Source organism: Miscanthus floridulus, chromosome 7 (assembly GCF_019320115.1).
Source record: "Miscanthus floridulus cultivar M001 chromosome 7, ASM1932011v1, whole genome shotgun sequence".
In the NCBI taxonomy this organism is placed as follows: Eukaryota; Viridiplantae; Streptophyta; class Magnoliopsida; order Poales; family Poaceae; genus Miscanthus; species Miscanthus floridulus.
This window is the reverse complement of record NC_089586.1, coordinates 84,588,480-84,660,568: the sequence shown is the minus strand read 5'-3', so window position 1 is coordinate 84,660,568 and position 72,089 is coordinate 84,588,480. Positions and strand designations below refer to the sequence as shown.

Sequence of the window (72,089 nt, the reverse complement as noted above, 5' to 3'; positions counted from 1 at the left end):
CGGGGAAAAGAGTCCTTAAGACGCGCGAGATCCACTGACCGGACGCTCCGATGGTAGCAACCGGACGCTACCACCTAGCGTCCGGTCGATTCCAGAGAGGTCCAAATCCTCTAGAATCAGGACCGGGCGCGTCTGGTGGTCCATGACCGGACGCAGGCAGGGTCCGGTCAGTACAACTTGATCATCCTTCGATCGACCAGACGCTGAACCCTTCCTGACCGGACGCACAGACGCAGCGTCCGGTCACTCCTTCAGTAGCAGTTCACCTCCTATGAACTGACCGGACGCTGGACAGCAGCATCCGGTGCACCTTTTCCAGCAAACCTTCAACCTTTCTTCGCGCTGCCTGTTCCCAATCAAGTCCCATCTTGAATAAGATCCAAATAAACACCAATTGGGACTGATGTGAGTGACCTCTCTCAAACCCTCATATTTTTCAAAATATTTTGCCTTAGGCTATAATTCTTTTTAAGAAAATAGGCAACAAGAGGGCAAATGGAACAAAACGACAAAACAACATTCATGCATATGTAGTACTTGTAAGTAAATCTAGTTGCTTGTCAAGTTTGATCCAAGGTTAAGCTTCTTCACACGCTTTTCGGCGGTTATCTTAACCATGTTAGACAAGCCCTATATGCATTGCCACAAATTAAACATGTACATTGAGCTCATTTTTAGTGAAGTTACTAAAATCAAGTACATTGAGCTAATTCCGCAATCTACAAAAAGTAGCCTCATCTAGCGGTTTAGTGAAGATATCCGCTAAATGATCTTCGGATCTTACACCTTCTAGTGATATATCATTTTTAGCTACATGATCTCTTAGAAAGTGATGGCGGATATCTATATGCTTGGTGCGAGAGTGTTGAACTGGATTATTTGTAAGTTTTACCGCACTTTCATTGTCGCACAAAAGAGGTACTTTCTCTAGAACTACTCCATAGTCTAGTAAAGTTTGTTTCATGTATAATATTTGTGCACAACAAGCACCCGCGGCAATGTATTCCGCTTCAGCGGTGGACAAAGCCACACTATTTTGTTTCTTGGAGGACCAAGACACAAGTGATCTACCAAGCAAATGGCACCCTCCGGACGTGCTCTTTCTATCAACTTTGCATCCGGCGTAATCCGAATCGGAATAGCCAATTAATTCAAATAAAGCTCCTTTGGGATACCAAAGGCCAATGCTTGGCGTGTGCTTAAGATACCTAAGGATTCTTTTTACGGCAATTAAATGTGTTTCCTTAGGACTAGCTTGAAACCTAGCATACATACACACACTAAACATGATGTCGGGCCTAGATGCGGTTAAATATAACAAGCTACCAATCATAGAATGGTAGAGAGTTTGATCAACCGAGTTACCTCCCTCATCTAGGTCGAGATGTCCATTGGTAGGCATTGGGGTCTTGATTGGCTTACATTCATCCATCTTGAATCTCTTGAGAAGATCTTTTGTGTATTTCTCTTGGGAGATGAAGATGCCTTCTTTCATTTGCTTGACTTAAAAACCAAGAAAGAATGTAAGCTCATCAATCATTGACATCTCGAACTCCTTAGACATCAATTCACCAAATTCTTTGCATGAGTCTTCATTTTATGATCCAAAGATGATATCATCAACATATACTTGACAAATGAAGATATGCCTATCAAGCTTCTTGGTGAATAGTGTGGTGTCGACCTTCCCAATGGTGAAGCCCTTCTCAATAAGGAAATCCCGAAGGCGCTCATACCAAGCTCTTGGGGCTTGCTTAAGCCCATATAGTGCCTTGGACAACCTATAAACATGATTAGGATATCTAAGGTCTTCAAACCCAGGAGGTTGATCAACATAGACTAGTTCATTAATAAAGCCATTTAAGAATGCACTTTTCACATCCATTTGATATAGTTTCATTTCATGATGTGATGCATATGCAAGAAGGATATGGATGGCTTCTAATCTTGCAACCGGTGCAAAGGTTTCTCCAAAATCTAAACCTTCAACTTGAGAGAATCCCTTTGCAACTAGTCTTGCCTTGTTCCTCACAACAACACCTTGATCATCTTGCTTGTTGCGGAACACCCACTTTGTTCCAATGACTCTTGCACCTTTTGGTCGCTCTTCAAGATTCCAAACTTCATTGCGAGTGAAGTTGTTCAACTCTTCATGCATGGCATTGATCCAATCTGGATCTTTAAGAGCTTCTTCTACCTTGGTAGGCTCATAGCAAGAGACAAAAGAGTGATGAGCGATAAATGAAGTAAGTTTTTGAGATCGAGTCATTACACCCTTTGATGGACTCCCTATGATGAGATCTTGTGGATGATCTTGTAGGAGAGGTATATTTCTTCTATTGACCACTTGAGGAGGAGGTTGTGGAGCATCAACATCTTGTGCTTGTACCACCATTTGCTCATGGGAGATATGAGTATCTTCATTTTCTACTCTCCCATCTTTTTCACCATCTTGTGGTACATTTGATGAAGAAGGTTGGTTAATGACTTGTACATCATCTTCATCATCTTTTGGCTTGATGTCTCCCACCAGGATATTCTTCATAGCCTCCCTCAACGGTTCATCACCTACATCATCAAGATTCTCATGTGCTCCTTGGGAGCTGTTAGATTCATCAAATTCTACATCATATATTTCTTCAACCAAGCCGATGGCATGATTGAATACTCTATATGCTTTGGATTTCAATGAGTAGCCAACAAGAAAACCTATATCACACCGTCTTTGAAACTTCCCTAGGTGTTGCCGCTTCTTGTAGATGTAGCACTTGCAACCAAACACCCTAAAGAAGGAGACGTCCGGCTTCTTCCCATTGAGCAACTCATACGGTGTCTTGACAAGGAACTTTTGAAGAAATAGGCGGTTGGATGCATAATATGCGGTGTTGATTGCTTCCGCCCATAGAGCTTCGGGGGTGTTGTACTCATCTAGCATTGTCCTTGCAAGAGTGATCAAAGTCCGGTTCTTCCTCTCAACTACACCATTTTGTTGAGGAGTATAGGTTGCGGAGACTTCATGTTTGATTCTGACTTCATCACAATAAGCTTCTATGTTTGTGTTGTCAAACTCTTTGCCATTGTCACTTCTTATCTTCTTGAGCTTCACTTCAAATTCATTTTGAGCTCTCTTGGCAAACTTCTTGAAACAAGATGCAACTTCGGATTTGTCATGAAGGAAAAACACCCATGTATATCTTGAATAGTCATCCACAATCACAAGGCAATAGAGATTTCCTCCCAAACTCTTGTATGTTGTTGGTCCAAATAAATCTATGTGTAGGAGTTCTAGCACTCTTGTGGTTGACATGAAAGCTTTGGTTGGATGAGTGTTTGCAACTTGCTTGCCAGCTTGACATGCACTACAAAGCTTGTCCTTCTCAAACTTCACATCCTTCAACCCTCTCACCAAATCATTCTTCATAAGCTTCTTGAGTGAGTTCATCCCAACATGAGCAAGTCTTCTATGCCATAGCCACCCAAGTGTTGTTTTGGTGAATAGGCAAGTCTTCAAGTTTGCATCTTTGGAGGTGAAGTCAACTAGATATAAGTTGTTGTATCTAAATCCATTGAATATCACTTGATTGTCATCTACTTTGGATACAACAACCTCCTTCTCGGTGAATAAGCATTGAAAGCCAAGATCACACAATTGCCCAACGGATAGCAAGTTGAAGCTCAATGAAGCAACATAGAGCACATTGGAGATGGAATGATCATTTGATATTGCCACTTTGCCTAATCCTTTGACCTTGCCCTTTGAATTATCTCCAAATGTTATTTTCTCTTGTCCATCTACCTCTTCATCTAGTGAGGTGAACATACGAGGATCACCGGTCATATGTTGAGTGCAACCACTATCAATAACCCAATGACTTCCACCGGTCTTATAGTTCACCTACACACAAGAGATTCAAGTTTTAGGGATCCAAGCTTGTTGAGGGCCCTTCACCTTCTCAACAAGTGACTTAGCCACCCAAATTTTCTTAGGCCTGCTCTTGTTGGGGGGACCTAAGAACATGACTTTCATCTTTCCACTCGAATCTTTTCTAAGTATGTAGTGAGCATTGAAAGCAAAGGGTCTAGCATGCTTGGGCAAGGGTTGTGGTGGTGGAGTTTGACACTCATGAGCAAAGTGGCCTTCTTGTCCACACTCAAAACATCTCTTTGGCTTTGGCTTTGGCTTTGATTGTTGGTGTTGAGCTTGAGCCTTCTTCTTCTCTACACTTGCCATATATCCAATGCCACTTCTATCCATCTTCATGATGGTATTCATGAGTAGCTCACTTTGGAGATGCTTGCCTCTAGCAAACTTGCTCAATCCCACCTTGAGATGCTCTTTCTCCATCTTGAGCTTCTTGTTCTCTTCCTTGAGAATATCATTGTTCTTCTCCTCCTTGAGTTTCTTGTTTTCTTCTTTTAGCTTCTCATTCTCAAGGATCACCTCTTTGTCATGATCAAGAGTTTCTAGCACGATGGTGTTGTGACTTTTCATCTCTTCAAGATCTTTCATGAGCTTCTCATTGTCACTCTTGAGCTTGACATACTCATCATAGTCATTGCACTCAACCACTTGCTTGCCTTTGCTACTAGATCCATGCTCAATGCTTTCATCAATTAAATCGTCACATGAGGTAGCTATATCAATCTTAACAACATGGTTAGTAGCATCATGTGGCTCATTTGGTAAGAATTCTTGTGCAATAATAAGGGTATCATAATCGATCTTTAGAGTTGTATATTCATCTTTTAGCTTGTTGTGACTAGTGATAAGCTCATTGTGCACCCACTCAAGTTTATCATTTTTATCTTTAAGCTCTTTCTTAGAAGATTTTAGCTCCTTGAGTTTGGATGATATAGAATCATTTGTTTCTTTGAGCTCATCATTAGCCTTTTCTAATGTATCACACTTAGCTAAGAGTGAATCATTTTTAGCATCAAGTTTTTCATTTGTAGCTCTACTCTTTCTAATGATCTTAGTATATTTTCTTAGTATTTTGACAAGATCATCATATGTAGGTGAGTCATCATCATCACTATCACTATCATCATCACTAGCATGTTCATCATCACTACTATCATCACTCTTAGTTACCTTGCGTTCACCTTTGGCCATAAGGCATAGGTGTGTAGAGGATGATAGCGATGATGGTGGTGAAGATGCAAGATCAATAGCAATGGCGGCCACCTTTTCATCGTCACTATCATCATCGGATGATCCACTTGATGAATCAATGTCCGTGAGCCAATCACCGACAATATAGGCCTTGCCACTCTTCTTCTTCTTGTAGAACTCCCTCTTTTTGCCATCTCTCTTCTTGTATGGCTTGTTCTTCTTCTTTTCATCTTCATCGCTTAAATCATCTTTCTTGCCCTTGTTCTTGAACTTGTCTTTCTTGGGCTTCATGCATTGATGAGCTAGGTGGCCAAGTTCGCCACAATTGTAGCAATCCATCTCAGAGATTGGCTTTCTTCTTGAGCTAGTGAAGAACTTCTTCTTCTTGCCATCAAACTTGATGCCACTCTTGTTTAGCCTTTTTAGCATCTTGGTGGTCTTCTTCACCATGAGGGCAAGGCTTTCTTCATCATCTTCATCACTTGAGCTCTCATACTCAAGTCTTGCTTTGCCCTTGTCTTGGCTAGCTTTGAATGCTAAGTCCTTCTCTTTCTTCTTTGTAGAGGATGAGCCATCTTGTGGTGTGATGTGCATGTACATCTCATAAGCATTGATCTTTCCGAAGATTTGTGTCGGTGTAGCGGCGGAAAGATCACCTTGATGTAGCACGGTCACAATGTGTCCATATTTGTCAATAGGGAGGACACTCAAGATTTTTCTCACAACGTCGGATGGTGACATTTGAGTGAGTCCAAGCCCATTGACTTCCTCTACAAGAACATTTAATCGAGAATACATCTCATTAGCACTTTCTTTGGGAAACATCTCAAAAGAATTTAGCTTTTTAATCATAAGATGATAGCGTTCCTCACGCTCACTCTTGGTTCCCTCATGGAGCGCACAAACGTCCGACCATAGTGCATGGGCGTCTTTGTGGTTCCTTACACGATTGAACACATCTTTGCAAAGGCCTCAAAAGATGGTGTTGCGAGCCTTTGCATTCCATTTTTCATAATTCACTTCATCACCTTGAAGTTGTGCGGCATTCCTAGGTGCTGGAAACCCTTGAGAGGCGGCTCTTAGAATTCCAACATCTAGAGCTTCTAAGTATGCCTCCATGTAGATTTTCCAATATGGAAAATCATCTCCCTCAAAGATAGGAGGAGGTCCAACCCCATGAGACATCTTGCTCTAAGCGATTAAGCTTAAAAACGTGAGCACGAGGCTCTAATACCAATTGAAAGGATCAAGATGCCCAAGAGGGGGGTGAATTGGGCTAATTCTAAATTCTCTTGCAATAATCAAATCCTACGGATAGCCCAATTAACCCCTTGTGCCTAGAAAAGTGTTTATATCAAACTAATGCACAACAACCTCACAACCTAAGTTCCAAACTTACTCTAGCAAGCAATTCTATGGATGTAAAACAAGTATTGAATTGCTCAAAGTAAATGCTCAAAGTAAGTGCTCAAAGTAAATAGAGAGAGTAAGGAACGCGGCGATGTTTTGTCGAGGTATCGGAGAGTCGCCACTCCCCACTAGTCCTCGTTGGAGCACCCGCACAAGGGTGTAGCTCCCCCTTGATCCGCGCAAGGATCAAGTGCTCTCTATGGGTTGATTCTTCGACACTCCGTCGTGGCGAATCACCCAAAGCCGCTCACAACTTGAGTTGGGTCACCCACAAGCTCCGCCGGGTGAACACCAAACTCTCAATCACCACCAAGCTGTCTAGGTGATGGCGATCACCAAGAGTAACAAGCACGAACTCTCACTTGACCACGCGAAGCCTAATGAGAAGATGGATGCACACTTTGCTACTCTTGATTTGCTAGTGAGGCTACTCTCTTGGATTCTCAAATCACAAACACCTCACTAGGACCTTGCTCTTCTTGGCACTCACAAATGTGTTTCTCAGCTATTGGAATGAGCAAAAGTTGCTCCACTCACGAGTGAAGCCTCTATTTATAAGGCAGCCTGAAAAACGAACCGTTATGAGCTTCTGCGGGATGACCGGACGCTCCGATCGTTTTGACCGGACGCTCCGATCAGTTCAACCCGCAAACAGTTTTCAAATGATGACCGGACGCTGTCAGGGTCCGGTCAGTACCGACCAGACGTGTCCGGTCGCTCTTGGATGCTTACTGTAAACGACCGGACGCTAGATACTCAGGGTTCGGTCACCACTGACCGGACGCGTCTGGTCACTCTTTCCCAAGTCTGGACCCTTACTGGAGTCGACCGGACGCTAGCCCTCAGCGTCCGGTCACACGACCTTCCAGCATCCGGTCACTCCAGACTTGTTCTTCATGGTCAAATGAACTGACCGGACCCTGCGGCCAGCGTCCGGTCGCACCGGAGTCAGCGTCTGGTCAGTGTTTGACCCTCCATTCACTTCTAACTTTCGAACATATGTGAATGAAGTTTGCTCCAAAGGATCTTAGGCATTCATAGGAGCTACCTAGAGCTAGTTTAAACAAGTGTGCACCACACCTAACTCACTAGACTCAACTAGGTCAAGCTACCCGTTCATACCCCCCTTCATAGTACGGCCAAAGGAAAAACAAAGTCCTAAACTACTCTAAGTGTCTCTCCAACTCCAATCGACACTTAGAACTAGTTATCCTTAACCTTGTCATCCATCCTTTGAAAACCGAAACGATTTCCATTGTAGGGGCATGACAACCTCGATTGCCCAATCGATCTCCCTTACCATGACCTAACTTAATTGCCTCTGCAAAACACACGTTAGTCATAGTAATCTTGTATTGACATTAATCACCGAAATCCAACTAGGGGCCTAGATGCTTTCAGCGTGTAAGTTGGTAATAGTTGCCTGGTTAAAAGCTTATGGTGCCATGATAAAACCGTGGGCTCTCTGTGGAATAGCTACCACACGTGACGCTGCTCGGCACGCGCTGGTATCGAGGTTGTTGACCGAGTACCTTTACCAAGGTACACCGCCATACCGCTTTGCTACAAATATTTTCCTTGGAAATGTTTAGGTGTTCAAACAGGAAATCCACAACAGGTCGATGCAGAAGTGTTCTCTCAAGGTAAACAAGTGGTGGTTTTGGAGGAAGAAAGTATGACATGGTCTCAGTCTACTTGAAAGACAGATGTAGTCGAGTAAAGGAAAGAAAAAGAAGAGTAGTAGGAAAAAGGTTAGTCGTGGATAGTCGAGAGTGATTGTAAAAGTCTTAGTGGATGTCATGTCCCAAGCCCTATGCTTAGTTGACCGCGCAATGCATGCTGGGTCATTTCGCTACGTGCCCTGCGAACGCCGCCTATGTCGGGATCTATAGTACCCTGTTTTCGCGTGGCCACAGCATCGTGCAGTGCTCGCCGTCTTTGTGCACTGTGCGTTTCTCCTTTTTTCCCAGCATCCAATAGGCTCTCGACTCTCACGCCTCATCCCCGTACCAGACCCCCCCCCCATTTTCTTCTTTTTGTGGACACAACAGCCCACACGCCTGCCTCATCAAGCGGACCCCCTCTACTCCCCTTTATTTCCCCTCCGCCGCTCATGCAGGAAGCACACAATGTCTGACCTTATCTCCATGGCATGAAGCACTGGTGTATCCCATCCACTCCGCCTCCACTTCCGGTGTGTTGCTCCCCACCTCTGTTCGTCTCTATAAAATCCCCTTGGTCCCTGCTCTTCTTCTTCATCCCCATTCCCCCACATTCGGAGCATAGCTACGAGATCCGGTCGCCCTTGTGAAGCTAGATTCGTCAGTTTGAGGTGATGGTGTGATCGGAGAAGAAGAAAGGATCTGGTTTCGTCGAAGAAGTTTAAGTTATCTTGGTTAGTTTGGTCCGAGGATTCACGATGTTTTACTTTTCAGTCGACTATTTCTGGATCTGTTGGTGCTACGTCATGTTTTCGATAATCATCTTTTTGTTGTTTCTCTATTGTCCTCGTCTATCTCAACTTCTAGAGTAGGTCTCGATTGTACCAGGTTGCTCTTAACCATGTATCCCTAGATCCCCGTGTGGTTTAGTATTCGAAGTCGTGTAAACTTTTGTGTAATCCCTGATCTACGAAATATAATCGTGTTTCCCCTTTTCTGGTTCTAGCTTCGAATCTCGTGACGAGATTCTTTTAACGGGGGTTGGTTGTAACACCCCGGTGTTACGATCTTATTTAGCACCGCGATTTAGGCCTAAGAAAAATTTCCTAAACAAGTTTCTTGGATTTTAAAATTTAAATATTGAGCTTATGTTTAAAACGCTATTTTTAGCAAACGATGTTGAGCAAAGTAATTAAATAGCGCTTAAATATTTTTGGTTCTATGGGTTAGTGCGAAGTATGAACTTTTACGTAAAATAATTGTTGGTGGAAGTTAATCGGATTAAAACTATAAACAAAATAAAATATATAGTTTGTATTTAGTACTTGAATAAATCGGGAGCGCAAATTTAATTGAGAAAAATGCAACTTTTGTTTTGGAAAGTAAAAGTTATTTAATAGTATATATATATGTATGATGGCTCAAAAATCGAAGTTAGAATTTAAAAACTATCTAATTCCTTCGCGTCACACCATGTTGCTCTGCCGGCCACGCTACGCTCAGGCTATGGGATTAACCTATTTCTTTCATCAACGTACTGCTATCAAACTAATTTTTGGAAACGTTTTTCGGACGATGTTGTGAGAGTGAAAAGAAAATGATGTCCAAAAGGATAAAGCCATTCCTATACAACAATCTGGCACCAACGTTGTGCTCGTAACTTCAACTGTAGACAAATCATTACATAAAAAGAGAATCAATGAATTCATGCTCTATACCTATATCATGATACTCACATGGTGCTAAATAAAAGGTTATATTAAACTGCACCGCCACAATGCATTCTACAGTAGTCATCGTTGTGTGACGTGCTCGGCGCGATGTGCATGGCAAACTAGGAGACCACATCGATCACTTCCAGAATCTCTTCCGCCTTTCCTTGCCTTTCTCCTTGTTCTCCGCGCCTGCCTCGCTCACCTTGCCTCTATCTGGAGATGGTTGTCCTATCCGCATGACTGTGGTAGTTGACTAGCTCCTCCTCCTTTGCTTTACCTCTGTCTGCCCCTATCGTATCTCTGTCTGTCCTCGGTGATGCGTCGTGCACTCTCTCCACTCTCTCTCATTTCACTGCACCGCACAGGGAAGCCTCGGCAGCCCACGCCCTGCCATATGCGCTTGTCTGCTGCCTCCTACCCTGGCTTCTTGAGGAAGCTAGGCTGCTGCTCGCCTTGCTCACCATATTTCATGGTCTCTCCTTGCTCCACCTCTGCGTCTCGCACCCGCGCGTCCCGCACCAGTGTCCCAACTCCGCTCGCAACCAGCCGAGCCGCAGCGCCCCGCGCGATGCTGGCCTGTTCTCGTGAGCGAGCGCACCCGTGTTCCTTGGTTCGCACTGCTGCCGCACCTCGCCAGGGCCGCCTCGCTGTCATCTACGCCGGTGAAGCGCTCCTGCCTGGCTATGCCGTCGGTGCCAGCCATCCCCACGCGCGCTGCTCTGCCACTCGGCCAGCGCCGTTGCATGTCAACGTCGCCGTCCGCACGTAGCCCCGGCCCACGCTGGCCTACTGCTCCGGCGTTTCCTCTCTAGCGTAGCTCCGCCTACCGAGCCCGCGCCAAGCCATGGAGCCATCCCGCCCTCGCCGACCGTCGCGACCGCAGCGACTCCACTGCCGGCCGGAGCTCCTCAGCTCCTCTGCTTCGTGCGCTCTCCTCCTGGAAAAGGGAAGCAAGATGAAGAAGGGTATACGTCCAAGCAAACTTTATACAGGGTCCCTATTGCAAAATACTAGACTCACGTAAATAGTGTGTTGTATCGCGGGTTGATATAGAGAAAGTGCAGGGGTTGTTTTGCAATTGTGCAGCAGCATTAGCCGCCTGGGCCGGCCTGCTGCCATTGTGCCTACGCTGCAGACCATCTTGGCTGGGCCGTGAGCGCGACTTGGCCACGAGCGCTGCGCCCCACTTGGGCCACGGCCGGCTGATTGGGCCGCTGCCCCGCTCCCGATCGCTGGGCCTCTGGCCACGTGCCACTTGGGCCGTTGGCCGTACTCCGCGCCTGGGCCGCGTATCCTCTGGATCGGCCTTTGGTCCTCCTGCGATGGGCGGGCCTGCTCGACGCCCGCCTGTGCCGCCAGTCTGGCTAGTTGGGTTGCCGCCGGCCCCTTTTCAATTTATAAATACTTTTCTAATATAAGTTTCTAGATAACTTGAAAATCAATATAAAATTGTGTAGTTGTCCAAAAATAGTGAAACCAGTTTTGTTGAGTTCCTAAAATAATGCTCTACCTGTTAGTATATTTTGTTCGCATAATTTGATAATATTCTTAGAAACTATATAATTAAATTGAGATACTTAATATCGTTAAGACATAAACTTGTAGGAGTTTCTATGATAAATTAGTAATAGTGTTGGATCCAAAATTTCTACAGTAGGTTCCTATCAGTATTAGGTACTCACTATAATTTTTATAGCTCCAGAATAATTAGTGTGCTAGATAGATAATGAGGCTCTATTTTGAATAATGATTAAATCGATAGAATAAAATAAAGAAACACCTTGGTTTATATAACTAAACTTATTATTGAGAAATAATGCCTTATCTGACAACGTGTATAGGCAGCCTAAGTACGGTCATCGTTGGGACTAGCTCGTTAACTTGAGGGGCAGGGGCTTGGAGTCGCAGTTTGGATGGGGACCTGGACACCTGGGACAGGAGAGTGATGGATTGGTCCTGCTTGTGCCTAGGGTACAAGCGGGGCGTGTGTTTTCAGGATACCCAGCTGGGGCATTGATTCACGAATCGTCGGGAAATCAGGTATGGCTTGTCTATGGTTTAGCATCATAGTAAGAACTGAAAGATGAAAGATGGAAGAGGGAAAAAGAGAAATCTGATTGCTTACCACATGCTTGAAAGTAGCACATGTGCTTACATAGAATGGTTAGTTAATGAACCAATGCGGCTATTAATAAAAATTGAATATAAGGATGCACGCTTAGTAATACTTCCTACAAATGCAATAAACCCACAACCCAGATAGCCTTGCATATCCTTGGAGTCTTGTCTTTCCTCCTGTCGGGTAAGTCTTGCTGAGTACAATTGAGTACTTAGGGTTTTATTCCCCTGTTGCAGGTGACAGATGGATGCTAGAGCTGACCCTTGTGTGTGGATACCTACTGGTGGGCTCAGCAAGGAATTTCTTTACGCTGCGATTGTAGTTGTTATTTATAACTCTCACCAAATGTTTTTTATAAATGAAAGTTTATAATCTGTTGTCATAGTGGTTATATATCAATACTTCAATATGTCATGAATAGATATTTATTTTCGCTGTAATCTCGATCACATGTTTATATTCCGCTGTTACTATCAGTTATTCATAACTCTAATAATATAATTACATTCCGCTGTTATAGTAAATAAATATTATACTCTTATGTTATATTAAAAGTGATATAGGAAATAGTTTAGAATGATGTAAGCTGATGAAGACTAGGCCTGATCTTCCGAAAGGTATGATAGCGTCGATTGGTAGAGACTCGACATTCACGATCTAGGCTTCGAACCAAGATTGATTCGGACCCCCGCAACCATTACACCACTGCTCCGTTGGTTATCAACCACGCGAACGCGATTGACCTCGCCGAGAAGGCTTTTCTGCAAGCGAATCGAGAACACAAGCAAGAACAGGATGAACGCAATCTGAAATTGCAAATAAATATGAGGCTTATGAAATCAAGAAGGAGTTCAAGTCTTTATTCGAAAGGACTAATCGCCACAGGCGAACAAGATCAAGAACTGGGGCCCTGGTTCACAGCAAGCGGCCTTGGCGGCGACAGTTGCAGCAAAATGATGTCTGTTTCACGAGGAAATCAAGAACTAAACAAAACCCAAATCCTAAGGAGAGCGATGGCTGCTATTTATAGAGTCTTGGGCGTCACCCCCCTGGACGCGCCCCCTAATGGGCTCAAACACGATACACGGTCCAACGGACCAAAAGACGATGTTGCAGCACCCTGGCAGATTCTGGACGCTAACTTATTTCGATGATTCTCATTTATTTTGAAGGTTTTTTGACATGAAACCACTTGGATTGGCTTCCTTATCAAATTAGCTTTCCAACAATATATGGATCGTCGAAAACGGAGTCCGGATGCGTTCTGGGTGACCAGTTTAAGGCAGACTAGTCCTAAAGCCCGAACCGGACTCGAACTTGAGTTGGACTGGGCTTCCACCATGAAAAAGATGAATTGGACGCCCATGCTGGATCTCCTCCTCTACTTGGCTTGTATGCAATGAAGTAGTGATGTCCTCATTATCCTCCCTTTCTTGAATTGAAGTCGTCCTCGACTGAAGTAGATCGTCTCCTCCATTGGATGACAGCAACGATGGTTCCGGAAGAAGACGTTCATCTTGGCGCCCCATCCTTCGCAAAGGCGACTGCCATGGTGGCTTCTCTATTGGGAATTCATCCTCCTTCTCCTGTAAAAGGTTAGTACCAACAAGAGGCATAGTACTCACAAGAGGCATAGCACTAGGAGTAGGACCAAGTGGACATATAGGCGATGTACAAGTTAGAGCATAACATGGTTCATCATAATCAACAAAAATAGATTTAAGAGCAAATAAAACTTCTTTCATGTTACTTGATGGTTTATTTGTTGGTTTGCTAAAGTCTTTATCATGGCCTTTCTTTTTCTTTTCAACAAGTTCCTTTTCATATTGCACAATTTCTGCAGGTGATAAAGGAAGTAAAGCAATGGTCTTTCCTTTAAACATAAAAGTATATCTATTTTGCCTACCATGATGTACAACATTATTATCATATTGCCAAGGGCAGCCTAACAAAAGTGAACAAGCTTGCATAGGCACGACATCAAAATCAGCATAATCATGGTATGACCCGATAGAAAATTGCACACGAGCAGATTGTGTTACCTTTGCCTTACCACTATTGTTGAACCACTGAACATGGTATGAATGTGGAAGAGCACGTATAGATAAACCAAGAGTCTTGACAAGCTCAGAACTTACCAAGTTATTGCTGCTCCCTCTATCAATTATAGCACGAACACGGAAATTATTGGCAATGAAGAACATTTGAAATAAATTATGGCATTGTAGCTTGTCTACTGGCTCAACTTGTATACTCAAAACACGCTGAACAAGGATTGATTTGTAGTCTGCAGTGTATGCCACACTATCAATTACCTCATCAGGATCTTCAGCACTATCCGCAAATTTATCTGCATAAAGATCAGTTGCAAGTGCAAATTCATTCTCTTCATCACTAGCACTAGCATACCCACCATCATCAGTAGCAATATATGCGCGTTTGCTGGGGCATTCTTTAGCAATATGTCCCATGCCCTTGCAGCGGTGGCACACAACTTTAGAAGAGCTGCTAGAGGATGGTGTAGCAGATCTACTGGAAGAAGGTGTGATAGGAGAATTCTTCTTTACAGGCGTTGGTGGTGTCTGCACATTAAAAAATTTACTCACCTCGGTTGGACGTGAAGGAATGGATGGAGTCGTAGATGGAGTCATAGATCGCCTAGGTGGTCGTCTCTATACTACCCTTTCAGCTTTAATAGCATAATGATATAATTGGGAAAATCTAGTCCATTCTTTATAGTCAAGAACATCCTGTATTTCATGACGTAAACCTCTAAAAAATCTAGAACACTTATCCATATCATCCTCTTGTATATTACTATGTGCTAGACCAATTAAAAGCTCCTGATAATATTCCTCAATAGTTTTACTACTTTGATTTAAACATTGTAGTTTTAATCGCAGATCACGCTGATAGTATGGAGGAACAAATCTTGATTTCATTCATCGTTTAAGTACAGTCCAGGTTTGAGGTATTTGAGCATTAGCATTAGCATTATTGCAAATATTATTCCACCAGAAAAGAGCAAAACTAGTAAACTCACTAGTAGCAAGTCTAACTCTATATTCTTCAGGTACTTGATGGGAGCTAAATTTTTTATCTACAGCCATCTCCCAATCTAAATATGCTTCAGGATCAGCAGAACCAGAAAAAGAAGGTATCTTAAACTTGGTTTTAGAGAAAGGGTCATTATTACCTTGGTTGTTATCTCTCATACCGCGTCGGTTAAAGTTCAACCGATTACGGTTACGTGCATCCTCAGCACGTCATTGAGCTTCGGCTTCAGCCTCCGCGTCACCATCGTCCTCCTCAGAGAGATCATCATCATCATCTTCAGGATGTGGTTCAGGATGTCGTTGTTCAACATCTTCAATCCTCTTGCCCAAATTGGTGATTTGTTGAAGGATCTCATTGAACTTGTCATCAAGAACGGCACGAAGCTCATTCTTAGAAACACAGTCATTGAAATCTATAGGTGAGTCCTCGTTTCTTTTGCCGCTGCCTCCGGCTTTTCCTGACATGGTTAGTAGAAAGAAAAAGACAACACAAATAGTATTATCCCTACCAACTACTCAGGTTATGGACAAGGAAAAATAAGGCACTCAACTCTCAAGCGTCTTACTACGGTCTTACAAGTGTTCTTACCAAAGCAACAGGCGATGCAATCGGTCGGTGACTGTGATACCATTGTAGCTTGAGTGTAACAGTTGCAAGGTGAACCTATACTTGGTTAGAAGAAAGTGGAGCTTGGACAGACACAATATAGTAGCAAGGAATAATAAAATTCGCAACTGAATAGCAAAGTTGAATAAGTATCCCAAGTACTTGTCTTAGTTGCTGGCCTACTCATGTTCGAAGTACCAGATGTATCAAGTGATGTGAACAGCAAGAATATGATTAGAAACAAGGTAGAAATCAGCACACGCAAACACAGCTCAAATGATGCTCTCTATGTGCACCTCTAGATATTGTTTCACTTTTGTCCCTCTCTTTTTTCTCTATTTTTGGGTTGTCGTTGTTTTTTGGGATTCTTTAACTTTTTATTTTTATTTTTTTGATATTTTTTCTTCACTTAGGAGCACAAAAGAAGTAACCACAGAAAATATGAGCTTAAACAAGTGAAAGACGTGGCCTGTGGAATTTCCAGAAGACGTGCTCAAAATCGACAAAGACCTTGTAACCACGAAAAGAGAATCTTGTGACCACTTTTTGACCAAAATAAAAATTTCTGACCCTGACAACACGGGGATGGACGGATCCGAATTTTTTTTCTGATCGATTTTGATATATGGAACGTCGAAATCCGAGTTCATATGTGAAAACTAACCAGTTTTAAAAACGAACTCCGAATTAGAGGACAAAACGGGAACAATGTGCGCAAAATTGGTCATGACAGCAAGGATTTGATGAAAACAGTGAAGACAAGTGTAACAAATAAGATGGCGTGGACTAGGGTTTGATGAATACAAAGGAATCACAGCAATACTTGAAGGTGTTCACGGATTATGATGAAAAACAAAGGGGAAAACACAAACTAGACTTAAAAACGATCTAAAACCAGCAACAAGAACTTGACCTAGGGCACAAACTCAACAACGCAAATCAGAGACAAACTTGCACGGCACAATGAGGCTATAGGACAGGGAATATGTGATGATGTATAATTTTTTTGGCTTTTTGTGGACTTTAGATAATGCAAAAACAGTAATAATCTAAAGGGGGAAATAAAGTTATACCTAATGGGCAACAAGGTCTCTGATACCACTTGATGTAGACTAGGCCTGATCTTCCGAAAGGTATGATAGTGTCGATTGGTGGAGACTCGACGTTCACGATCTAGGCTTCGAACCAAGATTGATTCGGACCCCCGCAACTGTTACACCACTGCTTCGTTGGTTATCAACCACGCGAACGCAATTGACCTCACCGAGAAGGCTTTCCTGCAAGCGAATCGAAAACACAAGCAAGAACAGGATAAACGCAATCTAAAATTGTAAATAAATATGAGGCTTATGAAATTAAGGAGTTTAAGTCTTTATTCAAAAGGACTAATCGCCACAGGCGAACAAGATCAAGAATTGGAGCCCTGGTTCACAGCAAGCGGCCTTGGCGGCGACAGTTGCAGCAAAACGATGTCTGTTTCACGAGGAAATCAAGAATTAAACAAAACCTAAACCCTAATGAGAGCGACGGCTGCTATTTATAGAGTCTTGGGCGTCACACCCCTGGACGCGCCCCATAATGGGCCCAAACACGATACACGGTCCAACGGACCAAAAGACGGTGTCGCAGCACCCTGGCAGATTCTGAACGCTGACTTGTTTCGACAATTCCTGTTGATTCCGAAGGTCTTTTGACGTGAAACCACTTGGATTGGCTTTCTTATCAAATTAGCTTTCCAACCATATATGGATCGTCGAAAACGGAGTCCGGATGCGTCCTGGGTGACCAGTTTAAGGCAGACTGGTCCTGGAGCCCGAACCAGACTCGAACTTGAGTTGGACTGGGCTTCCACCATGAAAAAGATGAATTGGACGTCCATGCTGGACCTCCTCCTCTACTTGGCTTGTATGCGATGAAGTAGTGATGTCCTCATCATAAGCTTTATTCTCTTATTTGTGATCCTGATGGCAAAAATATGGATTTTCGGGTTCTTCCCTGGAGTGTGCTCGACGGAACCGAGTAATTTATTGTTCTCCCTCAAGTGCTTAGCGTCTAATGGAAGACGGGCACTCTTATGAGGCATTAGATTAAGCGGTTCTGCCACAGTAGAGAGCCGCCGTACGTGTGTACTCATCCTTTTAGATTCATTGACTAGTGAATCTAATGCCTCCTGCCAATGACGATGGTAGACACGGTCGACCACACATGCATGATTGAGAAAAAAAAATCAAGAACACCTAGCTAGCGTAAGTAAACAAAATTCAAACAGCACAAGCTATGCAATGCAACAAACCACGGACCACGGGGGGGACTGGACCATCAGCTCTCGATCGATTCCCTCCTCTGGACAGCAGCCCTCACCCCGTCGCTTTCAACGAAAAGAGAGGGTCAGGCTCATGCATGAGCTGTTGCAGGACCTCAGGCGTCTATGGACTGGACCACGAGGGAGACGACGCGCCCGTCGCCAGCGAAGTTGTATCTTTGTAAATATCTTGTAGACGTATATGTATGGCAGTATAATGTTCTAGATCTAGCGTATAACTCAGTAGCGTGTATCGGTGTGTGTTGAGTGTGTGCGTGTGTGTGTTTGTTTGTACGTTAAGATATTACAGCTTACTACCGGCTGAGGAATAAAAAAAAAGTCCTACGGAGCGACACGATCGCGCGATTGGCTAAAACATTGCGTGCACGACCTGCGTTTCTTGGGGCCTCTCATTTTTGGATCATGAGCCGCCAGGATTGAACGCTTGAATTGGTTTGGTTTCGTTGGTTGGTTGGTAGCTTAGCTAGATTCCTGTGGGAGTGGGCCATTCTTGTTGCTATTGCTTTGCGTCCACTTTCAGGGATGCTTACGGAGAGTATATGGTCTCAACAAAAAAAAAAAAAAACTGTATTATGGAGCATATATAGGCTTCATTGCTTTACATGCACATATAAGAGGATATATATATATAATACCATGCCCAAAAATAGAAAAAAAATGGAGTAATCAATTCAAAGACAAAAGCCATCCAATTTGATTAAAGTAGGTTCTGTGTCCTGCTCCACCTATATAGAGTAGACTACTCCACTTTTAGGCTCTCCATTTCGCATAGGTTATGCGCAAGATTAATATATACGTTATCCCTCTGTTTCAAAATATAAGACATGGTTTGGCTCAGAACAGTTTTCAAAACCTGATGTATGTTTTACTTTTATGCTATAATGTTTGTAGGAAAAAAATCATTCATAACATGAGATACTACTTTTGAATGTGAATATGATGATATCACATTTGTACAATGGAATTTACATCTTGCATGACTAATTGTTGTTTGACCACAAGGTTGAAGTCTTCTTTTTCTTGAACAAGGGATGGTAGGTGTTATGTCATTTCATAGTCAAGAAATTATGGTACAATTATTTACAGGTATGAAAATATAAAGGAAAAGAAAACCACCTTTTACGTATTGCAATTTATGAGAGGAATAGGCGAATAGCTACATGGTGTATGTTTTGTTGCAGCAATTGCATGTCTTGTTTGATTAGGATGGCAAACACCAAACAGGAACATACTCCATCCGTAAAAAAAACACAATTCTAGCTGTGGGTCTAGGTTCAAAGCTAGAATTGTGTTTTTTTTTATGGAAGGAGTATCTAGAATGATCGGGGTAGGGCGCCTTGCTACTTCTTTTTTTCCTCCTCATGTTCTACTTCCTCTTCCTCTTCTTCTTCTTTCTCCATTTGTTTTCTCCCCATCTTCTTTATTCATGACGTACAACGCAAGTCAGGACTTCATTTTTTTTCTTCGCGAAAGCGAAATTCAGAACTTGAAAAATAAAGTAGCATTGGAAAGTATGCTTCAGGGCTAGGTTCCCAAAAAAAATTCTGGTGTACTCCCTCCGTCCCAAAAAAAATGATCTTTTTTACTTTTAGACATCGTGTTGGACCGTTCGTCTTATTCAAAATTTTTGTGTAAATTATAAAATAAATAAATCATTATTAAAGAATCTCTGATGATAAAATAAGTCATAACAAAATATATAATATTTATATAAAAAATCCAAATAAGATCGATGGTCAAATAAGATGTCTTAAAGTAAAAAATGACGCTCTCTTTGGACGGAGGAAGTACTCTTGTTGTAAAAATAAATAAATAAAACAAGATGGTTACACCGGTGAATAGTACACCAGTACTGATGCAGATTCTTGAAGCGTCCAATTATGGTGGTGGTCTCGTGGAGCAAATAATTGCATTGGCCCCCGCTCCCCTCTCACGTTCAACAGTCCCTCTCGCCTCAAAAGGCTTGATTGGACTGCCACCATTGGCCGAGCCTCTCAGCTTCTCAAAAACTCCCGGCTCGGCTCGGGCTCGGGCTCGGCTGGAACCGGCCGTCGCCCTTTTTCCGTGCCGTTCACGCGGCCGAGGCGCCTCCTGGGTTGGACTAAAAATAACCCGGCACCCGACGAGGCCCCACGCGCCCCCACCGACAGCGACGGCGGCCCGCGGAATCCCGCCCCGCGTGTCAGTGACAGCAACGGAATCTGCGCGGTGAAGATTCCAGGTAAACACCCAGGCGTGCCTCCGCTCGTGCCTCCACCAGCCCTCGGGCCCAGCGCTAGGCGACAGGGCCACGTGGAGCGCCGCCACTCGCTCCTGCGTCGCGTCCCCGGGTTGTGTGCGGTTGTGCCTGCGGACTGCGGTGGCGGACGGAGACGGATGGGGTCGGTGTCTGCGTGCTCCGCTTCCGCTGCATGCGCGGTGAGCCCGGCCGGCCGGCGGGTCCTGGTCCCCGGGGAGGTGGTGACGTCAGTGGTGGGCATCGTCGTCGGCGGGTGGGAATCGTGGTCCGCGGCCGCGCCGGTCGCTGTCCGCGGGTTTACGAGAGGTTTCGCAGTCGCTGCAAAGCTTGCTGCTGCCATTGGCCACTCTGCCAGTAAATCAATGTTTTGTGTGCGTGACATTTTTTCTCCTCAGCTCGTCACCAACCCCAAACCACAAGGAGGAGATCGATCGAGAGTGCAGTAGCAGTGGTGTTTTCACTGCTGTTAGCGTTACCGTGTTAGGCTGCTAGCTTTGGTGTAGTTGTTGCTGTGTTCGTCTATTCCGTCCAGTTGGCCGGATTGAGATTGGTGGTTTGGGTGAACACGTAACAAGGCGGTAAACAAAATTATTACGAGTTCTCACTGCCATCGGATCGATCGAGCCAATAATTGGCCTCGTCTCGTTAATTTTTTTTTTTTTGAATCATCGTCTCGTCAATATTACTATTGAGAGGTTGGTGTGGGTAGTGGCAACGGACGTGGTTGTTCGTTTAGATTGGAAAAAGTCAACCAAGCTATACCTAGTATACTACGACGTATCACGTATGCGTACGAGAGTTTTTCTCACGTGTATATATCAGGGTCGATCATGAACAAACCGTCGTCCGTCCTTGCAGCGTGTTCACACATATCAGAGGCAAGCTACAGTCTATTCAGTTGGCTGGTTCGTGAAGAAATATTGCTGGCTGATTTGTGTGAGACAAAAATACTGTTCCGACTGAAAATTTACGATCATTTACGATACGCCACAGCCAAACAAACAGGCTGCTAGTCTACGTGATAGATGTGGCTACGTACTGCAAGTTGCGTACGTCCTTGGAATCGCGACTCGATTGGAATCAAGATGATTACGGACATATTCTCAACAGGCTAGCTGTTGCTTATGGAGCTCCAACTTTGGATCGGGTAGGTGGAGTGTAGACATGTTTGGTTCCAAATTTGATTATTAAAAAGAACTCCAAATAAAGTAATGAGGATTCATGTAATTCAATTAGATCTAGGCACTTAGATCATATGAATCCTACAGTCTTCTCCAAATAAGCTAATATTATATCTAAAACCCCCTAGAAGCTAATTAATACTCCTTCCTGTCTTAGAGCAAACTAATAATACAGCCGGCTATTGGCTGCAAGATTCTTTACAGCATTCTCTCAGCTCAACCATATAATATTTAGTTTTTTTTATTAATACATGACCCACTTGTCTCTCTCAGAAAGTTTTTTTTTTCTTGTGCCAAAACCGGCTGTAAGCTTACAGCCTGCTTGTCCTCTCTACCCTCTTCTCTCTCATCCACATCAACATTTAGCCTGCTTACATGCTGTTATTATACTTGCTCTTAGTTACATGACGTTTTGGATAGTACAGAGAGTAACCAGTTCAGTTAAATTTACCATGCGAAACGCCATCTAATTATAGGTACTCCATTCGTCCCCAAATATGAGGTATTGAAGCATTTAAAACTTATCCTAAATTATAAGGTACATTTTAGGTGAATTAACTCCAATAAAGCACCAATCGCATGCATGCATGTCATTAATGTGTACCGCTTGGTTCAAAATTGGTAAGCAAAAAAAAAATCCTGGTAGTTAAGGGAGAGTTACATGCATTATTTATTTTACCTCATAATTTATCCTAAAATTCTTAAGATGCCTTGTATTTCAGAATGGAGGGAGCACTTCATTGTGCCAATAAGTAATCCGGCTAGCTAGGTTGTGGGTTTAACTCAATTTACTTATTGACTTCCATAGAATTATAGTGTGTCTCTGCATCATATATTTGCATGACATTTTAAATGAACCTTAGAACTCGGATTTTGATCTGTTATAGATCACCGATCTAACATCTGCCTTTTTCTTCTACCTCCTGTCATTATTCTTCTTTCACTCAGCGCAATATAGGGGGCTGCTTGGTTTCTCTGCCCAACATTATATTGCCTTGCCCAGCGACGATGTGAAGCTGAGCTGTGGTTTGATAGCTTGCCTCCTTGCCTCAAGGCCTATGCGGTGAGGCGAGGGGCAACCAAAAACCAAGCACACCCTATGTTTCTCCACCCTTGCCAACCAAAACCTCTCCACACTTTTATGCGCCCCTCGCTCTTCCTATTATATTGTAATCTACAAAGTCCAAGTCTACATATGGGTTCAATCCGAATTCAAATTGTTAATGCTGTTGTTGTCAAAAAAAAATAAATTTGTCAATGCTGCTTGCCTTGCCCACAAGGAGGTAGAGAGGACAACTGGCACTTGCCGGACATGAACAATGCAGGGTGATAGAAAGAAAGAAAGAAACACATGGGTTAGATTTTAGCTTTTCACGTTATAGTAATGCCTTAGTGCTTGCTGCTTCTATGTTAGGAGTTAGGACAATAGATCTTATCATTAGGTATGTAGTTCGATCGGTTTCTTGTGCGTTAGTTATAACTTGATTAATTTGCATCCGAGTGCATGCTGTTCTATCTAGCTAGACGATATATATAGTTTTTTGTAAGAGTCGCCGTGTATCACTCAAATCCAAGTTGTAGCTGAGTCACCATGGTTTTAATTTGTTCCCTGTTGACAGGTTATATATATCATGATGTGTCATCACCCCAGCGACATGATAGGATCCTGTATATTGCCCCTTACATCTCATGGTGATGAGCGTGCCATTAATTTCTGGTACCGATGGTCGATCCACGTACGGTGAATATTGACTGGACCTCCATATATGTCGTCAGAGACGACGATCATTCTTTAATCACTGTTTCCGGCTAGCTAGCTCAACAAATCACTGTTTGTGGCTTAATTGCATTGAGTGCTCTACTTCTGGTCTGGATTACTGTGCGCGCTAGATTCAGTGACGATCTGAGCATTTCAACCGCTGCTGGCTCCGTCTGCCTGTTTTTGGAGCTAGCTAGCTAGAGTAGGATTTTTCTATATATAGCTTCAACTTCAATCATACGGTCATACCTAGTGTATGCTTGCGGCGGTGCAACTTGACTTAATTACCATTAATAAGTCAAATCATGGCTTACATACGTGTTATATATATATATATATATATATATATATATATATATATATATATATATATATATATATATATATATAGAACTACTATCCTGTAGCTGGCTACAGAATAACTTATTCTGTAGCCACTTTGAGTTACGATAATTACTATGTTAATTTACGAGATTATAGTAACTTCTTACTAAGTGGTTTAATATAACGTTATGGTAAATATCCCCATGTGTTATAGGAACCCAACTATTGTAAAATATGTATTGACATTATGGTAAATTAGTATATAAAATTATAGTAAATGGAGGTGGCTACAGAATAACTTATTTTGTAGCCGGCCACTGAATAGCCTCTCCCTATATATATATATATATATATATATATATATATATATATATATATATATATATATATATATATAACTACTGCCCTGTAGCTGGCTATAAAATAACTTATTCTGTAGCCACTTTGAGTTACGATAATTACTATATTAATTTACGATATTATAGTAACTCCTTGCTAAATGGTTTACTATAACGTTATGGTAAATATCCCAATATGTTATAGTAACACAACTATGGTAAATATATATTGACATTATCGTAAATTAGTATATAAAATTATTGTAAATGGAGGTGGCTACAGAATAATTTATTTTGTAGCTGGCTACTGAATATACTCTCGTATATATAATCTGGAAACATGGTGTGCCAAGTTCGGTCGATGAACCAAATGAACATCACTACAATTAGCTCCACGTAAGGTTTCTATAATAGGAAATTATGCTTTGAACATTTAGAAAAATCTTTTTGGCCTCATGGGTCGTCAGGACACCCATCTATCATGACTATTATATTTGCCAAGTATACACTGGTTCCATATGTTATTTGTAAATGGCAGCCATCATTCAGCCAACAAGTACAACCCTACGATCCCTTCGTCCCTAAATAACTGTCGTCATTGGTGCGTATGTCGTAAGTTTGACTCTATTCGTAGAAAATGCGTGCAGCATTTGTATCTCCAAATAAATTTATTAAAAAACTAAATTCAAAGATCTTTCCAATGATACTAATTATATACTATAAATATTAATATTTTTTAATATATATTTAGTCAAAGTTGTCTCTCAGAAGACGAAAACGACAGATATTTAGGGGCGAAGGGAGTAGAAGTTTATCTAGATATAGCCCTAAGGGCGTCCCCAACGGGATCCAAATCGCCAGCATACTTGGATTTCTATTGGCCAGAAGGGTGATCAAGTACTGCGCTAGTGATGACGGAGTAGCTAGTCTCGCACGTCTTTCAATAAAATCTCTCTTACATGTTGTATTACTCTGCGCTCTGACCTTCCCTTAATGTTTTGGGAGCTCAAATCGCTAACGATTTAATCTTTCCTGTTGGGGACGCCTAGCAACCTATGTAACGTTATGCTTTCATGCCTCTGAGAATTATTTTTGAGACAATATACGGAGTACTCCCTTTGTATAGCTTTTAGATGTCGTTTAGTATATGATTGTGCATATCAAGGAGTGATTAATTAGGGTAAAGTTTTCTCTGTTTGCCCTTATTAAATATGGCTACGGGTGTATCGTGGACACGAAAAGAATTCGCCTCGATTGGTTGTTGCAGCGTCTCCCGAAGCAACCGAGACTGGAGGTCTTAGGTTTGAGTCCTCGGGTGAGCGCTTTTTTTTTGCGCTACTAGTACTCACGCATGCAAGTGAACGAGTACTTGGTGGGAAAGCGAGCACGCAAGGCGCTGCTAGTACTTGAACGGTGATTAAATGTGCGTAGTGATTAAATGAGCACTTGAACGGGCGGTGTGGCGTGTGAAGTAGCAGGGGCATTGCAGTCCAAAACAACGCATGCAAGCCAGCGACGACTTCCTTTGCCCAACTAACGGATTTGCGCAGGACGACATCTAAAAGCTATACGGAGGGAGTATTAGCTAACTGACAAACAAATGCTAGCTTGTTGCTACAGTACATGTGGATCCGAGCCATACATCATTGACATGCATGAGTACTCACTCCATACTTTAAAAATGAAGACACGAATTAATATACAACGGAGTGATTAATTAGGGTGATTTTTTTTGTCTGCACTTATTAAAATGGGGTAGCGGGTATCCTTCATTCAACAACTGTTATTAGCTCAGCTAGTCAGTGCGGTGAGCCTTGAGGCAATTGGGCAGGGTTTGATTCCTCGGAGCTGTATGTTGTGAGTTTTTTTTTTTTCCTTTTTTGCCGGACGCTCGCCAGGCTGTGGATGGCTGCATGGCACCGCACGGCAAGTGAGGAGGCACAATTAAATGTTGAACTCTCGGTACTAGGTGACGGGATACGAAACCGAGGGGCAATTAAATGTTAATAACATCTCGATACTGGGCAAACTAGGGGCAATCTCGTCCAAAATACACCTGACAGATGCAGAACGACTTCATCTGTGAAAACGATCTCAACCCCAAATACGGCATGATTTCTGAGTATGGAGGGAGTACATATCAAGCTACGACGATGCTGCTGTATTAGGCCAGTTTTAATGGGGTTTCATCAGAGTTTTATGGGCATTAAATAGGTTGATGTGGCACCGTATTGATGAAGAGAGAGATGATAAGAGTTTCATGGGAGTAGAGAGAGTCTTCTGCACTATTTCTAAAATATGGATGAGTTTCATGGGGATGAAACTCTTCTGCACTGTTTCTAAAATATGGGTGTGTTGAAAACTGGGAGATGAAACCTCTACTGAGACTGGCCTTATGCACTTAATTAATCGGTTAGTTAGTTCTTAGTTGCACTCTCATGGAGCTAGCTAGCTAGCACACGCATGCGGCCTGTTCGCTTGTCTTTTAATCCGTATTTTTTAGCTTGTTTTTTTAACAGGAATAGTATTTTTCTTTTACAACAAATCAGTCGAAACAGTGTTTCGGTTTATTTTTTCAGCGAAGCGAATAGTACCACAACGTGCTTTTGGGATGGTGGATTCTTCCAGATTCAAAAGGACAAGATTGTCTCTCACGAAACGCCTTAAACAATCCTTATAGCAATAAGATATGGCGCTACTTGCGAGCCGTTGACGCAAGGCACAGACATTGGACAAGTACAAAGGTTTTTTCCTGAATATATAAGCCTGCTGCCCAATTATGAACGGTCGCCGCAACCTTGGAACCATTTCGGCTTTTCGAGCAAGAATCTGTCAAAGCTTTCGACTGATTCCCACAATCCCACACCGGCCCTTCGCTGCGAATTTGGCCCAGGGAGCACACACTTTCAATGACAGGGCGGGTACGGTCTGCGTTGCAGTGGCGAGCGTACGAGCATCAGTTATCAACCTGTTCGGGAGACCGTATCGTATCGTGGATTATTTACTGCTGGCTAATTTGGTATGAGAGAAAAACACTGTTTTCGGCTAGAAATTTACGATCGTTTACGAGCAAGCGAACAGGCTGTATGTTACCCTGCGGGAAACCATTGGAATCGATGGTTCTGCAGGTAGCCAGACGACACTTAAAAATTCCGAATGATGGAGAGTGACGACGTTAGTTGGTGATTAGCTAGGCCCAATAATTAATAGTCGCCGGTATTAATTTTTAACAATTGCAGCCCACGTAACGGAGCACACACACAGTTACGTTGAAAACCGGGAAATCGACCAAGCTCCAGCTAGGTCGCACGTAATGAGCTGCTAGCTTATGAGCGATAGATTTTAGTTGTCCATTAAAATTTAAAAACGCATTTCGGAGCAGCGGTAACCTAACAGCGTGCATCACCGTACGTCCGTGCGTCAAACTACGTAGTGCAGAGCGGATAGGTGGGCCGGCGCCGCGTACGCGAAATTCTGCCTTTTCTCACGCGTACGCGAAATTCTGCCTTTTCTCAAGCGCACAAGGGTGGCGTGGCACGTCGGGTCGGATCTATTCGCTAAACGAAGAGGTACGGACCTATAATGAATCAGTTAAAAAGTTTAGAGACCAAAAAATTATAATTTAAAAGTTAATAAACCTGAATGACACACCACCAAAATTTAATGAACAAAAAAATACAGTTTAAAAGTTTGATTGACCTAGATGACACACCACTAAAAGTTAATGGACCCAAAAATACATTTTAAAAGTAGATAGACCTAGATGACACACCACCAAAAGTTAATGGACCTACGGTGCATTTAACTCTTATATTAAAGTCATCATTATCTGCCATGTCATTTTACATACAATTCATGCCAAACAAGCTAAGATGAATATGCTAGACTAAAGATGTTTGGTTGCACAACCCATATCGTTTGCTTGCACTCTTTACAAAATGATCCATCTCTATAAAGTCCTTACAAAGGTTTTCATCTATAGCTAGTTAGGATGTCCAAAACACAGCTCCATGAGCATTTTGATCCAAACGTTGGTTGCATGCATCAGACTAGTGCCTCCCACCTGTAAAAAAAAAAGTACACATTCATCAAAACGTTGGCAGCACCCAAGAGATTAAGATAGCATCTCCATGAGCATTTTGATCCAAACGTTGGCTGCACCCAAGAGATTAAGATAGCAGTATTAGCAGATTATAACAGCAGCAGCATACTGAATAATACTAGATCAGCACATGGCCAACAGTAGCAGACTATAACAGCAACAGCCTCCTGCATAATCTCTTGCTAACAGAAAGAGGTGAAGAAGCTATTTTGACAGATATAGCACATGGCCAAGAGGCAGTAAAAAATATTTAACAGTCTCTAGCAGAAGGTCCCCATATCTAAGTATCTAAATACTGATAGTGCACTATTATTATTGAGTTGTAAATTCTTTGCTCATTCTTCTATATTGAATAGTCTAGAAGGAAAACAAGGCATGAACTAATTCCCATGCAACACAACTAATATAAGGAAATATTGCAAGAAACAGCCACCACAAACTTAACTGTAAGTCATCATCATAGGCATCTATGATGGAAGAGTACATCAGAGAAGCACGCCCTGCCAATATTAAGAGTAAAAGTTTGGTGAGTCTATGCAGCAGCATCAGTGAAATAACTTCCAAAGTTTCTGTATAACACATGGCTTTCCTATGAGACAAATACCATAGATTAAATATAGTACTAGACTCAGGCAAAGTCAGTTATAACACCAAGTATCACAGTTCAAAGAGGAACAATGAAATTCAGTTTCAAGGACAATAATATAGAAATAGCTCTAGCAACTTATACAATACAGTGACTTGTAGATAAGGTAGTATGGGCTCAAGTTCATTCTGAATAGATTAAAATCATGAGCAGAACCATATTTGTTAATGTGGAAGGAGGGCTGCAAAAATTAGCGCCAAGTTGTATTGAAATAGACCATAGACCATATATATGCTATAAGGAGTCAAGGGACATAAAAAAGCCTCTTATTTCAGAATACAATTATTATCTATTTTAAGGTTGTCAAGATGGAAATCCATAACAATTGTAGATAGACTTATTTGAAAGAAGACAGAAGCATATTGAGAGCCTAGGTAGTCCAGTACACTATCATGCATCCACAATTGTTACTTATAGTAGGCATCTTCACCACAGAACTCACCACTACTAATATTATTGGAAAAAGAGCTGAATCTGCTACTACCTGTATAGAAAATAATTGAAGTCTGTCAGATGCGGCAAAAGAAAAACTAATCTTCCTCAGGGCAATAATTAAAATCAGATGACAATATGAAAAAGTATAATAGAGCAAACACAAAAAGGATTGCAGGTAAGCTTACATCTAAGAGCAAAAATCCTTGCAGCCCCCCTATGGATCACAAGCGGAGGAACTGCATTAGCTCTCCCTCCTTGCCTGTACTCCTGTGTAACACATGCTTTTGTATGAAATGTGTAGGCCTGATGCAAGGGACGGGAAACAAATTAATCTGTAATTCATTAGCAATTAGCTGACCACATACTTTTAGTTGGAAATATGAACAGTTGGTACTAGAAGTAGCAGGTGCAAATCAAAATAGTTTTTGGCTCCTGCACTCCAAGGCTCTCATCAATGAACTCTCAAAATGGAAATATTTTTCATTTCTGCATGTGGAGCATTCATTCTACTAGGCACCAACATGTGAAATATGTACTATCAGGTTGTCAATAAAAAAAATCCACTGCTTGCGATCACAATAACATGTGAAATCAAGAAGACACTTGTGCAGTCACTCCAGGAAGATGACAGCAGTGATGTAAGTCTGGCATTTAGGCTTTATCTTACTGTTAACTCAATAACCCAGAAACGACTAGCATTTCAATTCTTCCCTTGTTTATATTTGTAGCTGAATTGAGAGTGATTTATCTTTTTAAATAACAATTTATATTTGTCAGACAGTATCCCCCACCACACACTGCACACATTTCATTAACAATTGCAGCACTGACGATTTGGCTGCCACGAGAGCGAATGAAAGATCTAACAATCCACAGGATGTAGTTACATTTTACTGCTTTTGAACCAATATAGATCTAGTCCAACCCCAGTGGCAAATCATCGGGCAGAATAAAAGGGGAGGAGGAATTGGACTTACGGATGCGAAAAGCCGTGGAGGATGTAGTGGTGGAACGCGTCGATGCCTAGGTTGCTGCTGCCTCCTCGCTGTGACCCGCCGTCGTGTCCTTGCCGTGACCAGCCGCCTCCTCGTCCGCTGCCTCTGCCGCCAGATCTGCGAGAGGGAGAGAGTGTGAGGGAGATTTTGAGATAGAGGGAGAGAGTGTGCAGCGTTGGGTAGAGGCGGTCGAGGGCGCTGTGGGGCGAGCTGAGTTTACCGGCTGTGCTGACCTGGAGACGGCGTCTTGGCAAGATTTGAGGTCGGCGGCGCGGATAGGCCGAGCTGTGGTCGCCGCCGGGAGGGGCTGAGATGTGGTCGCCAGCCGTTGCTGAGCGCGCGGAGGAGGCTACCGTCGAGGGCGGCGGGCAGTCCGCAGGGGGCGGCTCGCTTGCAGGACCGGCGGCAGCGTCGCTTTTTTTTTCTTCGACGAAAGAGCGTGCGGCGGCGGGTGAAGTGTGCGCTAGGGTGGGGAATTGGGCTGAGCGCCCGGGCGGGGATAGAGATAGGCGCTGTGTTGGCGGGCTGGACAAAAAATTTCTGACAGGTGGGTTCATATAAAAGTTAAGCGTGGAGAAGGCCTAATTATGGCACGCTAGTGTGGTCGATTTGCGGCGACACGCGGTGGGAATTAGTGACCGACAGTCTATAGCCAAAACGACCACCGCGTTTTTAATTGGCATTTTTAATGACCCCCAGGTGACGTTAATTTTAGACTGTGGTGCAGTGAAAGTCAAATTTACTTGATCTTGACCAAATATATAAAAAGAAATTAATATTTACAGTGCATAATCAGTATCATTAGATAGATCATTTAATTTATTCTTATAATAAAATTATTTGGATATACAAATATTATTAATATTTTCTACAAACATAGTTGTCAAAGTTTATAAAATTTGACTAGCACGCTCCTGACAGATAAAAAGGACAGAGGAAGTATACGTCACTAGCAAGGTGAGCATGCTAGCTACTCCTAGTGTTTTCCCATTTGCAAGCGCCACCACCCCGGCACTACTTCATCTTTCATGTTGTGGAAGGAGGATTTGTGGTGAAGGCACAATTTTGTTTAGGGCACTGTTTATATTAGCATATTTGTTGGAAGTCCGCATCAAGCTACTCTTCGGTCTTTTCACATTTGGCATAGTCCACAAGGAGTCAAGAACCGAGCAGGCGCCATGCCACCATGCCTCACTACTTTCTACGTTGTCATAAGTAAAGATTGAAATTTGTGGGGTCTTAGGTGAAAAACTAGAACTTACATATAGTAGCAGATCAATTTTCTGAAAAAAAACATATTAAATAATGTAAAACTATGTGTTGCAGGCTATAATAAGCTAATGTCCAAATTCTATATTATTGTGGTTTAAATTGTTCCAAAGTGATGCCAATCTAAAAATCATAGACTTTGTTGCCTATATAGCCATATATATGTACACTAGAACAACTGAGGAAGGAATTGTTCACATTGCAATATTACAAAAGGGCGGATGAAAAGTAAGGTATGGCGTAGATGGCAAAGGAAACGATGAGCTACACTCCATGATACCTACCGTAGGACGACGGTGCGAAGGATGCGTCACGGGCTGCAGGATGATGATGTGTGTGCCCTCTGCAACCAGGCGTAGGAGACGGCATAGCATCTCGTTGGCGAGTGTGTGTTCGCTAGGGAAGTGTGGTTCAGGGTGCTGGCACCCATCGGCCTCGTCCATCTCACGCCACAGCCTGAGACCGCCTTCCTCGACTGGTGGCTGCTGTACAGAAACCAGCTAGGAACGACGCAACGCAAAGGTTTCAACTCTCTCATCATCCTTGGAGCTTGGTGTCTTTGGAAGGAACGGAACAAAATGTTTTTTATGGTGTTGGCCGCACGCCCGTCGCAGTTGCTACCTCGATTGAGGAGGAGGTAGAACGCTGGTCTCAGGCGGGGTACGGCAACCTCGCCGCGCTGTGGGCGTCCAGGGACATTGGTTGATCTTCGCCAATCGGAAAAATCGCAAAACATTTTCTTATGTAATACCAATTTATGCCGCCGCTATTCTGTTGCAGGGTTAACTTTGTTCGGCCGTAGTGTGCCGCTCGAGTTCTAGGCCGACCGGCGTTTACCTATGTAACAACTTCATTTGCTACTTAATGATATACATGCTAAGTATGGTCGTGAAAAAAACCTAGGCTAATGGAATTGAAATGCTATAGTATACCTTGCAATGCGGAAGCTCCGCTCCTGACTGGCTGACTCCAACATATATATTCCCAGTAGCAAACTAATACGCTAAGAACATTGGATTTATATGGCAGATCATGCAGGATAGTACCTCAGGATCAAAATTTGAGACTTTTGAGGGTTCTAGCTGAAAACTAGAACTCATGGGTCTGTAAATTATTTCTTTCTGTGTTGCAACATATAAGGTCAAATTCAAATTCTATACAACTGATAGCTACACCTCAGGATCAAAATCGAATCGTTCCTGTTGTCAAATGATAATCTAAAAAATCTTACTAGGCCTCGCTGCGTAGCCATATGCATGCTAGAACTACCGAGGAAGGCAAATATAAGGCACCATAAATTGTTCACAGTGCAATACTGTTCTGATATATAATTATATATATAGCCCCGGTAGGAAACTAATATGCTAAGAACATTCAAATTTTAATATCTTCACCAGATCATGCATAGCTACCTTAGCATCCGAAGTCTGTTTCCAACTAATAATTCGGCTACCTCTTCTGAATCAGGGGACATCCAAATAAACCCCACGAGATCATTGGCGGCCGGCGTTTGCTGCGAAACGTCCAAGATCGCCGGTGCGCGCCCTGAATAAAAATCGAAATGAGCAGCCAATAGCAGCAATCACTGGGTCAAATTGAGTTTTGTATGGGAACAAAAGATTCCTGCTCCCGGCCGGTCGACTAGGATCCAGCTTCCCCTTAAAGTATAGACGCAACTTGACAAATAGGTATACTCCGCATAAAGTCAGAAAACGCAGCGAGCATTTTAAGGTTTGTGGAGGCATTATCTGCTGGATGAGAATTTACAATTGTCATGCTACCAGTTATTTCAGACGAATAATTCACGATGGTGACAGGCGGCATGTTTATATACTATCTTAAAAAAAAAGGAAATTCAGTGAATAGAGCAAAGAAAGCATATATGTATATGTGCACACGCTTTAGAGATGAATCTTCTACGAAGAATAGTATCGTTTGGTTTTCTCTACTATTATTATCTGAACAAGAGGAGTTAGGTGGCCACACGAGCATGCCATTTTCTGGAGCAGGACCGGAGCAAGAGGGCCGGTTAAACAAACTCCATGCATGCGTGTAGCCGAGCTCGACCATACAGCCTGTTCGTTTCGTCGTAAACGATCGTAGATTATTTATTGTTGGCTGGTTTGGTGTGAAAGAAAAATATTATTCCAGCTTATAATTTATGATCGTATACGAGCCAGTGAACATGCTGATAGTAGTTTTTTTTTAAAGTAATATTTTGATGATTGAGAGAGAGAGAGTTAAAAAAAAACAGTTTAGGAGCCAGTCACCCCAAAAGGACGCCGCAAGGGCACTGCAGCCCACGCACACTCACAGAGAGCAGCAAGAACGTCGTGCACTCTTGTTTACTAATATGCATGATTTCTTCTTAATAATGATGCTCCTCAAATCCTTTGTGGTCATTACACATTCGCACCCTTGTGTTTGCTAATATCATCACAGTTTGCGTGATACTTTCAATCCATGTACTGAATTGGTTCATGTGATGCTTCCAGGAAAAAAAATTGTGGAGCAACGAAACACGATTGAAAATGGCGAGCCAATGGAGACTGGGCAGTGGGTTCCAAGATGGATACAACCTTTCATTATTCTAGCCCACAGTCTGATTGCTGGGCCTCCGACCACCCAACTCACAGACAATAGGCCCAACACATCGATCCGTGGACGATGGACCATGGAGCCCATCCCTTCCGAGTAACCGAACGTCTCCGCATGGACCGGACGGCTCGCCTGTCGCGTTTAGCCGAGGGCTCGACAACTCTCACGGGGGCAGCAGGACGATCAGCGAGGTCAGGGTTCGCAGCGAGGTCAGGTTTCGTGCGCCTCTACGCTCTGGACTGCAGCCCCTATGCAGCGGGCTGCGGGCCGAATGCCGCCGCCAGCCCAGCCTCGGCGGCTCGCTGCCTCCCCACACCACCACGCACCAGCGGTCCGCGACTCCGCGTCGGTGCCGCCCAGCACAGCAGGTGGGGGAGACGTTCGGCCAGCGCTGCGTGTTCGACTACCACGCCCGACTTCACCGTTGACTTGAGAACGTGACGACTCATCGTCGTTACGGCACACGGCTATACGGGAAAGCTCTCGTGCACGCGCAGCCAGCGCTCACGATCAATTTTTACACCCAAAATGTTACGGGCACCACGAACCAGTACGCCCGAGGATGATGATTTGATGGAGCGTGGTGTGGACTGGTGGGGGGATCGAGGCCTTGAGCCTCGGAGCTAAGGCTGGTGATATGCCAGCTGGCAGCTTTAGAGTGTGCACGTGGGAAAACGGAATATACTTTGAATATAAATTTGCTCCTAGCTAGGCTGGAGAAGCATCTAATCTAATCCACACCTACGACACCCACTTTCATACAAAATAGTATATCCTCACGCTCTATCTCTACTCCAAGCACCTAGTTAGGTTATTATATGACGAAGAGCTACGAATAAACATCAGTGGAAGTTAAAAGCATCTCTCAAGATTAATTAACATTTTTTGTATTCTATTCTTAGTTAAAATATAATATTAGAATTGAGCGTAGCTCAGCTAATTTGGTATCTATAAGCTTTGATGTTCGATTTTTGATATAGGTACTTGTAATAGGAGTAGGATGAAGGTGCGTGTATCTATGAGTTCTTTGTCTGTACTCTGATTCAAAACAAAAATTAAACATATAATTTGGAAAAAAACAATTTAGTTCAGTGAGATTTGAACGGAAGTGAGAGTGTTAGATTGCTGCTTTTGTAGCAATAATGAAACTACGAACATCTTATTTATTTCATATCTCATGTTTTCTTTGGAGAGTATTATTTAAGCGGATTTTGGTTCAAGACTACCACAAAACGTAGTTCGTTTATTTGGGAACTGTTACGAGGGATATAGACCAAGAAGCACCCTTCTAGATTTGGAGGGGAGCGGATGTTATTATTGACAAAAAAATATATATTCTTATATGTAGGTGCTTATACTAAAATTTGGCAAGAAGAACGCGGAAACTCGAAGCTTTTAAGATTGTATCATCGAGGAATCGATTGCATAAGGATCGGTATCAGTTGATTCAGATACGAAACTGGAATCGGCACTCTTCGGATGACATGAGCAGATAACGTTAACGAGTTACAGTTGGCGTCGAGAAAAATATGTCGCACTCTACAAAAAGGAAAAAAAATGATGGTCCAAGTTATCTTAAGTTAGGAATGTTTTCTTTTATTTTAAAGATCGTAATGAGTCGTGTCTGAATAGGATTCATACTTAAGTTCCAGGTATAAATATTGGACCCCGACTATTGTAAAAAGAAGACAAATCAATCAATACCAATTACTTTTTTTTGGCTTTACGCCAACCCTTAGGAGTAGGAGTAGTGTAGATCTCGACGAGTTCTTCACAAGCAGGGCTGCATCGGTCCAGCCGACCTCCAACTTATTTGTAAGTACCGTCATGGCTTATACCTCTGTTTGTAAGGTGCATTGGTCCGGCTGACCTCTTACGAGCTCTAGTATAAGCTAGTTATCGATCCTTATCTAGTTTAAGTACTGCTGCATTAGTTAAGTTCGACCTCAACTGCTCGAATTAGACTAATGTCAAGTTATCGGCTTTACCTAAGGGTGGTATCCTTCGGGGTAGATTCATTAAGTTACCGATCTTGCTGATGTTCTTATTGTCATTAGTTTCAGCAATATCAACCTGCCCGATCGAGATTGATCTAGATCGGCCTCACATCCTTTTAGTCCATCGTTTATTCTGTCATATTACGATGATTCTTACTTTAAACGACGGATTATGTTTTATTAGCTGTTCTACTTCAATCTTGATCGTGCATAGTACGCGGTTAAGGCATGTCTGATCTTAAGAAGGTTTACTAGCTAGTTGAATCTGATCTATAGCTCGCTATTATAGATGTAACGATCCGGTCGATCCCCACTGTTAGTACTTTAGATCGGAGTATGCTGGTTGGTAGATTTGCTTTCGACCAGGCATGACCCTGGCTGTTTGCTATGCCTGCATCCGCTAAATAGCCGATCGCCCATACTTTAATGCTTACAATGTGTCTTCATGATTCTGTTTACTTTAAAGGTTTAATTTGTTATCTTTATTATGGCTGCCTTTGATCTGGTCGAACCCCACTGTTAAGGATGACGGGTTAGATCTGATGAGTTTATAGACCTATCCATGTTAAATAGTCAATTGTTCACATGCTGTAATCTTTTTTCTATCTGAATCGGCTATTTCAGCCGATTCACTTGTGCTTTCATACATATAGCATGTCTTTCAGAAAATCTGTCAATGTATAGATAGTTTTATGTATTCTTTGACTTTAGTTTGTTATTATCATCGTAGCTGCATCAATCCGATCGAACCTTACTATTGATGGTAACATATTAGATTCAGAGCGTTTGTAGATCTATTTATACTAGATAGTCGATTTGTTCACATGTTATATCATTTCACTCATCGGCTCAATGCTTTACACCGATAATATCCACCTAGCTGATGATTTCACTCATATCTAGGTGCATTGTACTTGTTATCATAAAATCAATCAGTGACCCATGAATCATCACAGTCCTTAACAGCCTGATTTCTTCTCGTATCGGCTATTTAGTCGATTTTCCCGTCTGGCTGCTCCCAAAGTAATACACTTGGAACTGTCTGGGCAAAACTAGTATGTTCCACCCTAAATTACTGATAAACTTTCTCTCCTTGTCAATTGCAGGTCAAATTGACTGGACATGCCTTCAGGGAATTCGTAGGGTCGACTGGTTCTGCATTAAAGCCAAGCAGGATCTCTGGCCTTGCTCCATCAAGTAGATCCTTCTTATGGCACGCCCGGTGGGACACCACAATCGTCATGGCAACTCACAATAACAGGGACATTCTTATGGTGCCTTATGAAGACTTACCTGATTAGGATAAAGATGTCATCAGTAAAGCTATAGAAGAATTTTAGAATAAGTGTTTGTTGTCCTACACCAAAACACGCGACAATAAAGTTGTTTAGAAATATCCACTACTAAGAGTTTTATTGCATGGACAGTCAGATATAGACGAAGCTGATGATAGACGTTTCTTCATAGATGTTGTAAATAAATCTGTTCATGATGCCATGATGAACCATAATATAGCTTTCCTGAACACATTCCATAATACCATGAAGGAGGTGTTTCATGGATATCCTATTGATCAGGTTGGACCGACCTATTACAACATTCCACATCCTATCGACTCAAGGAACTAATCAAGTCGGTACTAGCCATCAAGAAGCAACACTAACTGGTAATGATGATGTCCAGGTAGTTCAGAGCTCATCTAAGCAAGTTCAAGGTACCACTACTAATTAAATACAAAATAATCCTGGATTATCAGTACAGTATGTGCAACAACCGATGGAGCAAGTTCAGAATTAAATGGTTAAATTTGGCATATCAGGCCAAATACCGGCGTCGGCTCAAAAAATAGCGCCATCAATCTAAAGGATTCGTAGAGATATAGTCCCAGCGTCTATAACCAGAGACTTCAAACAACAAACTAGTAAAGGACCCAACAGATAAAGATTCTATAAGGATATCATTATGGCATAGATTACAATATCCTTCATATGATTCCAAATCCAGGGTATCAAGGTACTCGAAATTTTAATCCGCAGATGGGTCAATAATTACAAAGAAATCCAGATTCAAATGTTGATGAGTTGTTGCTCAGAGTGACCGAGATGATAAAGAATCAGTTCGGTTGGAAACCAAAAGGGTAGACCTTTTCATACAAATGTCCATATCTAGAGTGGTATGATTAGTCGCTCTTCCTACAAGTTACAGGCTCCTAGAGTTTGCTAAGTTCACTGACCAAGATAGCACAAACATAATAGAACTTGTCAGTTGGTATCTTACATAGTTGGGTGAAGCATCCATTGAAGAGGCTCATCGAGTTCGTTTCTTTTCCTTATCCCTATCAGGACTAGCCTTCACTTGGTTTTCATCGTTGCCAGTTAATTCTATTGCCAATTAGGCTGACCTAGAGAAGAAGTTTCATACATATTTCTATACTAGGATAGGAGAAAAGAAAAATATAGATTTGATGACCATAAGACAGAGAACTAATGAATCGGGTGCCGAGTTTCTTCAGAGGTTCCAAGAGACCAGAAATTTATGCTTCTCATTGAATCTAACTGATGATCAGCTAGCTGCTTTAGCTATTCAAGGAATGTTGCCGACATGGAGGGAGAAGCTGCTTGGGTAAGAGTTTGACAATTTTGGTCAGCTGGCTCAATGGGTGATAGCACTCAATAGCCAATTCCAGAATATGCGCAGAGATACCCGATTCTAGAAGAGTACCACAATTGCCAAAACCTATAATCCATATTCAATTGATAACAACGATGAGGACGATGAAGAAGAAGAGATTGCTATGGCTGAATGAAATTAGGGTAAGAAGACAGTAATGGTGCCAAATCCTTGGGGAAGAGAAGTTGAAGAGAGCTATGATTTCGATGTCATAAAATTAGACAAGCTCTTCGATTTCTTGCTTGAGAGAGGACAGATCAAGTTGCCCACCAATTATGTTATGTTACCTTTTGATCAGTTGAAGAATAAGAAGTTCTATAAATTTTATAATGCTACATCTCATTCTACTAACGAGTACATAAATTTTTGACAACATATACAGAGGGCTATTCAGTAAGGGAAGCTTAAATTTGATACACCTCAGAAGATGAAAGTTGAATGATAATCCTTTCCCAAGAGATCAGAATATGGTTGATGTAAAGTTGCTCAAAGGGAAGACTAAGGTCCTGACATCAACCAGAGCAAAAGAAACAAGAACAATCGATCCCGAGATGTAAATATCGGCTGATGAATATAGAGAGATTAGAAGGCGTCATGACCAACAGAAGAGCCGATATGAGTAGAGAGAGACATCAAGGGATGGGGCGATAAGGCCGCGTGTCACATCTCGAATTTTGTTGAATAAATGGCAACGACAAAACGAAAAGGATTATCAGCATTGGTTAGAAGAGAAAGAATACCAGCGTCAATGGGAGAAAGAGAGGTATGAAATAAAACAAGCTGAGTCACATTGGAATTGTCCTTTCTTCAGACATGGTTGGACTAAAGGTTTGAAGTTGCCTACTATAAATAATTGCCCAGAGTACAGCGAGCAATATTGGGAGTTTAGGCAATCTCAAGCCAATCAGTCGATGTATCCATGCTCGAGATGAGTATCATCATAATAATATGGATCAGCGCTTAAAAAATAAAAGTGTTCATGATCAGGCTTGGGAAGCGAGTTGTTGATCAAAACTGGGCTGATTATGAAGAAGAAGATAATGAGGAAGAGTATGTTTGGCAGGAAGGACAATGGTATCTAGGAGGTTTGACAAGAAGCCAGAAAAGAAGGATGCAACGCCTAAGGTATAGAGAGCTAGAACAGGCTTAGGCATCTGGTAGACCTCAAGTGTGGTGTGCTAAACAAACACCCGATAGGGGTCAACCATCAGCTAATATTCAAATGACTTTTCTATTGTCGTCAGAATTTAGAGCTCCAGCAGACCAAGAAGTCTATTTAGATTTTGATGAATCAGAGTATGAGGAGATAGTTGCCAAGTTGACAGTTGTACATCAAGGTATATTCGATAAGCCAGTCAAGCATCGGCACTTAAAAGCTTTATATGTAAAAGGTTTTGTTGATGGGAAGCCGATGAGCAAAATGTTGGTGGATGGAGGTGCTTATGTCAATCTTATGCCTTATACTACTTTTTGTAAACTTGGCAAGCGACCATGAGATCTGATTGAGACCAACATGATGCTTAAGGATTTTGGGGGTAATGCATCCTAAGACTAGGGGGCAATGAACGTCGAATTGATAATCAGAAGTAAAACTTTGCTCACCACGTTCTTCATCATTGATGGAAAAGGTTCATACGGTTTACTCCTTGGTCACGATCAGATTCATGCAAATTGTTGTGTACCATCGACTATGCATCAATGCTTGATTCAGTGGCATGAAGATGATGTTGAGCTAGTTCATGCTAATGATTCTGTGAGTATAGCAACAGCTAATCCAGTATATTGGGAACTGGGAGACTTTGAATGTTTTTCTAGCAAACTATGGGAAGGAGGCTTCATTAAAATCAATGATGAAAGCCAATAGCCGATCCAAGCAATCGGCTCTGAGAGTTTAGTTTTAATGAACAATCCAATAGATGGTACAGATGGTGGACTAGGACATGGCTTTACGTCGGCCGATGAATTAGAGGAGATAGATATTGGTCTTGGAGATAGACCTAGGTCAGCGTATGTGAATGCTAAGTTGGATCCTGAGTATGAGCAAGACTTGATAGATTTATTAAAGGAATTTAAAGATTGTTTTGCTTAGGAATATAATGAGATGCCTGGCCTAGATCGATCAATTGTTTGATCTTTGGTCCTGAAGAGTTCTGGTGCAACCTATCAAGAAGTGATCAATGGAAAATATCTAAAGAGATATTATCCTAGTGTTTGGATCAATACTTGATAGCCGATTTGTTCAGTCATTGGCTCTAATAGCCAGTACCAGAAGGGTATCGCCTTTAGCTAAAAAACTACCTCAAAAGGGGGAAAAGCCGATACGATATGTATCTCCTATAGAGCAAAAACCAACACTAGAAACAATTATGGTATACACAAGGCATTGCAGAGAATACACCAAGACATAATCACAAAAAACAGAGATTTTATTCATTGATTAGTTTTCCTAAATACAAACTAATCAAAGACATTGTTTATCACATCCTGAGCGGATGTGATGTCAACGATGGCCTCCGCTGCATCGATGAAGTCCTCGATCAACTCCTCATGCTCCTTAGGGATGTCGCCTATCGAGAAACCGATCTCCATGGTATGGAGCTCAGTACCCGGTCTGGACCTACTGCCATGATCAGCGCCACCGATGCGCCATGACGGACTGCTATGAAGGGCGATCTCCTAGACATGGGCCAGGACATCATGGAGACGGGCGTTGATGAGGGGGCCTTGGGCATTGATGGCCGCCGTAGCCACGTTCACCGCCTAGCTAGAGGGACTCCAACTACACCATCAGGGCTGGCAATCACAGAAACAAAAAAATCTATCAAGATAAAGGCAGTGGAAATTAGAAGAAGAGTTTTCTTGGAGTTCATCTTACCCACCACCATGGCGTCAGATTCAGCCAGCCATGCCTGAGCAGCATTGGCCTCTTCCTCAGTAGCGAGGAGGGTAGCTTGAGAGGCCCCAAGGTGGATCTCAAGCTAACCATTTTCTCGAGTTACCTTAGAATAATGGTCCTAGGCTGCCGTCCACTCCTAGAGGAAATGTCAGATGTTGTTGCTGTTGTAGGAATTGGAGGAGTCCAACGATGGGTCTGACATGGAGGCAGCATCAGATGTGGCATTGGAGGGCTTGCCGGCCCTAGGAGGAAGTGAACAAAGGCTACCATTCAAGATGAACCTATAAACAAGTTAGAAAAGTTCATTGCCATGAGCAGAAGATATCGATCTCACCTCATACGGTGGAGGTGTTGACTCATTGGTAGGTTCTCCTCTGGAACCTCCTCCGCCACGCATTTGCCCTGGTTGTCCTCGCCAACCATAGGGTTGATTGGATCTATGAAAAGGGGGAAGAAAACCGCTATAGGGTTTGTGAAGGCGGAGAAGTGCAAAGAACAGAAGCAGTTGCAAGTATAGATGTATTCGAGGCCGGAGCCCTTGGCTGATATTTATAACCATGAAGCAAGGTAGTAGATATATCGGGACATGCAAAAGGCAACCGCAATTAATAGGAGGTGAAGCACCACCCCACTAATGCTGGAGGGAATACAGTGTTGATAACTGAGGATGGAAGATTGGGGAGATTTCTTAATGGAGTCTGTGTTTTCAGACTTAATTGGATTAAGGTCAGGGGTCTGGAATCGGCTATTTTCAAATCGGCTCTTTAGCCAAGACAAGAAAGACAATAGATCAACAGAAAATATGGTTATCATTGGTTCCGCACAAAATACATGTTGGTATGCAGATTATAAGTTTAGAACATCTTGGATTGCTTTCAATGCTTTTAGCCGGATAGTATCAACTTCTACGATTTGTTGCTTGTCTTGTTTGGCTGATCCAGGAATATTCTTAAGGCTACTACAGATGGCCTTGCCTTCTTTGACCTTGGTCAGCAGTTTTTGTTTCTTCTGCTTAATGGCATTGGGTATTTGAGCCAGATTAGACTTATGGCGATCGATGGCAGCCTTCACATTCTCCAGCTCCTTCTCAAGTTCTGTATGCTTGGTTTCTAGTTGGTTCAGCTCTGGCTCGATCCTGAGGGAGGAGTTCTTCAAATTATCAATCAGCTTGTGCTAGTTTTTTGGCCTCTTGTCTGTTGGAGTTCTTCTTGGCCAATAAGGCTTTACGATCAGACAGATTCCTCTAAGCCTTTTTTACCTTTGGGGCTTGATCTTCAGTGATGGATAAAGGTGACAAGACTTTGATGATATCTAGGGATAAATTATCCTTAATGGCTAAGAAAACTCTTTGCATTGAGTCTGCATCTTGGATCAAATTGGCTATATCCTTCTCAAGCATTGTCAATATATCCCTTAGCTAATTTATAGTCTCTTCTGATAAAACTTCTTTAGAAGAGGTGGCTAATGAGCTGATTTTCATCTTCATCTATATACTCTTTAAGATTGAAAGAATAGCTCAGAGCTAGAGAATTAAGTATCTATATATAAGAAAATCTTGTTAGGAGGATTGAATCAGTTTATAATAAGATAAACAGTGAAGTGGATACAATACCTTTTATGTGGTAGTCTCTATCTGAGGAGAACGAAAAGCTGATGACGCACCAATGGTATCTGGTTGAATCGGCTCTGAACTTTCAACATTAGTATCTACAAACATCGAGAAATATTTTTTTAGTTCATGTTTATTGCAGAAGGATAAAATAGATATATGATTTTCTTACCATCAGTTGTGGGCTGAACTAGGGAATCGATAGTCTGGGTGACAACAACAACAGGATCATTTTCAATGGGTAGACTCCTGCTCTTGTGTGTGTGTTTCCTTAGGGAGTGTCTGGCATAATAAATAGTCAGATGAAGGGTGAAAATTGAATATAAAATTAAGAGTTTGGAGGAGATACCATGGCAACATCAGGAAGTGAAGTGGGAGGATTCTCATCTTCTGTTGTCTTAGAAGCATCGGTTGTTTCAATCGAAATCAACTCTATTTGAGAATCAACCGATGAAGGTTTGGTTGGTGCTAATTTGAAAGCCTAGGACAACAGTTCAGTGCCTAGAGCAGATTAGGATACAATGAATGATAACTGTAAAGAAAGAATCAGAATTAGAAATTGAATATCATTTTGAAAGAGGATGAATTGTTTTACCTGAGTAATTGATGGTCTCATTCTGTGAAGCCTTTTCCTAGTAATGGTTTTCTGGGTTGTCCCCTCGGCTGCCTTGCGTTTTGAAGATTGGTATGTTATAATTGTAGAAGCAGCCTAGGTTTTCATTAGCTTCTTCAGTGGAGGTGTAGTTGATTCCAGTCTTGAGGTTGGACTTGGCAGATAATACTCTATGGCATGCCCCTTTCTGTCCACAATTAGGGGATTGAATTCAGCGTCCTACAAGGGAGTTCTGTTAGATAAGTTGACAGAGGGACTTTGGTAGATGATCTTTGTCGATGAAATATGGTCGGTAGTCTACCTAGGGGTATGCCCAAGGTAGTAGATTATCGGCAGACAGTTGCGCAAGCTACAAACAAGACGGTGACGCAAGACAGACATGAGGTTTTATCCAGGTTTGGCCACCAAGAAGGTGTAATACCTATGTCCTATGTCTGATTTGTATTGCTGTATGTCAATGAGAGGTGTTTTTTAGAGGGGTCCCCTGCCCGCCTTATATAATCCGGGGGTAGGGTTACAGATCTAGAAACTAATCCTAGCCAGTTACAATTGCCATATGTGGTCGGATAAGGATTCCTATTCTAACCGACCAGGATCTTGCTTGATTGCCAAATCTGCCTTGACTCCTTGTGCGGGACTCCAATCAGGTTGGCCGGGCCATGCGTCGTCTTTTGGTGGATTGGACCCACTGATCTGGGCCGGCCCAAGCCTAGCCGTAAGGGTATAGGGGTTAATACCCCCATAGCTAGTCCCCGAGCACTATGTATTATGCTGTAACACGCCACTTTAACCTTCTCCGAATAGTGAGGCTTGAGTCTTGACATCCCTGACCACCGTTGTCGCTGGAGAAGTAGGTTGTTTGAATAATGTATGGTGCTCTTAAGAAAAAAGAAAAAGATTTTCGTCCTGTGAAGTGTGCCCACTTGTATTTCTGAAAAGAAATGTAAGTGAATCTTGAAACGTAGCATCCTTGATCAGCAGAGGCATAGGGGTCAGAAAATAAACACATTCATCGCAAGGTGAAGTGTGCCCACTTAGTCCCCGAGCCTAGTAGTAGGTGATGTAGGCACGTGGTGCCAGGGTCTAAAAAGAATTCCCAGTTAAGTTGAGAACCCAATTGTCGTTCAAGCAATATGAGATGCACCGGCAGGTGCATCGTACCAATGTAGTCCCCAAGCTTGCTGGAAGGCAAAGTATGAGCCTTGTAGCAAGGTCTAAATAAAAGTCTCTCAACGGTATGTGAGTACAAATCACATGTAGCCGAGGAGAACGATCTTCGAGCAGTGGTCGGGACAGTCCCCGAGCACGATAGTAATCCTTACATTTAGTCAAAGCATAGGGGTCGATTAAATAAACACATTCACCGCACGATGAAGTGTGCCTACTTAGTCCCCAAGCCTAGTAGTAGGTGACGTAGGCACGTGGTTCTAGGCTCTAAAAAAGAATTTCTACTGAAGTTAAGAATCCAATCATCGTGCAGGCGATACGAGATGCACCGACAGGTGCATCGTACCGATGTAGTCCCTGAGCTTGCTGAAAGGCAAAGTATGAGCCTTGTAGCAAGGTCTAAATAAAAGTCTCTCAATTGTATGTGAGTACAAATCACATGTAGCCGAGGAGAACAATCTCCGAGCAGTGGTCGGGACAGTCCCCGAGCACGATAGTAGTCGGAGTAGTTCCCGAACATGACAGTGGTTGGAGCAGTCCCCAAGCACGACAGTGGTCTGGGCAGTCCCAAGCACGACAGTGGTCTGGGTAGTCCCCGAGCACGGTAGTGGTCTGGTCCATCCTTGAGCACAAAACATGTAGCAAAAAAATGAACACCGCTTGTATTTTTATTTGGTTTATTTATTTTATCTCCTTACTCTGTCAAGTCCAATCTAACACACCTGGTCAAAAAAGCAGACGAATATAACACGTCACTCTATCTTCTTGCTCTTTCTGGCAAACAGTCGCTTGGCACCTATATGGAGGTGCGTTAGTGTGGGCCCTCTCACATTATCAACGAAGAGGCGCGTACACTGGTAACGAAGGGGCGCGTTTATTAGCATAGATCTCAAGGTTGTGAAAACAACCGTCTGTGGCTCATGCACACATCTCCCAAGAATCTCGGGTGGATAAAACAACGGAGCCCTTGGTTATTTATAATATAGAACTGGTAAGTTACTTTTTACCGACCCCCATTGTCATTCACCGCCGCAACCTTCTTCTTCCTCTTGCCGAACCCTATACCTCTGAAAATCATCACCAATCCCCCTTCCACCGCATCCACCCCTTTAGCAAGGGCAGATTAATGGCGAAGAGAGACACCCAGAAGAAAGGCGAAGTCATAGCGAAGGAGTGGTGGAAGTCAAGGAGCAATGAGCAGACCATCGAAGACCTCGTCGCCATGGGAGTGCTACACAACAAGGCACTCGCAGGGATGGCGTGCGTCGGAATGGAGAAAGCTTCCCCAATCCACAACCAGGTGAGATTATGGTTTTCGAGGATTTCTTCAAGCGGGGTTTTGGGGTTCTAGTGCACCCTTTCCTTCAGGGGCTCTGCTTGTATTACGGGATTGGGATTTGCAATCTACATCCCAACTCAATTCTTCTTGTCTCCACCTTCATCCATCTTTGCGAAGCCTATGGTGGCTTCTAGCCCTATTTCAACCTCTTTCGCCATCTGTTCTGTCTGTAGAAGAAAGGGAGCGGTGGCTCAAAGATAGCCAGAGGCGTATACCTCAATCTATGTGATGGTATGAAGGCCTAGTACTTGCATTGCCCCTAGAACACCTCACTAGACAAATGGTACAAGAAGTGGTTCTACATCCGTGAAGAGCCGAACACGATCACCCTGTGCGACGTGGGGTTGATTCCAGAGAAGAAGAACAGCTGGTCGGAGAAGCCCAAGAACTTGGAGCAGATCACAAAACTACTCAGGATGATCCCATGGGGAAAGCTAGATGGTCCAAGCGTGGTCAGGAACTTCATCAGCTGAAGGATCCAACCCTGCCAGAAGAGGGTGCATCCTGGATACGAATACCAGGGGAGCGCAGATCCAACGAGGACTAGGAAAGAGGCGCTTGACAAGATTGAAGTCAAGGCTAGGATTGGGGAGCTATTCAACTTAGATGATCCCAATTATGTCAGGTTAAGCGACATCGAGCACGCCTTCAAGCTAGCCCGACCTCCCCCAAAGGTAAATGATACTTCCTTGTACCTGTAGAGTTATGTTGTAACAAAATTTGACTGTGTTGTCGCCTTTATGTTTCCCAGAGCAATGGTCGTGACCGAGTAGCAGTGTACGTGTCTCCACCCCCTAGTGTGGATTGGCTGCAAGTTGCTGGCCCAACTGCCTAGACTAGTGCTAGGACCGAAGACATCGACTAGGCGGTACTCGGGGTTAGGGAGGAGGCAACGGCCAGGGATACTGGCAAGCGGCCGGCGGCCAACAAACGTCGTTAGGCCATCTTCCCCCCTTTAGACAATGAAACAGAGGATGCGGACATCTTCTAACTCATCCCTCAAAAAAGGAGGAGACAAATGGAGGCAACAGAATAGGGTGGCTCCTCTGCACCAGCAGTGATCGCATCACCGACCACTGCAACATAGAAGACAAGCAGAGGAAGTGTTGAGGAGCAAACCCCGGTGCCAGTACCGGTTGTGGGAAAAGACTCGGTGGAACCCACCAAGCACGTGGAGCAGGCGCGGTCAAAGAGATGCTCCTTTGCCATGTCATTCCGTGCCTCCAAGCTGTAAGTATCTGTAACCTTGATGTAAGCTTATAATTTGTATTGAATAATACTGTTTTCTGAACTTTTCTCTGATATATTAGGTCAGCGTCCACCGAAAATCCCGACCAGCTAGCTAGGTGCGGCATGACTTCGCTAGCAATGGTGGAAAAAACTGCCCAGCAGCCAGCCATGGAGGAACCTATGAAAGAAAATCCACCGGCACCTTAGCAGACGAGCGGCCAGATGACAGTCCCTGAGCAGCTGGTCAAGAAGATAGCCGAGCCAAGTACAAGTGCTCTAAGCACTAACCCTGCTGAGGGGGACACTTCAGCGCCAAGGGGACCAGACCAAGCCGAGGAGCAGCAGCTGGAGGTGGCATAGAGCACGCTTGTCGACGCTACGGCTCATGGGAAGACCATAGTGGTCGCAGAGACTACAGACTCTAGACCAGCGCCACCTCCTGGACAAGAGGCCGAAGAGGACAAAGTATAAGAGGTCCTAGGCCATCCCCAAGATAGGCGACAACATGTATATGTGTCGCGCTGGCAGAACGATGAGTGGGTCATGCATGAGGAAATCCCAGAGGTCGAAGAGACCCTAAAAGTTGAACGAGCGGCAAAATGTCTAGTGACAGAAGTCCAGGTATGTTTGGCTTGACCACTTGACTCTACTATGTAGTCAAACTATCTAACTTAGGCTATTTATATGCAGGACTTGATGAAGACCGCAAAGTACCGAAAGAGGTGCTTCTACCAGATTGAGGGAATTACGGCCAACAATAGAGAACTGGCGGCCGAGGTGGAACGCTTACGCCGCCAACTTGAAGCTGTCGATCAGGAGAGGACGGAGCAAGAGGCACAGAACCAGAATGTAACACCCTAGGTGTTTGTCACTAGTTAAGCAATGGGTTTAAGCTCAACCATGACATGTTAAGTAGTGATGGAGATGTTAGGTTAAACATATGAAAATGAGTCACCACGTAAACTTGGACCATGCACCATTGCTTACATGCTGCCCTTTTCTAAAGAGTATGCTTGGGTAATGATAGATGTACTTGTTTGATGTGCCTTGCATCAATATCCATCTATATTGATCCATGGAAAAGTTTCATGAAGTTTGGAATCAAGAAGTCGCATGAAATGATGAGTTACATTCTTTCTTGGATTGCTTTATTAAGTGAATGGAATTATAGATCGTCAACCGAACCTTGCTACCTTGCCCAAATGACTCAAATTGAAATCTACAACAAAAGTCATGAAGGGTTCATGTTGAGAAAAGGTCAAGAAAATGCCTCCATCGGTCATGAACTCTAATTTAAGCTTTCCCATGATGCTACTTTGACCTGGTTTGAAATATGGCTTACGTTGTTTGCATGGCAGTGCACCCTTAAGCAAAGTTGTAGTACTTAATTATATAAACAACTTTTATTTTTGGGTCATGAGCTAATTTAGTGCTTAACTTGGTCGTTTAGAGATCACAATAATCAACATGGTACTATTTTGGAACTAAGGAATTTTTCTAAGTCAAAGAGAGTTTACCGTTTCGATGTGCCTGACTTTGTGACGATATAACTTGATATCCTTTGAGAATTAGACCTAGATCACTAAAGAAAAGTTGGAGATGGTATATAGATCTACAACGTTTACTAATAGAGTTTTTGCTAAATCAGTCGTGGTTTAGAAGTTACGGATGGACGAACTTAGGCTTTCAGACGTATTTTTGAGGTAGAATTGAAATTTCGAATTTGGTAAACAGGGGCGACCGACTTCAGCTGCCGAGCGCCGCGTGGCCTCGCACTGGCTCGCATGCGTGCCATGGCGCCTCGATCACTCGTCTTGGTCGCTAGAGGCACTCCCCACTCCCTCACCCACTCCCTCACTCACTCCCTCGCTCGCTCCTTGGCCTCTCCTTTGCTCGATGGAGCGCGCTCGCCATGGACGATCGGGCCGAGCTCCATGGCCGCGAGCAGAGCAAGCTCCCACCGCCGGCCATCCTCGTGTCCCTTCTGTGTTCTTCGCCGTGCCTCCAAGCTACCGCAACCGGACGCACCTAGCCTAGCCGGTCACCTCAGACCACCATGCACGCGTGGAGCCGGCCGCCATTGCCAGCAAGTCAAGCTCCGCGGCCGCCATCCTCGCTCATCCTTTGAGCCTCCTCCATCCCAGCTGACCTCACTCTCGACCTGCCCGCTCCGTGCTGCCTCCTGTACGCCACCTTCCCGGTCACGCAGCCACCGGCAGCCGTCGCCACCGTCATCCGCCGGCCGTCGGGCCACTATTCGTGTGGTTGCGCCAACTCGGGCAGCCTCGGGCCGAGCCGAGCTGTCCCCTAGGTGCGCGCGGCCCTGCTGATGCTCCACCACCACTCCACCGCCGCCGACAAGCCTCCTTCGGTCGGCAACGACAAGTCCGGCATGCTCCTCTGTTGTTAACTCCGACCAGGGGCCTCAGACTCAAATTTGACAAAGTGGAAGGGTCTAACTGCGAAGTTTGTGACTCAAATGAATAGTGCCGATAAGGACCCATTTGCAGTAAATTTGCTAAATCTTTAGAAATTTATAGTAATTCATAGGAAATTCATAAAATAGTAAATGAGGACTTTTTGGAATCCTTGTGAAATTCTCTATGCATTAGATCTATAATATGTCATGTTTTAGTTTCAATATTTTGCGATAAAAATAGATTTGTGCAGTAAGATTGTAATGCTAGTTGAATTTGTTATTTTCCATAACTATAGATCTAGGGCTCCAAATGAAGTGAAATTTTTGTGGAATGCTAATCATGTGATATTTGATGTGTGGTAAAAATTTCATGAGTATTGGATGAAGTTTGGGTGAGTTATTGGTTTATCTTGCTCTTACATGATTTCTTGCTTTAGCAACTTGTCTTTTTCATAGAGGTTGCTATACATATTCAAATGGAGTGAAATTTGTACAGTAGACTATTGAGAGGATATGTGAGCCACTGTAATTTTTGTAGAATTTATTGTATACTTTTGGTATATGTTCATTAAGTCACCTTGTTATCTAAAATAAATTAAGAAATGCATTAAAAGAATTTATTTGGTCATGGACACTAGTTTTTCTGGTGCTCTTTAGTCATATGTGACATGTTGGTAAAGTTAGTATTGCCCAATTATGAATTTGCAGCATAAGTTAATAATTATTTTCTTGCCGATGTGGTTTATGGACAGATCTGGGAACTTAGCAAAGTTCTTCATGACAATGTGCTTTGTTGTGAAACTTGTTTATACAAAAGTTGTAGATAATTTATGTATCTAGCTGCTATTAGAATTTGGTATCATTTGACCTAGTAGTGTTTGAGTTACAACTGTTTAAAGTTAGAATACAGGAATTGTTGCTCTCTGTTTTGTATGAACCAGTTTATGTAAAGGTATAATTTTGACCTACTTAACTTGGGAATCATGCTGTGATGGTTATATATGAAATGTAGATAATTTCATAAGCTTTCCAAAATGTCTTCTTGCAAGTCATTTGGATTTGTGTAACTCCAGTTATAGCTAAATCTTGTAGCTATTGTTTGCATGTCCGGAAATTGGCAGATTCCAATTATAGTGTTTACTTGTATATTGTTAAGTGTGACTTATGCCTTGAATGATGACTGAGTTAGAGCACCTGAGATCTTGGGAAACTTGTATCATGCTTGGTGTGGTCATCTTCTTTGCCATCTTAGCATGATAGATTGTGTGATGTTTAAGTTAAGCATTGCAAAGTACTTAAGTGTGTTAGTGTAAACTATGCTTGTCTTGCTTGCTATTTTGTGATGCATCTCATGATACTATTCTTCATATTTATGCACTTGTATATTGCATCTCATCTAGGTACGCTAGATGCACCATGTGAAGGATGCGATGTTGGAGCCAAACCCGAAGATTTGGTTTGGTGAATATATCCCAAAGATGGAAGGACTAAGCTAGTGCTAGGACTGGAGATGTCACCATGACGGTGCAAGCTAACTGAACTGACTTGTGTCAGATCCCAAGCAAGCCCCGGAGCATATTAAGCCTCCTAATTTCCGAAATGCAGTTAAAGTATTATTGTTACACACACACACACACACACACACACACACACACACACACACACACACACACACACACACACATATATATATATATATATTGTTGCATTAAGTTTAGGTGTTGGATGCAAACACTTGCTGCATTGGTTATCCAATCCTTGTCCAGATATTGATACCCTGAATCCTATGTAGCTCAGGCTCGTGTAGTGCTTAGCCCTGCATTAACACGGTAGAAGTTAGGTGATTTCCTGTCACCTGCGAGATATAGGAAGATACATATGGCACGGTTGGCTATATTTGCTATCGTGGAAAAGAACCAGTCTTAATTTGAAATGAAGGCCGGACGGAGGCTTGCCGGTTTGCAGTGACTCCGTCTGTGTCGATTAAGGACTAAATCTTGGAGCCTTTCCTGTTCATGTTGAACGCATGCCTCTCTCTTAGTTGGCCATGTTCGAAGACCGACCGCGAAGCCGAGTAGCTCACCTCAGGCCAGGAGTCGATAAGTATAAAGTGCGCCTCGGAAGGGAGCCATAGGCATGAGTCCAAGGGCAGGTGATTTAAAAGTCCTGATCGTCCTGGCAGAAGGGTAATTCCTGAGAGTGCTGGCGCTGATCGAACTCGTGAATTTGGTTCCTGAGTTGTCCCAAAGGTGACCCATGGCTACCCTTGCAAAGTATGCCAGGGTGAGAGTTAGGAATACCCCCTCAGTTAAGTTGCAATTCGATTTGAGTCACCGTCTCTCCCGGTTAGTGAGAACTTGACAGGCTTATCTCCAAAGTAGATACACTAAATAACCTAATGGTTCGGAAATGATGATGTGATGATGACAGCCTTATTATACCTGCTATGGTTAATATTGTTTGCTCCTAATAAGTGAGTGCTCTAGTACAGGTGCTAATCTAGTGGACAGGTAAATAATGATAAGCTTGATGCTAAGTTTAAATTGGTTACTATAATCATAAGTTCTTTTATGCAACTGTGTCAAGCTAGCCCAGCTCATAAGCCTTGCATGACCCTTGGTGTCCGTTATTTCTGGTTTTGACGGGTAAGTCTAGCTGAGTACCTTCTCGTACTCAGGGTTTATCCCACCATGTTGCAGATGAAGTTCTCGGCCTATGAAGATGGTGGCTAACCGCCGGTGGCTCGATGATTCTATAGCTACTTCTCATCTATATGCTTTTATCGGATGATGTCACTTATGCTAGCAATATATTTGGAACTTATATTAATGTAATCATTTGAAAGCTATGTTGCTTTCACTAAGCGGTTTTGGAAACCCAAACTTGCATTTTTATTTGTGAAACCATTTGTAATATTATTTCCACTACAACCCTATGTATGTGATGTGTATTTGCTTAATCACGCAATCTTGGTTGTGATATTGATTTACTAAGGTCTTTCGAGACACTCAGTGGACTACCGGGTTTATATGAGTGAAAGTATGTGTGTGTCAATGTGTTAGCAGGGACAGCCGTACTTGATCTTGTATAAATTGGGCGGTTCTGTTACAGCTGGCATCAGAGCAAGATTAAGCATAATACTGTCATGTACATTGTTTTAAAAACAAAGTTTTGGTTTTAAAAAGCCTATTTTAACTAAAACTTTAGCTATAGGCAAATTTGTCAAAACTAATTTGCAAAACTATGCTAGCGACATCCTCCTTTATGCCCAGTTAAGGACTATTAGGTGGCTATCTAAGTATTAACATAGGGGTTTTTACTTTTGTCGTCCATACGGTGTGCTATTGTATGGATGCCATTCGCTTGAATGGTAATGTATGGATCAATTGTCTCTACGCCCAGGTAAGTGTGAGTTGTGAGAGCATAACTGTCCAACTGTCGGTCTAGGGGAGAGTTAGCTGTGGTTACTGGAATATTTACATGTCACACACATGTATATATGAAGGTACTTAATTGCGGGTATATTTATCGGGTAGCTATGGATATCGAAGTATATACATCTGGGGATGTATATATGGAGAGTATCTTAGTTTACTGCTTTCATTGTATGCTTATTTATCTCTTGTGGGGATGGGCTGCAATGAATTTGCCTGTAGGTACGCTAACCACGAATGCGTAGATTGAATGTAGCTGATGACTAGCTATATATCGAGAGAGTACGTGTTATGCCACCGACATAGAACGTGATTGCCACCTTAGGTTGGCAATTTCGTGAGGACAAATAGGACGAGCATGCATCATGATTGTGCTTGTGCATAAATATGCTTCCCTCACCTTGTTCTAATACTAAGTAACTTGTGATCAATGTGATGTTGCTATCTTTCCTGTGTGAAGCTGGACAAAATGCCTTGTCCCATGCTGCTTGAATAGCTATGCTTGACGGTAGTGTGTGATTAGTTTCGTCTTGTATGTTTGCTTCCAAAGGAAATAGATGACAAGTTATTAATTAGCAAAACTTCACCCCTTTGAAAACTAAATTATTAAATGTAAGTAAAACTGGTTTTGTAGAGATATCCACCTACTCAGTAGAAAGGAAATAAAAGATAACAGTGCTTTACCACCATGTTTTGCCTGATATGTGTAGTGGTGTTGTTGTAGGAGACTGTTTGTTATGTATGAGCTTTGTGCTTTGTAATAGCCATTTAAGCTAATTAGATTGAGTGTTTCAAAATGCTCGCTTAAGACCATGATGTAGGCGTGGATGCTCGTTATCTAGGTAGTGCCGTAGTTGTCACCCTTTTGTCCTCGGTAAGCATGTGAGTGTGGAAGAGCGCTATCCTGGAGCAGCGTCCAAGTTTTGATAATCTCAGGGTTGTCGTCTACAATTAAGTTCTCTCTTAGAAACCTGAGCCTGTACACATGGTTGCTAGCCTTGAACGTTGTGCTATAAAGACTTTATCTATGCCTTTGCTTGACCTTAGGGCCAAGCTTAGTTCCCTTGAATGCTTGCATGTTTTGTGGTTGTCCCGCTCCTGTGTGGGAGGACCCTGCTGCAAAAACCCTTATTAGATCTCATTGCTCCTTCCTTTACAGATGATCTGGTGCAACGCTAATCGCTATCTACCCTGGCTTTGGAACCTTTTCCTCGCAAATCATGTCATTGCTTTATCAACTGAATCCCTAGTTAGTGCAATGGCTTTGTCTCTCAAATCTCGTGTATTTTATCTCCAACTTTGTCAAGTCTCTGGATGTTTATCAGTCTTGATCTCATGTTGTTGCTCGACAAGACCAAATCTCATGTTAATCTTTATCTGGTAATCACTTTGGTGGACACGAGGCATTTGTGGAAATTAAGCAAGAGTCTCCTACTTAGTTGCCGTCAGCAATTAGGCTATGTTCTTTTGTGCTGTGTTTTGATCTTCTGATCACCTCCTTGTTGATTCCTAACCTTGTGACTATCCTTGTTTGCTATCCCTCTTTTGCATAATGCTTGTTCTTACAATCTAATTGGTGCCACTAGAAATTTCACTTTGGTTGTTTGTTCAGTAATGGTGCCACGATTAGCAATCTACGGTGCCGCAACGGAACCTAGGGCCTCCTTGTGGGTGGCCGATGCATGGTTGTGCTACTGGGTGCACGCTGGTATCGAGGTTTCTAGTCATGATCCATTGCCGAACTGCACCGATGTGTTATTTTCATGTGAGCTCTTCCTTGGTTATCTCTCTATATCTTATCGAAGATCCATATATCAGACCGAAAGTAGTAGAGTTTCCTTTTGAAGTCACAAAAAGGATATCCTTTGAAGAACTGGTCACTGACATAAACAATAACAACTGCAAGAGGTGGTAAACAAGCGACTCTACCTAATTGTCCCTGTAATGACGTCGATCGTCTGATGAGCAACTTATGTCATCCAGGCTAGATCAGAAAGGTATCCAACACTTAATGTTGGACAAGTTATCAATCTAATGATAATGGATGGCGATATCATGTGGTGTAATAGATCACTGGGTGCTCATGAACCTCCCGTTCAAGTTCTTGATCTATAGGTGCATGATGGTCATACAGTTGAAATCAACAATCTCCAGTGTGACCCCTTGTCTGCTGACTTCGTTGGCGACCATCTGTTTGTGCCTCGATTGCAATTATTGTTGTGGTCAAGAGTAAGAAATTGGAACTTTGAGTGTTGAGAGACAACTGATTAGTTACTAGTCGGAAGCTTAACCTCCAGCTAGGTGACAACTTTTTGCTAATTACGAAGGTTATGTCTCACAGAGCAATGATAAGCAAGGTAATAGCAAGCCATTTAGCAATGCAGCTACTGCTTTGTTTTCCAAAACCTATGCTATCAAGTCAATTCCATCTTGGACAATCACACAGATAGTATAAGACGTTGTATCAGCTATGTAGGAGCTAGCAAAAACACATCCCTAGTTTCGATCAGCATCATTGTGCCCCAGGTACCACAAACGGATTTGTTCAAGGCTCTATTGGATGAAGTGCCAGAGAATATTTAGAAAGGGTTCCTTATCTATATAGGGATGCCCTCCATGTGGAGTAATGCTTTGTGCCCTATGAAAATAGCCCATAAGTCCAATGCTTGTGCATCGTCAAGTTGGTGTCTAGATCAACGGCGGAAATTGTTACCTAAGAAACATGTCAGGAAGACTATAGCCTCCATCTTCAGCTAGAGAAAGGCTGCTGCTGCTATACAAAGAGATCGAGAGTATAGAACACACACCACAATGTATGAAGCAAAGAAAGAGAAGAACGAGAAATCTGTCTAGATTTTAAGGTACAGAACCAAACATCTTCAAGCCAACGATTAGTGACTCAAACAAAGTTGGATTGACCCCAAACTTGGTGATCTCATTCATTGCTTAGGACCCTTCAATGTCTTAAGTTGGTTGGAGTATTGGTTGAGTAAAACATCAGATTTGAGAGATATCTTGTTGGCTCGGTTTGCTGCCATTTCAGAACAGGGCAGTTTTGGTAGATGAATTGTTTGGATGATCAAACGATGTTCGGTTGAGTTGAATTTTGGTGAGTAGTTAGAAGACCCATGGATCTACATGCCCACCAAAATTTGTGCATATTGGAGCAGTAGTTTGTGAGTTATGAATAGAAAACAAAAGGGTACAGAATCTGCAATTTCGTTGTGACTACGATCATCCTTTGCATTAGACGGTTGTGTTTGTAATTCATGCCAAGAAATTATAACTTGTAGGTGTATTTCTGATTAGACAACCCTCCATACCCTTGAGAAGATAAATTGCACCCCTATGTGCCTTGCTTTTGCCCTCTTAGATCAGCAATGCGTGAGCAGTCAAGGTGTTCTAGAAGTCAAATTGTGCCCTTGCAATTCGAAAGTAATTGGAAAGGTGCCAAACCATAGATTTTTGGATTATGGTTTTTGAGATATCGATTGGCCTAAGAATGGAAGTCTCGACGTCAAATATAGTTTAATAAAGCTGGTTTTGCTATGATGCAAGCCAACCAACTTGCTGTGCAACTGCACCACGAAGGCAAATTATACTTAACCTGCTTGGGAGTGAACTAGTCCCTAGTTTTGTGATTACTTGCAACTTGTGTTGCTCTCCAAGCCTCGTTAACATCCTTCTGCATCAATGGTTCTCTAATGTTGACATGCCTAAGGTGTCTTCCATGTGTTTTACCCAAGAGGTTGCATCAGATACAACTTAGATAACTGTTGCCGTTTGGACACGAGAATTCCCTTAAATAATGGTCGTCGAAAACGCTGAGTCAATAGAGTCAGCTATCACATTCAGCGCTCACTCAACAGACTCAGGTAATATAGTATTGTTATCGGAGAAAGAGCACTGCACACAAGGAACATTATGTAGCTTTCCATCAGTTGACATATGAGTGATTGCACTGCTACAACCAGTTTGGATATTGGTTAACTAGCTTCTCATGCCCTCAAAGGATGTTACCCCATCTATGATCACATCCTTTACGAGAAGTTGTGCTCTAGCCACTTTAGTAGAGAACTACTTTTCAAACCTTAGGAGCCAATATAACACCGTTGCATGGAATATCCGTCAACCGACTGCGATCTAGTGCAAAGTCCATAAGTTCTGTGCTATATCCACTAGGGAAGTAGATGTTACAAGTATTTAGTCTACGTGTGTATCACTCATCGTATATCATGGACGAAGTACGAAGGACAATGCTATCTTGGATTCCTTCCAATGTAACAATGCTTCATGGATGCCAAAGAAGGAAATTCTTCAGACAACAGCTTACGACGAAGAGCAAGTATCAGAAAGTGTCGTGACCAAATTAGTCTCTCTGATACTCCAAAGTTAAGTAGCCTAATGCTATCACTGATGTTGGAAACTGGATGACAAGTTTCTCTTCCCTTACAAGTCTTTCGCACCGAATCTCGGGACACGATTCCTTTAAGGGGGAAGGGCTGTAACACCCCAGGTGTTTGTCACTAGTTAAGCAACGGGTTTAAGCTCAACCATGACATGTTAAGTAGTGATGGAGATGTTAGGTTAAACATATAAAAATGAGTCACCACATAAACTTGGACCATGCACCATTGCTTACATGCTGCCCTTTTCTAAAGAGTATGCTTGGGTAATGCTAGATGTACTTGTTTGATGTGCCTTGCATCAATATCCATCTATATTGATCCATGGAAAAGTTTCGTGAAGTTTGGAATCAAGAAGTCGCATGAAATGATGAGTTACATTCTTTCTTGGATTGCTTTATTAAGTGAATGGAATTATAGATCGTCAACCGAACCTTGCTACCTTGCCCAAACGACTCAAATTGAAATCTACAACAAAAGTCATGAAGGGTTCGTGTTGAGAAAAGGTCAAGAAAACGCCTCCATCAGTCATGAACTCTAATTTAAGCTTTCCCGTGATGCTACTTTGACCTGGTTTGAAATATGGCTTACGTTGTTTGCATGGCAGTGCACCCTTAAGCAAAGTTGTAGTACTTGATTATATAAACAACTTTTATTTTTGGGTCATGAGCTAATTCAGTGCTTAACTTGGTCGTTTAGAGATCACAATAATCAACATGGTACTATTTTGGAACTAAGGAATTTTTCTAAGTCAAAGAGAGTTTACCGTTTCGATGTGCCTGACTTTGTGACGATATAACTTGATATCCTTTGAGAATTAGACCTAGATCACTAAAGAAAAGTTGGAGATGGTATGTAGATCTACAACGTTTACTAATAGAGTTTTTGCTAAATCGTCGTGGTTTAGAAGTTACGGATGGACGGACTTAGGCTTTCAGACGTATTTTTGAGGTAGAATTGAAATTTCGAATTTGGTGAACAGGGGCGACCGACTTCAGCTGCCGGGCGCCGCGTGGCCTCGCGCTGGCTCGCATGCGTGCCACGGCGCCTCGATCACTCATCTTGGTCGCCAGAGGCACTCCCCACTCCCTCACCCACTCCCTCACTCACTCCCTTGCTCGCTCCTTGGCCTCTCCTTCGCTCGGTGGAGCGCGCTCGCCATGGACGACCGGGCCGAGCTCCATGGCCGCGAGCAGAGCAAGCTCCCACCGCCGGCCATCCTCGCATCCCTTCTGTGTTCTTCGCCGTGCCTCCAAGCTACCACAACCAGACGCACCTAGCCCAGCCGGTCACCTCAGACCGCCATGCACGCGCAGAGCCAGCCACCATTGCCGGCAAGTCAAGCTCCACGGCCGCCATCCTCACTCGTCCTTTGAGCCTCCTCCATCCCAGCTGACCTCACTCTCAACCTCCCTGCTCCATGCTGCCTCCTGTACGCCACCTTCCTAGTCACGCAGCCACCGACAGCCATCGCCGCCATCATCCGCCGGCTATCGGGCCACTGTTCGTGTGGCCACGCCAACTCGGGAAGCCTCGGGCCGAGCCAAGCTGTCCCCTGGGTGCGCGCGGCCCTGCTGATGCTCCACCACCACTCCACCGCTGCCGACGAGCCTCCTTCGCCCGGCAACGACAAGTCCGGCATGCTCCTCTGCTGTTAATTCTGACCAGGGGCCTCGGGTTCAAATTTGACAAAGTGGAAGGGTCTAACTGCGAAGTCTGTGACTCAAATGAATAGTGCCGATAAGGACCCATTTGCAGTAAATTTGCTAAATCTTTGGAAATTCATAGTAATTCATAGGAAATTTGTAAAATAGTAAATGAGGACTTTTTGGAATCCTTGTGAAATTCTATATGCATTAGATCTATAATATGTCATGTTTTAGTTTCAATATTTTGCGATAAAAATAGATTTGTGCAGTAAGGTTGTAATGCTAGTTGAATTTGTTATTTTCCATAACTGCAGATCTAGGGCTCCAAATGAAGTGATATTTTTGTGGCATGCTAATCATGTGATAGTTGATGTGTGGTAAAAATTTCATGAGTATTGGATGAAGTTTGGGTGAGTTATTGGTTTATCTTGCTCTCACATGATTTCTTGCTTTAGCAACTTGTCTTTTTCATAGAGGTTGCTGTATATATTCAAATGGAGTGAAATTTGTACAGTAGACTATTGAGAGGATATGTGAGCCACTGTATTTTTTGTAGAATTTATTGTATACTTTTGGTATATGTTCATTAAGTCACCTTGTTATCTAAAATAAATTAAGAAATGCATTAAAAGAATTTATTTGGTCATGGACACTAGTTTTTCTGGTGTTCTTTAGTCATGTGTGACATGTTGGTAAAGTTAGTTTTGCCCAATTATGAATTTGCAACATAAGTTAATAATTATTTTCTTGCCGATGTGGTTTATGGACAGATCTGGGAACTTAGCAAAGTTCTTCATGACAATGTGCTTTGTTGTGAAACTTGTTTATACAAAAGTTGTAGATAATTTATGTATCTAGCTGCTGTTAAAATTTGGTATTGTAAACTTGGACCTCTTCAGGCAAGCTTGTAATAACGTAACTATATATCATCATAAGCTTGTTTGCTTTGTATAAAACGTATTTAAGCTTGAAACTCATGTTGGTGTAACTAAGTGAGAACATGTTAACGTTCTATTTAGTTGTACCGTTTTGCTCGACACGTCATCCTGAAAAGTTTGTGTGGCCCTAGTCTGGCATGTGGTCGGAGTATGAGGTACTATGACCTGTGCACACGTGGACGTAGACAAGTCAAACCAGGGGGGACCTGCCGATCACCCGCAACGTAGAGAGCGGATCCCGTGCACGTGTTGGGAGGAACCGGAGACAGGGCCTGCTCTGAAAACCGTAGAAGGAGTGGTGGTCGGCTTGTACTGGCTTAAGTTAGAATAACCATAAAATTTGGAGTGACACATTAGAGTGGTCGGAGAAATCATAATTGCTTTAGTAAAGTAAATCGAAAATACAAGTAGAGTACATATCTTAGTAGTTAAGCATAGAAGCGTCTAAGCTTGTCGATGTGCCATGAGTTCGGTACGTCCGTGCCGTCTAGATGAGCTAACCTGTAAGACGTTGGACGTGTGACTTCCTTGATCATGAAGGGCCCCTCCCATGGGGTTGCGAGTTTATGGACGCCAGCCTGATTCGTCTTCCACTTTAGGACCAGGTCTCCGACCATAAAGAACCGCTCTTTAACATTCTTGTTGTAGTACCTACGCAAAACAAGGTATTTGGCCATACGTACACAAGAATCGAGCCGCTTCTCTTCTGCGCTATTCACTTCTAGCTCCCGTACTTCATTGACCTTGCCTTCATCGAAATTCTCTACCCGTGCTGATCTGAAAGCTATATCTGCTGGGAGGACTACCTCAGCGCCATAAACCATAAAGTATGGTGAGACGCCGGTGTTACGACTGGGCTGAGTTCTGAGGCCCCAGACCATGGCTGGTAACTCTTTGAGCCATCTTCCGGGAGCTTTGTCATTTTCTCGATACATCCTCTTCTTCAATGCGTCCAAGATCATGCCATTTGCCCACTCGACTTGTCCATTAGCTCTAGGGTGCGCCACCGAGACGTATTTTACTACTATGCTCCTTTCATCGCAGAAGTCCCAAAAAGTGTTCCTAGTGAACTGAGTACCCAGATCAGTGATGACGCTGTTGGGTATGTTGAAACGGTGGATGACCTGGTCGAGGAATGTGATAGCTTTCTCTGAGGATGCCTGTACCAAGAGGCATGTATTCTATCCACTTAGAAAACTTATCAATTAGCACGAAGACGCATGTAAATTTCCCAGGAGCTGGTTTGAAAGGGCCCGATCATGTCCAGTCCCCAGCATGCGAAGGGCCAAGAGGCTGGAATCGTCTGGATCTCATGTGCTGGTACATGGATTCTCTTGGAGAAGAACTGACAACCTTCATAGCGGCGGACTAGCTTCTCTGCATCAGCCACTGCTGACGGCCAATAGAACCCTGCTCGGAAAGCCTTACCGACCAGTGTTCTTGAGGCCGCGTGGTTGCCGCAGGAGCCAGAGTGGATTTGATCTAGGAGATGCTTGCCTTCCTCCTGGGTTATACATTTCATCAAGATTTCCTCCTTTGCGTTCTTGCGCTATAGCTTGCCATCGACGAGCAGGTATTGCTTACTGCGATGCATCAGGTGCTTGTTTTCTATCCGATCAGTGTAACCGCTGCCATCTGTTAGGTATTTGATGAAAGGTATTCTCCAATCGGGCTCATGAGTGGTCGAAGGCGGCTCGGTGGTGCTCGACGCCGAAACCGTAGCCACCAATTGCTGGTCTGGAGGCTTGTCTGCCATGGAATCTTCCTCTTTTATGGAAGGCGTGAGCAGGTCTTGGATGAATATGCCATGTGGGATTTTAGCTCGGGATGATCCTAACTTGGACAGTGCATCCGCTGCTTGATTCTTGTCCTGGACCACATGTATGTACTTGATGCCATAGAACCTGCCTTCTAGTTTTCTGATAGACTTGCAATATGCATCCATCTTTTCGCTGGTCGTGTCCCAGTCCTTATTAAGTTGGTTGATGACCAGAGCCGAGTCTCCATAGACATAGAGACATTTAACGCCAAGCTCAACCGCAATGCATAGACCATGTAGGCATGCTTCGTACTCGGCGGCATTATTAGATGCTAGGAAATAAATCCTAAGAACGTACCAGAGCTGCTCCTTGGATGGTGAAACAAAAAGGACTCCTGCTCTTGCACCGTCAATGTTGAGAGAGCCGTCGAAGTACATCGTCCAATACTCATCGGATCCCGGAGAGGCAGGCGTGCTTAAGTCTGTCCACTCGACGATGAAGTCGACGAGTGCCTGAGACTTAATTGTAGTACGGCTTGCAAATTCCAAGGAGAAGGGGCATAGCTCCATTGCCCATTTAATGATGCGCCCGTTTGCATCCTTGTTGCTAATGATGTCTCGCAGTGGGTACTCAGTCATGACCACCACATGATATCCGTCGAGGTAGTGTTTCAACTTTCGGGATGTTATCAGTATGGCGTAGATCAACTTCTGAATCTATGGGTACCTGGTCTTAGACTCATTGAGTACCTCAGTGATGAAATAGATTGGCCGCTATACCCTGTAGATGTGGCCGGGATCATCGTGCTCGACCACCATGGCCGTGGAGACCACTCAATTAGTAGCCGCAATGTAAAGCAGGAGTGTTTCGTCTTCTCTTGGAGTAGTGAGGACCGGAGGTGACGTAAGGTATTGTTTCAGCTGTGTGAAGGCAGCGTCTACTTCCTCCGACCACTCAAACTTTTCAGTTGCTTTGAGTAGTTTAAAGAACGGTAATCCTTTTTCGCCTAATCTTGATATGAAACGGCTGAGGGCGGCCATGCATCTGGTAAGCTTCTGAACATCCTTTACCTTTTTGGGTGGCTTCATGTCCAAGACAGCTTTGACTTTCTCTGGGTTAGGGCGTATGCCGTCGTGACTGATGACGTTGCCAAGTAGTATGCCAGAAGGAACACCAAAGATGCACTTCTTTGGGTTTAACTTCCACTGGAATGTGTTAAGGGCTGCAAAGGTGCGTTCCAGGTTGTCAACAAGGGTATGTGCTTCCTTGGTTTTGACAACTATATCATCAACATAAGCCTCGATGAGGTCATCTTTTATCTCGTCTTTGAGGCAAGCTTGTATAGCACATTGGTAGGTAGCCTCGGCGTTCTTGAGCCCGAACGACATGGTCGTGTAGCAGTAGGCGCCGAAGGGCGTGATAAAAGATGTCTTGATCTGGTCATCCTTTTTGAGAGCGATCTGGTGATAACCAGAGTAGCAATCGAGAAAGGAAAGTAGCTCACAACTAGCGGTTGAATCTACGACCTCGTCTATGCGAGGTAAGCCGAAGGGGTCCTTAGGGCAGTGTTTGTTGAGATTAGTGTAATCAACACACATTCTCCATTCATTATTCTTTTTGCGTACAAGAACCGGGTTGGCTAACCACTCCAGATGATACACTTCTTTGATAAATCCGGCTGCCAAAAGCCATGTAACTTCTACCCTAATCGCCTCCTTTTGTCGCGAGCGAACCATCGTAGCTTCTGCTTGATAAGTTTGGCCTTGCCATTGACATTCAAGGAGTGCTCGATCAAGTCCCGAGGTACACTGGGCATGTCGGAAGGTTTCCATGCAAACACATCCACGTTGCCCCTCAAGAACCTGACGAGCGCGTCTTCCTATTTGGGATCCAGGTCAGCCCCGATGAGGGCCGTTTTGCTGGGATCGCCCTCGACCAGCTGGATCGTCTTATGCTCCTTGGATCTGATGTTCTTGCGTGGAGCCTCGAGCTCTGGGATCTCCAAGTGGTCGGCCGTGGTCTTCTTAGCGTCGAGCATGGTCTCGGCCATGCGAATAGAGAGGTCGTGGGCCTCTGCTATTTTGAAGCTGTCGTCCTTGCAGGTATAAGCTGCGTGTACATTGCCCCTGAGGGTTAAAACTCCTTTCTCAGTAGGCATCTTGAGCACCAGATACCTGTAATGAGGTATGGCCATGAACTTGGTGAGCGACGGTCGACCAAGAATAGCATGGTAGGTGCCGTCGAAATCAGTGACCACAAAGTTGACGTAGTTGGTGCAGAAGTGGTCCGGGGTCCCAAACTACACAGGTAGCGTGATCTACCTGAGAGGTGTAGAGCTCTATCCGGGGAGAACACCCTAGAACTATGCCTCATACGGCTTGAGGTCCGCCTAAGCTATCTTTAGGGCAGGCAGACTGTTCTTGAACAGTATATCGATGGAGCTGCCGCCGTCGATCAGTACTCTGTCGAACTGAACCTTGTTGATATAAGGATCAAGGACCAGTGGAAAACGTCCTGGCTCTGGTATTGCGGCCCATTGGTCCTTTCTGCTGAAGGAGATTTTGCGGTGAGACCATGGAGGGAGCCGGGGATCGGTGAGGAGGTTGTCGGTGTTGGCCATGTTTAAGCAAGCACAGGCGAGCAGCTTGCATTCTCGTTTGGTCTCGATGGACACTTTGCCTCCGATGATGGTGTGTACACAATCGGTTGGCTTGATGTACTTGTGACAAGGGTCTGCATCATCGTCGTCGTTATCCTCGTTGCGCTGTTCCCTTGTGTCGTTAGGCTTGTCGAATGTATCCGGAGCCTGTTGGCGCGTGTAGATAGACTTGAGAATGCGACAATTCTCCATGGTATGGTTTGACTTAGGATGGAGCTGGCAGGGCCCTTTTAATGCTTTGGCATAGTCATCTTCATAGTTATGACATCCGCCACCCTTTTTAACAGTGTTGACCTCGCCGTCATCTTCCTGAGCATGCTTGCTCCTGTAATCGTCATGGCGGTTACGCCGCTGATTACGTTGGTTGCGGTGGTCGCGGGAGTCATTGCGCTGGTTGCGACGGTCAAAATTGTCGTTCCAACCATGGTTGCCGCGGTAGTCGTCGCAGTGTGGGGGGTGGTCGGAGCGTGGAACCCTTGCTGCTTCTTCAATAATTATCTTTTTAGCGTCATCGGCGTCCGCATATTTCTTAGCGGTGGCCAGGAGCGCTGTGACCGATTCAGGTCTCTTGTGGAGGAGCTTGTCCCTTAGGGCATCATGGAAGCGGAGGTCAGTGATGAAAGCCTCGATTGCCTCATTGTCGGAGATTGATGGGACCTTGATGTGCATCTCCGAGAAACGTCGGACGTACTCACGCAGTGGCTCATCTTTTCGATCTTGAATCCATTGTAGATCGTATTTGTTTCCTGGTTGTTCGCAAGTAGCAATGAAGTTGTCAATGAAGGCTTGCTTGAGCTCCTGCCAAGAGTCAAAGTAGTTCACCGGCAGGCTGACCAGCCATTGGTGACTTGCATGGCCAACAGCGACTGGGAAATAGTTAGACATGACATGCTCGTCAGCCATGGCTGATCTGCATGCAGTTTCGTAGAGCATGACCCATAATTCGGGGTTTTCCTTGCCGTCATACTTCTGAAGTTTCTCAAGCTTGAAATTCTTGGGCCATATGACTTGGCGAAGGTGTGGAGTAAACTGCTTCAAACTCGGAGGGCCATGGGCAGTGTCATATTCCATACGGTGATAACTTTCATGGGATGCTCGATCGTCGACTCTTTGGTTGATGCGAGCGCACAGATCGTGTCCACCGAGGTAATGGCGGAGATCGTTATTGCCATCGCGGCGATCTTGATTACCATCTAGATTAGCCCTGCGACCAAGGTTATCGCGGCGATTGTCATGGTTGTCTCAGCGGTTATCGTCCTAGACGTTGTGGCGATTGTTGTCCCGATGGTGGTTGTCATCCTGGCCACCATCATGGCCACCGTTTTTGCCTTGACGGTTGTCTGATGGGTCGTTGTTGCGTGAGCCACATTGGTTGAGTGGCTGTGAGTGACTTGGGTGCTGGCGGCTGTGGCTTGACTCGACTGAGACGGATGGAGCCCGGGTTTGGTTTACAATCTCTGTGGTCCGGGTCATAGCAGCCATCAGATAGGCTTGTATTTCATCATGAACTGCTTGGGTTTCTGGGGTGTTGGGTAGCCGTTGCATTGTCGCCATGGCGATGATTGCATTGGCGCTTGGAGTCCTGAAGACCTATTTGTTCCCCACCCTGTCGAAAGCATCATTGAGGTCACATGGCTGGACCCTTATGCATCGTGCCTCTTGGTCTGCTTCGGCTTCGATTTGTCAGCGATTAAACCGGTTAATATTGTGTGCTTCGCGTGCAGTCCTTTCTTGTTCTGTTTCACCAACTGCTGGCGGCTCATCATTGCTGACAACATGGATCAAATCCCCTCATCTTGGCGAGAAAGACGGGAATTGTGAGAACCCCGGGGCATGGTCTGGGATATCCAGATCGTATTTGACGCCTTCATCTTTGTGATGCTAAAGCTCGGTGTGGATAGATGCATTAGATGCGATGCCAGACGAGGAGCTGGAGTTGCCTTCTTAGACTGTGTGGATGGATCCTTCTTGATAATCTTCAATCCGGATCATGTTGATGAAGTTGTGTGGCTTCGGCCGAGGTCGATGCATAAAACATAGATCCAAGCGGCGTTGTAGGTTATACGCGTAGCTGGAGGCAGCGTTTCACAGGCCGTAGGGCTGGACCTGGTGGTTCTCCATCGAGGCTTTGTACTCAAAGAGCCAAAGACCCGTCGCGAAGGCTGGCCGGCGATGAGCAGAGCGCCCTTCAGGAGTAGATATGACCACGAGATCTATACCAAGTCGTGTAGGATGACTGGTTTGGGCTAGTCAGATAGATCTGTTGTGGGGAGCGGTTACCTACTCATTAGGTTGACTTTGAATCGTACTTACCAGAGCTAGGGTTTCAGCGAGTTTGGTGCCGACCCGATCGATGGAGTCGAGCAGGTCGGTGTTGTCGATCTGCTTCCCTTTGTAGCGAGGAAGCGGATGATGAGTTGTCGGCGTGGCTGAAGATGATGCAGGCATGGTCGGAGCCAGATGTATCATGGTCGGAGCCGTATCCATCATGGTCAAAGTCGTATCCACCGTGGTCGGAGCCGTATCTGCCATGGTCGGAGCCATAGCCGATGCAGGTGAAGCAGTGGTCGACGCAGACTGGATCCACGCCTCCTCTAGGGTCATGGCGATGAAGTTGTCGGAGCCGGTGGTCTAGGTGATCTGGCCAACGGTGAACGTGAGGCCATTCGGCTTAGCCATGGAGCCAGAGATGATGACCATCTGTTTGCTTGGAGAGCAGTATGCACACCCCTACCTGGCGCGCCACTGTCGACGAACATATGGTCGGTAGGTCTACCTAGGGGTATGCCCAAGGTATGTGAGATTATCGGCAGATAGATGCGGCAAAGCCCCCAAACAAGACGGTGACGCAAGACAGACACGAGGTTTTAATCCAGGTTTGGTCGCCAAGAAGGCGTAATACCTAACGTACCTGTCGGTCTGATTTGTATTGCTGTATGTCAATGAAGGGAGATATTTTTAGAGGGGTCCCGCCCGCCTTATATAGTCCGGGGGGACCAAGTGTAATAGATCTGGAAACTAATCCTAGTCAGTTACAATTGCCACTATGTGGCCCGGATAAGGATTCCTATTCTAACCGACCAGGGCGGATCCCTGCTTGGTCGCCAAAATCCGTCTTGATTCCTTGTGCGGGAACGCTGATCAGGTTAACTGGGCCGCACGTCATCTTTCGGGTGGACTGAACCCATCGATCCGGGCCAGCCCAAGCTTAGCCGTAAGGGTATAGGGGTTAATACCCCCACACCCATGCCCACCTTATATAATCCGGGGGCAGGGTTACAGATCTGGAAACTAATCCTAGCCAGTTACAATTGCCATATGTGGCCGGATAAGGATTCCTATTCTAACCGACCAGGATCTTGCTTGATCGCCAAATCTACCTTGACTCCTTGCGCGGGACTCCAATCAGGTTGGCCGGGCCGCGCATCGTCTTTTGGTGGACCGAACCCACTGATCCGGGCCGGCCCAAGCCTAGCCATAAGGGTATAGGGGTTAATACCCCCACAATCTTTATGAAAGCAAAGGAATTAGCTAGTTACCTCACTGTCAGAAGTAAAATCTTCATCTAGAGATATGCAGCTAGGATGAACTAGCCCACAGATGAGGTGGGAGTGCCATTCTTGCCACCAGAGATCATATAGATGGAAAGTGAAAGAGGCTCTAGTCCATTCATGCAGATAGAGGGAAGGAAGATCTGATCCTAACTGAAAAACTCTAGAAGCTTCCATTGCCTCACTGATGCCTTCGCTCGGTTTCAGTATATCTTTAAAAAATAGCCTAGGGGGGCAGTTGGCCAAGACCAAACTGACGAGCTATGAAAGAAAGGTTGTAAAACTCATAAGTTGGGAGGTTGCCTAGAAGAAAGGAACCTGTAGACATTTTGCCACGGCCATGATGAAATTTGGCTGGAAGAACGCAAGGTTTGATGAAGGAATTGAAAATTGCAGCTGTCGTTTCGTCTGAGCAGCCTGATTCAAATCAAAATTTGAATAGGAAGACCAACTCATTATTCTCGTCCTCATCATCGGGTAGCCAAGTCAGAATATCTGCATTAAATCCTCTATAGAACTTCTTGAAGAGATGGCCAACATCGACAACAACTGTTATGGCTGATGCAGCTTCACCATAGTTCATGCACTGACGGGTTCTTCCTTCTTCGCATCTCTATTCCTCATCAAAGTTGGAGGAGGGAAAGCTCAAATTCTAGAGATTTGGCTTTACAATCTTATGCATATACAAATTTAACCACATTTGTATCAACCACCAAGGGTCACTGATGGTGTGCACTGCTTCATTCTTCAATAGTTGAGCGACCACCTGATGCATCAAATGGTAAGCTGATCCCAACAGATACTTTCCATGAGAAATTTCAACGCCTACTGCTAGATGCTCTGCCATGAATTTATGATTATAAGTTAGACCACAAGATGACCCACAGAAGATGAATCTTTCTAGCCACATGTTTAGAAAAGCCACATGTTCTCTTTCGCTAATAGTCAATTCATTCCCGATGTGGTTCTGAATGTAGCTTGCCCATCCTGTGCAATCCGATATTTTGGCCAATTTCTTTGACCCAGCACCTAAGAGTTCATGTGGCTGCATTGGTCCTATTATTCTAAGGCTAGTCAACATATAAACATCGGCCAAGGTAATAGTCATTGGGCCATGACCAAAGACAAAAGCATTCAAAGTGTTGGACCAGAAGTAAGAAGCGACAATTAGGATCGAATCATTTCTCTCCATTCCAGATAGTGAAAGGGTCAGGCATTGGTTTAAATCGTTAACTTCCCAGTCTCTGCCCTTTTTGTCTAACACTCTATGAAACCAATTTCTCCATCCCTTGGGCATTTTGGGCCAATTCCTAAAGGGGTTTTGGTGTTCCAAGAAGATAGATATGCCAAGGACTGCCTAAAAGGAATTCGATTGGTTTCTTGGCTGATAAAATCTGAAGGATTAGCATCTCCCATGGGTCCAAGGTAATAAACATTTGGGATGATAGACGAAGGGATCAGAATTTCATTTTCCATCCCCTAGAAAGCCAGATGAGATAAAACTTAAGGAAGAAATACAGAGCAACGATTGATAGTTGAAGGGCAGAAATTTGGAGACGTACCTTAGGAATGTAGTCACTGGTCGCCATTGTAGTTGAAATAGATCTGAATCCAAAAAAGGTTGCAGAGGAATGACTTGACGAGCAGCTCGAGCATAGGGAAAACTACTAGGGTTGGAGCTCTAGTAGCGGTGGCTTTGGTTGTTGAGGCTCGCTCGAAGAAGAAGAGGAAAGTAGGTGGGCCGAATGAATCAGAAATGATACTGTTGGGGTATTATATAAAATTCAGACCGAGAATATCAAGAGTCACGCGTATACTCAGATTAAACGGTTGTGACGTGGTGAACAGGTAAATAGAAATTTTGGAATAAATTCATTTTTATCCCAAAGCTGGGGGGCATGTGTTTACACCAAAATTTGGGAAGAAGAAAGTGGGAACTCGAAGCTTCCAATATTGTGTCATCAAGGAATCGATTGCATAAGGATTGGTGTCAGCTGATTCAGATATGGAACTGGAATTGGCTCTCTTTGGATGATATCAGCAGATAACGTCAACGAGCTACATTTGGCATCGAGAAAAATATGTCGGGCTCTACAAAAAGGAAAAGATTAGGGTCCAAGTTATCTTAAGTTAGGAATGTTTTCTTTTATTCCAAAGATCATAATGAGTCGTGTCTGAATAGGATTCATGCTTAGGTTCCGGGTATACATATTGGACCCCTGGCTATTGTGAAAAGAAGACAAATCAATCAATTCCAATTACTTTTTTTCCGGCTTTACGCCAACCCTTAGGAGTAGGAGTAGTGTAGATCTCGGCAAGTTCTTCAACAAGCAGGGTTGCATCGGTCCGGCCAACCTCTGGCTTTTTTGTAAGTACCATCATGGCTTGTACCTCTGTTTGTAAGGCTGCATCGGTACGGCTGACCTCTTATGAGCTCTAGTATAAGCTAGTTATCGTTCCTTATCTAGTTCAAGTATGGCTGCATCGGTTAAGTTCAACCTCCACTGCTCGAATTAGACTAAGGTCAAGTTATTGGCTCTACCTAAGGGTTGCATCCTTCGGGTAGATTCATTAAGTTACCGATCTTGCTAATGTTCTTATTGTCATTAGTTTCAACAATATCAACTAGGCCCGATCAAGATCGATCAAGATCGGCCTCACACCCTTTTAGTCCATCGTTTATTCTGTCACATTGCGATGATTCTTACTTTAAACGATGGATTATGTTTTATTGGCTGTTCTACTTCGATCTTGATCGTGCATAGTACTGCAGTTAAGGCATGTCTGATCTTGAGAAGGTTTACTAGCTAGTTGAATCTGATCTATAGCTCGCTATTATGGATGTAACGATCCGGTCGATCCCCACTTTTAGTACTTTAGATCAGAGTATGTTGGTTGGTAGATTTGCTTTCGACCAGGCATGACCCTGGCTGTTTGCTATGCCTGCATCGGCTAAATAGCCGATCGCCCGTACTTTAATGCTTACAGTGTGTCTTCATGATTCTGTTAAATGTGAATAGATCTATTTACTTTAAAGGTTTAATTTGTTATCTTTATTATGGCTGCCATCGATCCTGGTCGAACCCCACTATTAAGGATGATGGGTTAGATCTGATGAGTTTATAGACCTGTCCATGTTAAATAGTCGATTGCTCACATGCTATAATCCTTTTTTCTACTTGAATCGGCTATTTTAGCCAATTCACTTGTGCTTTCACACATATAGCATGTCTTTCAGAAAATTTAGTCAATGTATAGATGGTTTTATGGATTCTTCGGCTTTAGTTTGTTATTATCATCATAGCTACATCGATCCGCTTGTGAATTTGCAGGGTCGACTAGTCCTGCGTTGAAGCCAAGCGGATCTCCAGCCTTGCTCCATCAAGCAGATCCTTCTAGCTTGCTGTGTGTTGACACTTTTTGTGCCTGACAATAGGTTATCTTTCGAAGCTACCTATTGGACTCACTTTTAGTCTCAACTACAAACATGCCCATATATTGCAATGTGACGTATAATTAGTTTAGGGGTGCTCGTGCCAATAGTAATATTACTAACTATTTTTGTTGGATTTAATTAGGCTTGGTCCAACTTTAAATCAAATAAATTCTAAGGAGCATGATAAGAATTAATCTCATAGTAGTTGGTCAAGGATCCCCATGGGGAATAGCAAGATGCTTCCCAATTCTTGGCCTTGCCAAACCCGACAAAAAAGTAAATCCCCATTATGTCCTTCGCGCGCGCGTGTGTGTGTGGGAGAGAAAATGCACCCATCCTCATCCCCTTTGGTCGGGTCTCCATTGACATCTCTAGGCGTTGGTTTGTTGTGGGTGGCACAAGGGAAGGCAGCCTTGCGCTGGCGAC

General features: G+C 43.6%; 1 long non-coding RNA gene across 2 annotated transcripts; it reads right to left on the bottom strand.

Annotated features, from left to right (window-relative positions):
• Positions 1-27,543: 27,543 nt before the first annotated feature.
• On the bottom strand, positions 27,544-30,511 carry LOC136463639 (uncharacterized). Of its 2 annotated transcripts, none has more exons than XR_010761050.1 (6): positions 30,244-30,511; positions 30,006-30,140; positions 29,214-29,331; positions 29,036-29,077; positions 28,393-28,447; positions 27,544-27,908 (listed from the first exon to the last, which is right to left on the bottom strand). It is a non-coding gene; the product is annotated as an uncharacterized lncRNA (long non-coding RNA). The 2 variants fall into 2 exon arrangements; XR_010761051.1 differs by having other exon boundaries at positions 27,545-27,908; positions 30,257-30,510.
• Between the last annotated feature and the right edge of the window lie 41,578 nt (positions 30,512-72,089).